This window comes from Peromyscus leucopus, chromosome 4 (assembly GCF_004664715.2).
Source record: "Peromyscus leucopus breed LL Stock chromosome 4, UCI_PerLeu_2.1, whole genome shotgun sequence".
Lineage (NCBI taxonomy): Eukaryota > Metazoa > Chordata > Mammalia > Rodentia > Cricetidae > Peromyscus > Peromyscus leucopus.
In genome coordinates, this window is record NC_051066.1 from 63,556,718 (window position 1) to 63,628,806 (window position 72,089).

The 72,089-nt window shown below is 36.0% G+C and overlaps 5 protein-coding genes and 2 pseudogenes across 5 annotated transcripts; 1 reads left to right on the forward strand and 6 right to left on the reverse strand.

The window, feature by feature from the left end:
- The first annotated feature begins 7,413 nt into the window (after positions 1-7,413).
- On the forward strand, positions 7,414-8,383 carry LOC114687802 (annotated as a pseudogene).
- A 6,855-nt stretch (positions 8,384-15,238) lies between these two features.
- On the reverse strand, positions 15,239-16,180 carry LOC114687804 (olfactory receptor 5D18). The gene has a single exon (XM_028862435.1). It carries the CDS (start codon positions 16,178-16,180, stop codon positions 15,239-15,241), a length of 942 nt encoding a protein of 313 aa, XP_028718268.1.
- An 11,635-nt stretch (positions 16,181-27,815) lies between these two features.
- LOC114687805 (olfactory receptor 5D14-like) lies at positions 27,816-28,817 on the reverse strand. The gene has a single exon (XM_028862436.1). The coding sequence runs from the start codon at positions 28,815-28,817 to the stop codon at positions 27,864-27,866; it is 954 nt and encodes a 317-aa protein (XP_028718269.1). The 3' UTR covers positions 27,816-27,863.
- A 4,513-nt stretch (positions 28,818-33,330) lies between these two features.
- Positions 33,331-34,024, reverse strand: LOC114687801 (annotated as a pseudogene).
- Positions 34,025-45,347: 11,323 nt separating this feature from the next.
- On the reverse strand, positions 45,348-46,444 carry LOC114687811 (olfactory receptor 5D18-like). Its single transcript, XM_028862441.1, has one exon. The coding sequence runs from the start codon at positions 46,419-46,421 to the stop codon at positions 45,441-45,443; it is 981 nt and encodes a 326-aa protein (XP_028718274.1). The 5' UTR covers positions 46,422-46,444; the 3' UTR covers positions 45,348-45,440.
- Positions 46,445-58,841: 12,397 nt separating this feature from the next.
- On the reverse strand, positions 58,842-59,798 carry LOC114687808 (olfactory receptor 5D18-like). Its single transcript, XM_028862439.1, has one exon. It carries the CDS (start codon positions 59,796-59,798, stop codon positions 58,842-58,844), a length of 957 nt encoding a protein of 318 aa, XP_028718272.1.
- A 10,695-nt stretch (positions 59,799-70,493) lies between these two features.
- LOC114687807 (olfactory receptor 5D18-like) lies at positions 70,494-71,444 on the reverse strand. Its single transcript, XM_028862438.1, has one exon. It carries the CDS (start codon positions 71,442-71,444, stop codon positions 70,494-70,496), a length of 951 nt encoding a protein of 316 aa, XP_028718271.1.
- Positions 71,445-72,089: the final 645 nt, after the last annotated feature.

Sequence of the window (72,089 nt, forward strand, 5' to 3'; positions counted from 1 at the left end):
AGCTCTCTTTCCCTCAACCCTTGCCCTTCATTATGCTCACTCACGTCTAGGTTGTTCATGTAGATCTCACCCATTTCTCTGTCATTGGGCAATTCCTGTGTCTTTCTTGGGGTCCTGTTTTCTAGGTAGCCTCTCTAGAGTTGTGAGTAGCAGTCTAGTCATCCTTTGTTTTACATCTAGTATCCTCCTATGAGTGAGTACATACCATGTTTGTCTGTCTGAGTCTGGGTTACCTCACTCAGGATGATTTTTATCTAGATCCATCCATTTGCTGCAAACCTCATGATGGCATTGTTTTTCTCTGCTGAGTAGTACTCCATTGTGTATATGTACCACATATTATTTATCCATTACTCAGTTAAAGGGCATCTAGGTTGTTTTCAGGTTCTGGTGATTCTGAATAATGCTGCTATGAATATAGTTGAGCATGTGTCCTTGTGGTATGATTGAGCATTTCTTGGGAATATGCCCGAGTGTTATAGCTGGGTCTTGGGGGAGATTGATTCCTAATTTTCTAAGAAAGTGCCACATTGAATTCTAAAGTGGCTGTACAAGCTTGCATTCCCACCAACTGTAGAGGAGAGTTCCCCTTGCTCCACATCCTCTCCAGCATAAGCTGTCTTCAGTGTTTTTGATCTTAGCCATTCTGACTGGTGTAAGGTGTTATCTCAGAGTCCTTTTTATTTGCATTTCCCTGACTATTAAGGATGTTGAGCAATTCCTTTAATGTCTTTCAGCCATTTGAGCTTCGTCTGTTGAGAATTCTCTCTATAACTCTATAGCCCATTTCTTAATTGGATTGTTGGGTATTTTGATGTCTAATTTCTTGGGTTCTTTATATATTCTGGATATCAGCCCTCTGTCAGATTTGCGGTTGGTGAAGATCTTTTTACATTCTGTAGGCTGTCACTATGTCTTGTTGGACATGTGCTTTACTCTACAAATCTTCTCAGTTTTAAGAGGTCCCATTGATTGATTGTTTCTTTCAGTGTCTGTGCTACTGGTGTTATATTTAGGAAGTGATCTCCTATGCCAATGCATTCAAGACTACTTCCTACTTTCTCTTCTATCAGGATCAGAGTAACTGGATTGTACAGGATTCTTTAAGCTATCCTGGGTTTTTTGTTTTTCCATATGGAGTTGAGTATTATTCTTTCCAGATCTGTGAAAAATTGTGTTGGTATTTTGATGGGGATTGCATTAAATCTATAGATTGCTTTTGGTAAGAGTGTCATTTTTACTATGTTAATTCTGCCTATCCACGAGCATGGGAGCTCTTTCCATTTTCTAAATTTCTCCAATTTCTTTTTTCAGGGACTTAAAGTTCTTGTCATATAGGTCCTTTGCTTGCTTAGTTAGAGTTACCCGAAGCTATTTTATATCATTTGTGGCTATTGTAAAGGGTGATGTATCTCTGATTTCCTTCTCAGCCTGTTTGTCAATTGTATATATGAGGGCTTCTGATTTTTTTTTTTTTTGAGTTGATCTATATCCTGCTATGTTGCTGAAGGTGTTTGTAAGCTGTATGAGTTCATTGGTCGAATTTTTGGGGTCACTCATGTATACTATCATGTCATCTGCAAATAGCAACAGCTTGACTTCTTCCTTTCCCATTTGTATCCCCTTAATCTCCTTATATTGTCCTATTGCTCTGGCTAGAACTTCGAGTATTATATTGAATAAGTATGGGGAGAGCAGATAGCTTGCATTTTTCCTGATTTTAGTGGAGTTGCTTTGAGTTTCTCTCCATTTAATTTGATGTTGGCTGTCAACTTGCTGTAAATTGCCTTTATTATGTTTAGGTATGTTCCCTGTATTCCTGATCACTCCAAGACCTTTATCTTTAAGGAGTTTTGGGTTTTTCAAATGCCTTTTCAGCATCTAGTGAGATGATTATGTGGTTTTTTTCTTTGAATTTGTTTATATGGTGTATTATATTGACGGACTTTCGTATGTTGAAACACCCTTGCATCCCTGAGATGAAGCCTACTTGATCATGGTGGAAAATTGTTTTGATTTGTTTTTGGAGTCTGTTTTCCAGTATTTTATTGAGTATTTTTGCATCAATGTTGATGAGAGAGATCGGTCTGTAGTTCTCTTTCTTTGTTGAATCTTTGTTTAATTTAGGAATCAGGGTAATTATAGCCTCATAGAAGGAGTTTAGTAATGTTTTTTCTGTTTCTATTGTGTGTAACAATTTAAAGATTATTGGTATTAACTCTTCTTTGAAGATCTGGTAGAATTCTGTGCTGAAACCATCTGGTCCTGGACATTTTTTGGTTGGGAGTCTTTTAATGACTGTTTCTATTTCCCTAGGGGTTATTGGATTATTTAAATAGTTTATCTGGTCTTGATTTAACTTAGGTATGTGGTACCTATCCAGAAAATTATCCATTTCTTTTAGATTTTTTATTTTTGTGGAGAAGAGGTTTTTGAATTATGGCCTGATGATTCACTGGATTTCCTCATTGTCTGTTGTTATGTCCCATATTCATTTCTGATTTTGTTAATTTGGATCCTCTCTCTCTGACTTTTTGTTAGTTTAGATAAGGGTTTGTCTATCTTGTTGATTTTCTCAAAGAACCAACTCTTTGTTTCATTATTTTTTTGTATTGTTCTCTTTGTTTCTATTTTATTGATTTCAGCTCTCAATTTGATAATTTCCTGGCATTTCTACAGCTTTCAGGTGTGCTGTTAAGTCACTAGTGTGAGATTTCTCCAACTTCTTTATGTGGGCATTTAGTGCTATGAATTTCCCTCTTAACACTGCTTTCATAGTGTCCCATAAGTTCGGGTATGTGGTATATTCATTTTCATTGATCTCTAGGAAATCATTAATTTCTTTCTTTATTTCTGCCTTAACCCATTGGTGATTCAGTTGAGCATTATTCAGTTTCCATGAGATTTTTGGCTTTCTGTAGTTTGTTGTTGAAATCTAACTTTAAACCATGGTAGTCTGATAGAACCCAGGAGGTTAGTCCAGTTGTTTTGTATCTCTTGAGATTTGCTTTGTACCAAGTGTGTGGTCATTTTTAGAGAAGATTCCACGGGGTGCTGAAAAGAATGTATATTCTTTTTTGTTAGGATAGAATATTCTGCAGATATCAATTAAGTCCATTTGGGTCATGACATCAGTTAAGTCCTTTATTTCTCTTTTAAGTTTCTATTTGTCAGATCTGTCCAGTGGTGAATTTGGGGTGTTGAAGTCTCCCACTATTAATGTGTGGGGTTTTATATGTGGTTTAATCTTTAGTAATGTTTCTTTTACATATGTGGGTACATAAATGTTCAGAATTGAAACTTCATCTTGGTGGATTTTTTTCCTGTGATGAGTATGTGATGCCCTTTTTGATCTCTTTTGATTGCTTTTAGTTTGAAGTCTATTTTGCTGGATATTAGGATGGCTACACCTGCTTGTTTCTTAAGACCATTTGATTGGAAAGTCTTTTCCCAGCCTTTTTTTCTTAGGTAGTGTCTTTCTTTGAATTTGAAGTGTGTTTCTTGTATGCAACAGAAAGTTGGGTCCTGCTTTGTATCCATTCTGTTAACCTGTGTCTTTTTATAGTTGAATTAAGTCCATTGATATTAAGGGGTATTAATGACCAGGGATTGTACATGCCTGTTTTTTTTTTTTTTTGATAGTAGAGTGTGTGTACTTCTCTTCTTTGGGGTTTACTGCTGTGGTGTTATCTGTTGCCTGTGTTTTCAGGGGTATATCTGACTTCTTTAGGTTGGAATTTTCCTTCTAGTGCTTTCTGTAGGGCTGGGTTTGTGGATAAATATTGTGTAAATCTAGCTTTGTCTTAGAATGTCTTGTTACTCCGTCTATGATGATTGAAAGTTTTGCTGGGTATATTATTCTAGGCTGACATCCATGGTCTCTTAGTGTCTGCATTACATCTGTCCAGGTCCTTCTGGCTTTTAAAGTCTCCATTGAGAAATCGGGTGTTACTCTGATGGGTTTGCCTTTTTAAGTCACTTGGCCTTTTCCTTTGCTGTTCTTAATATTCTTTCTTTATTCTGTAGGTTTAGTTGTTTAATTTTTATGTGGCAAGGGGACTGTTTTGGGGGGTTTAGTCTGTTTGGTGTTCTATAGGGTTCTTGCATTTTCTTAGGCATTTTCTTCTTTAAGTTGGGAAAGTTTTCTTCTATGATCTTGTTGAATATATTTTCTGTGCCTTTGAGTTGATATTTTTCTCTTTCTTTATCCCTATTATTTGTAGATTTGGTCTTTCATGGTGTCCCATATTTACTGGACATTTTGGGTCCTGAATTTGTTGGCTTTAGTGTTTTCTTTGACTGATGAATCTATTTCTTCTACAGTATCTTCAGTACCAGAGATCTGCTCTTCCATATCTTGTATTCTGTTGGATATAGTTGCATATGAAGTTCCAGATCTTTTACTCAGATTTTCTATTTCCAGCATTCCCTCGGTTTGTGTCTTCTTCATTTTTTTCTGTTTCCCTTCTCAGGTCTTGGACTTTTTCCCTCATCTGTTTCATTGCTTTTTCATGGTTTTCTTTTAGGAATTTATTGTTTTCTTCTGCTTTATTTGTCTTTTCCTCTAGTTTTTTTTTTTGATATTGAATAGTTTTATTCTTTTTTTTAATCAACAAACAAAATATTTATTTTTCAAATCCCCTAGGGTACATAGAGACAAAATATATTATTTGAAAACAAACCAATATAAAACATATTTTAGGTAAAGATGTTATTAGCCCAAAATATAACTAAAAGTACAATTAAAAGAATATTTTAATTAATTTATTTTTATTTTATTTTATTTTTTATTTTTTTATCCTGTTTATTTTTTTCTTTTATTTTACAATACTATTCAGTTCTACATAACAGCCACAGATTCCCTTGTTCTCCCACTTCCTGCCCCTCTCCCCTGCCCCCCAGCTCATCCCCCATTCCCACCACCTCTAGATCAAGGCCACCCCTGAGGACTGAGTTCGACCTGATAGGCCTAGTCCGGACAGGTTCAGTCCCCTCCTCCCAGATTGAGCCAAGCATCCCTGTATAAGTCCCAGGTTTCAAACATCTATCTCATGCAGCGAGCCCAGCACCTGGTACCACTGCCTAGATGCCTCCCAAACAGATCATGCCAATCAGCTGTCTCACCTATTCAGAGGGCCTGATCCAGTTGGGGGCCCCTCTGAGTGAGGTAACCCAGACTCAGAAAGACAAATATGGTATGTACTCACTCATAGGAGGATACTAGATGTGGAACAAGGATGACTGGACTGCTACTCACATCACCAGTGAGGCTACCTGGAAAACAGGACCCCAAGAAAGACACGGGGATCACCCAATGAAGGAGAAATGGATGAGATCTACATGAACAGCCTGGACATGAGTGGGAGCAATGAACGGCGAGGGTCGACGGAAAGAGAGCGGGAGATCCCACCTGGATCAAGAACAGAGAGGGAGAACAAGGAATAGGAGACCATGGTAAATGAAGACCACATGAGAAAAGGAAGAAACAAAGTGCTAAAGAGGCCCACAGAAATCCACAAAGATACCCCCACAAAAGACTGCTGGCAATGGTCGAGAGACAGCCGGGACTGACCTACTCTGGTGATGGGATGGCCAAACACCCTAGTAGTTGTGCCAGAAACCCCATCCAAGGACTGAGGAATCTGGATGCAGACATCTATGGCTAGGCCCCGGGTGGAGCGCTGGGAGTCTAATTAGTGAGAAAGAGGAGGGTTTATATGAGCGAGAATTGTTGAAACCAAGGTTGGATAAAGCACAGGGACAAATAGCAATGTGGCCATGTGATCTATGCGCGCTTACGTCGCCATGAAATGTCATGGATCCTGGTCACGCGAGATGCCTTGACCTGGAAATGGCTCTCTTGACCTGGAACTGGCTAGGTGGAAGTGTCCAGGTCCGCTGGGCATCCTGGTTATGAGAGATGCCCTGACCTGGAAATGCCTATCCTGACCTGGAACTGGCTAGGCAGAAGTGTCTGCCTGGTATATGCGACCGTGGGGGCGTGTTGTGAACCCTTCACTTCTGTCATGGTAGGATTTAGTCTCTTGGGAACTTGTATAGGTCTTGTGAATGCTGTCACAATGGCAGAGAGTTCATATGTGTACTATTATGTTGTATATGGAAAAGACTATTTCCTTGAAGTTATCTACACCCTTTTGCTCTTACAATCTTTCATACCCCTCCTTTCACCCCCCTCTTCCTCAAGAATCCTCGAGTCTTGAGGTTAGGGGTATAATAAGTTTTCAATGTAGGCCTGGGACTCTACAGTTACTTGTTCTCTCCACAATGACCAGTTGGTGGCACCCCTGTTCCCTTCTACTGCAGGAATTTTCTCTGATGAGGTTAGAGATACTTTGATATATGAGTTTACTTTTAATATAAGTTCACGTGTTTTAATGATGTAACATAGAATATGTCTGTGATATTATCACTGCCATTGGATTATTTTTATAAATTTTCTAGTTTTCTGACATGCCTAAGATACCAAGGGCAGAGATACCCTGGTGAGTAGATTGCCACAAAAGTTCCACATTGTTCCAGGTTAAATAAACCCTTCAAGCCAGGAGGGTTACTTTTCCATCTCTTCTCCTTTAGTGCAGAAATAATCATAACAGGGAATGTATCTTAGTTTAGAGGATAGGAGTGATATGGGTGATAATTGCATATACAGCATGCATTTTGAGAATCTGGATTCTGCATGTAGCTTTCTCTGGATTCTATTTTTCACTTATATAATAAGTAGAATACAATCCCATTATAATCATTGCACAATCCTGTATGATTCAGGTATTTCATTTGGACAACATTCAATGATGTGTTATTAGAAACTATATGTTGAAGATCAGCTACAAAAAAGATATTAAGGTTTATTTTGAGATCAGATTTCACTGTGAAAGACACAGTGTAAGTCACAATGAAACAACTAGAAAAATAGTGATATAAACAAAGTTTCAACTTTTATGACTATTATCATGTACCATTACTAATACATATATGAACAATATATATATTAGTATGTCCACTTTAATTAGTTTAGAAATATGGTATGTTTTTGATATATTATATATCTGTCATAAATAATTTTTTGGTAATTTATATGAAGCTTTATGGCAGGATGAAAGCATATATGCATTACTAATTTAAAATAAACATAATTACTATAATTTAATTTAGGATATTTGTAAAGACCAAATTTTGTACCTGAGAAATTAAAATTGAATCCAATAGTTTAATTGTTTTATGAGGATTTGAAGAGGGTTATATCAAAACTCTATCAAGATATCGCAGATGTGATAATAAGTACTCAGTTGCTAAGGTATCTGACACTTGCTCAAACCCTACGATGCTCCACTCAGGTTCAAGTTCAATATTTTCCTTTTCAGAAGAAACATTGTACTCTGAAAAATAGAAGCCATGTTGCTGTCAGATTTAAATAACAGTGATGCCGTGTTCACCCCCTTGGGCTTCTCAGATGACCCAGAACTGAAAGACCCTCTCTTCTTGGTATTTCTTACCATCTACAACATCACTGTGGTAGGAAATATTGGCATGATCCTCGTAATCAGAATTAACCCCAATTTGCACACTCCCATGTACTTCTTCTTCAGGAACCTCTCCTTTGTGGATTTCTGTTATTTCTCTGTCATTGCTCCCAAAATGCTGGTGAACCTTGTTGCAAAAGAAAGAGAGACCTATTTCATTTTGATAATGTATAGTGCAATACTTTTTCTTTTGTACCTTCACAGTTACTGAATCATTTTTGCTAACAGTGATGTCCTATGACCGGTTGGTGGCCATCTGTAACCCCATGCTTTATATTGCAGCCATGTCATAGTAACTCTTTGTTGGGCTGGTTGTAAGGATCCTGTGCATTCACATGCTTCATGATTTTGATCAGTTCGTCTGTCCAATTATCTTTTGTTGGTTTCAACAATTGATCAATTCTTCTGTGAGTTTTCCTCACTACTCTGCTTTGCTTGCTCTGATACTGAAGTCAGTCAATTGCTCCTATTCATTTTTCCTCCTTTAGTGCTGTAAGCACACTTCTCTTCATTTCCATGTGTTCACTGTTATTACCATCTGAAGAAGCATTCAAGTAGTAGATGCAGCAAGGCTTTCCTCTACCTGTGCTTCTCACCTGAAAGCCATCACCATTTTCCTTGGTACCGTATTATTTCTCTACTGTGTGCCCAGCTCCAAGAATTCTAGGCACACAATCAAAATGGCCCCTGTGCTTTACACTGTAGTGATCCACATGCTGAATCCCCTTATCTACAGTCTGAGAAATAAGGATGTCAAAGACATAGTCAGCAAAATAATTAACTTCAAACTTTTATCTTTTCTCAATCATTTCTTTAGAATTTTAACTTTGATGTATAAATAATGTGTAAGAATTTATTCTTAAGTATATTGCATTTGGTAGAACTAATTTTTTCATTAAACAGAATAAACTTTGTATAATATAACATTGGTTCTTTCCTTTCCTTGCACAACAAAATCAGGATCTCTGTGATATGCAATACAGTAATTATAAAACATGTAAAATTATTACCTGTAGAATCTGATTAAAAGATTAAAGATAGCATAACTGCTTTGTGGGTTGCAATGTATAATTAGGTTAGTATCAATTCCATATTTTTACTTCATAATATAACTCGAGCAAATGGATTCTCAAATGTATTCATTTGTGCTTTAAGTAAACAAATATCAGTTAGAATAGATATAATTATTGTCTCAAGAATGCAGAGTTAGTATTGATGTTATATAGATGAAGTGCATGCCCATTGTGAAGTAATGAACACAACTATTCTCAAAAGATTGAGAAAAAATGTTTCAGAAGGATATTTTAAATTATAAAATATTTTCTTTTAAAAATGGTAATGGAAAGCAGAGAGCTAAACTTTTTTCTTTAACTTTGTTTCTTTTTTCTTTTTTTTATTTATCCAAAACAAAACAAACGAAACAAAAACTTTCTCTTGGCAATGTGGGGTATTATTACAGAAAACCACAAGCAATAAAAAAACAGAGATGTATAGCTCAATCTCAGTGAGTACATCTGCAAAGCAGTCTTAAACCAAACACTCTGGTAACACTGAAGAAGAGGGGCCAGAAAGATTGTAAGAGACAGAGGAAAGGGAAGTTTGCTGGGAGACTGTGTCTCCTAAAAATGTCAAAAGCCACACTCATGAAGTTTCACCAACATGATTGCCAAATGTGAGAACTGAATTTTCAGAGTTCAATTTGAGGCAAAAAGAAGTTTTATTCAGGAGTTAAAAATTCATAAATGAAATCATGAGTAAGAATATACTACTTAGTTCAAAATCTGATAGTTATTTCATTGAACAAAGCTGTTATGACTCATGTACATTTTTCTTCCTCTGCTGTGTGCATGTGTTTTGTCATGCATATATGAGGATGACCTGAACAGAAACTTGTGTGAGGTGATTTCATTATCCTAAATATACTTTAAGTAAGTGTGATAATGAATAATAGAATCTTAAAGTCCTAAATGATTGGTTGTATTTTCATATTTGTCTATCCAGCCTGTAGACAATACTATTCTATTCTGTAACAATACTATTCTACTTAGATGATGTAAGAAAAATTATCAACCTCTGAATAATTTTTCACTGAATTTTATCTGTCTTTGTCAAATTAATTCTAATTTATCTTAAATAAAATGTTGATTGTGGTCTGAAATGTTGTAAATTTATTACTTACAGACTATTACTCAAAAGAAAAAAAAAAACAGTCATTATGTCCTATTTCCCAGGTGATAAAAGTGTGAGATTTTATGTCATTGACCCACGTGGTTGAACTATCTCCTACAAGTGTCCCTTTCAGAACCCAATATGAATGTGTATGATTTTATGTGACTATCAGTCTGATGAAGCAAATATAATTTTTTTTTCCCAAACAGGGTTTTTCTGTGAAACAGTCCTGGCTGTCCTAGCACTCACACTGTAGACCTTTAACACAGAGAGACTGCCTGCCTCTGCCTCCCGAGTGCTGGGACTAAAGGCGTGTACCACAGCCACTGGTGCAAATAAATGTGCTAAAAAATATATGTTTTGAAAAAAGGACCTGTGGTTGGTATGTGGAATGGATAAAAAAAATCTTTTTTTATTATATATATTTTTATTTTATAATTAATTTAATTTTACATATCAGCCATGGATTCTCCCATCTTCCCCCCACGCCCCAGCCCTCGCTCCCAATCCATCCCCCACTCCTACCTCCTCCAAGGCAAGGTCTCCCCTGGGGAGTCAGCCCAGCCTGGTAGATTCAGTTGAGGCAGGTCCTGTCCCCTCCTCCCTGCACCAAGGCTGAGCAAAATGTCCCAACATAGGCTCTAGGTTCCCAAAAGCCAGCTCATGTACCAATGACAGGTCTCAGTCCCACTGCCTGGGGACCTCCCAAACAAACAAACAAACAAACAAACAAACAAAAAAGGTACAAAATAAAACAAAAAGTAAAAATGGAAAAATGAACAAGTATATAATCTGGAATATAATGATACAAAAGCTCAATAAAGTTAGTTGATCAAGTTAATTTGTATTTATGGAAATTATAAAAATGTTTATTTGATATACATTTTAAATAAACAACACATTTTCATTGAATATGAATTAGAAAATAATAAGAAAATATTTTTGGAATTGGTTGTCTGATGGAATTCCTTTCCTATTGTATGAATTTCTGTTTTTCTGACTTTTCAGTTTTATCTGTTACAATGTATTACTTAGAAATTATTTAACTTTTAAACCCAAGACTAGCATTCACTTTAATACACAGTCTGTGTTTACTTCTGTCCTCCTTGAAAAATTATATTTTGATATAAACAACAAAAGCCAAATATGCAAGTGAACAGCTTTTGTTTGTATACCCAAGCAATGATCATTCTACTCTCAGATTATAAGAGACCAGTGGTTTATATCAAACCTGTGAATAAAGATAAAGCATGATCAGTCTTTCTGGGTGTGGCTAACTAGTTTCATAGGATCCTTTTCAGTTCAATCTATGTGTCATAAATTACACATACCTCACTTGTTCCTATGGATGTCAAGTGCTCTACTGTGTTAATACATATTCTTTATCTGTTGATGTGCACTGGGATCATATTCTTGACAATGTGAGCATGACTTCAGGTATCATTGAGCTGGAACATTCAGATAACTCTGATGGTTGGCTGAATGACTTTATTAGGAACATTTACTTCATTTACTTTGTATTAAGATTTCTGGGTGATATAGTGTAATTTTTAGCTTCACTAGTTTTGTTTCATTCTGTGACCTATTTTGAAATGGAATGTCATTATGTAGCCAAACATGGTCTCAAACTCAAAAACCTCCTGCCTTCACCTTCTATGTTCTGGGATTAGGAAGGCATATCACTTAAAAAAAAGGTTTGTTTTGTTTGTTTTTGAGAAACTTCTTCATTTTTTCCCTAATTGTTATTCTAATTTACATTTTTACTAACACTGCAAAGGTTTTTTTTCTTCATATGTTTCTCAGCATTCCTTATTTTTTTCCTTCTTTTTGACAACAACCTTTCTAATTGCAATGAGGTGATTTCCCACTGTGAATAGATTTTCACTTCTCTGATGTTGAATTTTTATTTCTTGCATGTGGCATGTTCTCTTATGTAGCAAGCAGGTTTATTTGGTTTTTCAGTTATTTTATTATCAGAAGGCATTTTCTCTTCTGTCAATATTTATTTATCTAACATAAATTTCAATTGATTCTTTGTGAATTTCACATCATACACCCTAGTCCCACTCACGTTGCTCAGTCCTTCTATATCTGTCCTCCATCCTTGTAACCTCCTCCTCAAAATAAAATAAAAAAATTAAATAAAAAAACTCACTAACTCCTCTGGGCAATGATCTGCTCCTCTGTCAATTGCAATCTTCTCTCATACCAGTTGCATCTCCAGTTCTGCTATACTTTTACCACTCTGCTCCTCTGTCTTTCCCACTTCTCCATTACATATTCTTTTGTTGTAGTGGCATTGGGAGCTGCAATGTGTCACACAGTACACCCTTTGCCTAGCTTTACTTGCAAATGTTCATTGCAATGAATCATTGGTCTGGTCCAAGGCCTCTTGGCTTCTGCTACACTATCAGTACTGGACCTACACTGAAACTCCTCTTGGATATCCTGCTGTTGCCCCAAGTCATGGAGATCCGGTGGCTATGGTTCTGCAAAACCAGTCCCTTCACATACTTCAGAAGGTCACAGGTTGGGGAGATGTTGGGGTGGGCCAACTCACGGCCCTGAATCTGGGCATGGGTGGCAGCTGAGTTGGTCAGCCTGCTTGACCTACCCTCTACTCCCTCCACCCAAGGGCAAGGTCAGCTATCCCTTATGCTACTGCTGTCACTGCTATGCAGTGCCTGGCAGGAGCTGTCTGGCTCTAAGTGGGTCTAGCCACCTCAAGCTCACTCCACAGCCTATACTGCTGCACAGCTGTTGGTAAGGGGTGAGACCAGTTCAATATAGCCCTTGGACATCCACATGGTTTAAAAAGCAGCCCAGCCCACAGACATCTGCATGGCATTTGGTGGTAACACAGGCATCAGACATCAACACAGACCTAGCTGCAGTAGGACTGAAGACTTAAACACAGCAGCAGCCTGAGCCAAGACTTCATCACTGCCTCAACTGGCTGTACCAGGTTCTCATATGGGCCTTTTCCTCACCATCTTTGGGTCTCCTGTTCTACTTTTCTCCACAGAGTAGGACGGCTCTGCTTCCCTTTTTCTCCCATCTCTCCACCATATACACTCTCTTTCTCACCTCTCCATTACCTATTTCTTCATTATAGTAAGCCCAATGCCCTGAGCAAGGGGGGGGGGGGCAGTGGCTTGGATGTGTATATGAAGGCATTGTTTGCTTATTTATTTATTTTGGTTTTATTTGATTTGTTTTTGTTTGGTTGCTGAGATTTTGAAGTTCACTCTACATAGTGGATTTAAACCTTCGGTTCTAGATTTAGCTTACAAATAGTCTCTGTAGTAGTTGGTAATTGGCCCCTGTAAAACTCTTAGGGAGTGGCACTGCTAGGAGGTATGGCTTGGAGTAGATGTGAAGTTGTTACTGTGGGGGTGGGCTTTGAGTTCTCCTAAGCTCAAGCTACTCCCAGTGTCACAGTTGACTTCCTGTTGCCTACAAGATGTAGGACGCTCAGCTTGTTCCCCTGCACCATGTCTGCCTGCGCACTGCCATGTCTCCCCGTGATGATAATGGACTGAACCTCTAAACTATAAGCCAGCCTTTCCAATTAAGTGTTTTCCTTTATAAGAGTTGCCATGGTCATGGTGTCTTTTCACAACAATAAAAACCCTAATTAACACAGGCTCTCTGGTGTGTGACAGACTTTTTCTAGGGACACAAAACTTACCCAGGTTACTCAGCTCAGAAAGGGAACCCACTGTAGAACTTGTAGGGCCCTGGCCCCCCATTTTGGGTAGCTGCCGCCTTGCTTGCCGAACTTGACCAGATGTCCTCCCTATGCGGATTCCCTGCCAGTTTCCTTCTTCCTGAAAGCTCACCAGAGGTTCGTTCTTTGTTTGTGTCTGGATTTGGTGTAAACAGCTTAGATGCAAGAATGTAGAACATTGGGGAGCAAACTTCTGCCTTCCAGGGATCCTCCATTGTGCTGTAAGCCTGCATTTAAGGCCTCCTCCCTCCTTCAGTAAATGGCATTCTGCATTCTGCTGGGGCGAATGACCTGCCTTCTTTTGGGCTTTTGTCTCTGTTTTTTAATCCACAGTCCCTTGTTCGGACATAGTGAATGGGTGGTGGTAGTGCGGGCATTACCACACCAAGAACTAAAACAACTAATGCACAAAAGTCAAACTAGGAGTATCAGTAGATTTTTATTGAGTCACCAACTAAGGTTGAAGAAAGGCTTACAGGAACAGGGACGATGCAGAAGTAGTTTCAGAACTGAAAAGCCCATGTCAGTGTAGGTGAGAACTCATGAAAGCTTCTGCTACAGCAATCTCTGCTTAAAAAGCTGGTAACTCACTCTACAGGTTCAAGAATTTACTCAAAGCTCTTCAGTGTCTTAAGTCCAAACAACTGTTTACTTTTCTTTATAAATCTTGAAGGGGTCTTCCGGAATCTTCTAAGTTAATGCGTCGGTGATATATGACAGTTTATTTACTATTTGAGTCTCATGAATCTCCCCTTCCATTCTGGGAGGGATATCTGAAATCAGAATAAACTGCTATACAACATCATTCCATTCTAGAAGCTATTCTTCTGAGTATTTCCTTTATTATACAAATGGTGCTGTGTGAATTATTCCCAATATGAGAGGGACATGAGCTCTTGCACTCACACCAACTGTAGTTAGTGTCATAAAACCCACACAAGATCAAAGTAATTAACATTTAAACATGGATGTGGTAGGAGCATGTAAAGTTTCTTAACTGACAAGCTATTAGAGGTTAATGGCTCCTGGGAGAGGAAAAGTCATTTTTTTTCAAGTGTATGGCTCCTGGTACATTGCTTATGCTCCAGCTGGATGGCATTCATCACTACAATCTAAGAGTACTAACTGGGCTCAATGGTCTTTACAAAAGGAGAAAGGAGCATGAAATTGTGGGGTGAGGTGATGTTTTGGGGTACCCTAGGAGGAGTTAGAGGTGGGGTCTTAGAGTGGATATGTTCAAAATACACTGCATACTTCTATGAAATTCTCAATGAAGAAATAACAAATATTTTTAAAGGGTAATTGATATTTTGACATGACATATGAAATAAATAGATGCTTTTTAGAAGTTACTTTTTAACTTTTGATCCATACTTCTGTGCAGATTATAAGGTATCTTCTATTGGTTCATATAAATGTTGGATAAATCATATATTTTACCTGAAACTTCTATTATTACTTCAGAGTGAATGGATTAAGCATCATCCTTCTAGCTCTTTTGACATCTGTAATATTTTCTAATCAATTGCCTTTACATACTGACTGAGGTAACAAAAATCAAGAAATTAAAAATTCTTAACCAAATATGTTATTAAATAGCACATTTCAACCTATTGCAATAAAAGGACAGACTTCTTTCATTTTTCATAAAATAAAAGGCAAAAATCAAATTTATTGTCTTGTAATAAAACTTAATTTCCACCCCCAATATGTAATATTAATTATATTAATTTTAATAGAATCCATTTAGTCAGCCTTTATAGACATACTTTACATAAAGGACACACACATATTATGCTTAAGAAGAAAAGACTTTGGTGTCTATTATTTTTCTAACTGTGTCCTTGACATCCTTATTTCTCAGACTGTAGATTAGGGGATTCAGCATGGGGATCACCACTGTGTAAAACACAGAAGCCACTTTGACAGTGTGCCTGGAGTTCTTGGAGTTTGGCACACAGTAGAGGAATAAGATTGTACCATGAAAGATGGTTATGGCTGTCAGATGGGAAGCACAAGTTGAGAAGGCTTTGCGGCGTCCACTGGCTGAATGCATCTTCAGAATGGTAACAACAATGAGCACATAGGACAAGAGAATGATAAGGAGTGTGCTGACCTCATTAAAAGTGGCAAAGATGAAAAGCAACAGTTGACTGACAGATGTGTCAGAGCATGAAAGTGAAAGGAGAGAGGAGAACTCACAGAAAAAGTGGTTGATCGTGTTGAAACCATGAAAAGATAAATTCAAAGCAGAAGAGGTTAGTATCAAGGAACATACTAACCCCCAAGCATAGGATCCTAAGACCAGCATGGCACAGAGCCTCTGAGACATGGCGACTGTGTAGAGTAGAGGGTTACAGATGGCCACAAACCTGTCATAAGCCATAACTCCTAACAAAAAAGATTCAGTTACCACAAAAGTACAGAAAAGAAAGAATTGCACCAAGCATCCTAAAAATGATATGGTTCTGTCTACTACAACTAGATTTATCAGCATCTTTGGAGCAACAATAGAGGAATAGCAGAAATCCACAAAGGAGAGGTGACTGAGGAAAAAGTACATGGGGGTGTGCAGTTTGGGGTTAATTCTGATGATGATGATCATGCCAATATTGCCTACCACAGTGATGCTGTAGATGGTGAAAAATACCAAGAAGAGAGGGACTTTCAGTTCTGGGTAATCTGAGAAGCCCAAGAGGGTGAAAATGGCCCCGCTGTTATTTCCATCTGACAGAGACATTGCTTCTCTTTGTAAGAATCTAGAATACCTAGGAAAGAAAAATAGACATAGCCAGCTTTTTGCACACTCTTCACAAAGATTGGACAATAAAGCATAATATCTTTCAAAGTTAGTGTACCTATAAAATGCTTGTGTATATTATTAAAATATCATAATGGTTTGAAAGGTACTTAAAATTAAAATTAATTATTAAATAAAATCTTAGCCTTTCAAATAAAAGAAAATCACAAGTAAGTAAATTGAGAGATGTAGATAGATTTGAGGCTATTTCAAATCAAATATTTACATACAACTTTCAGTGGTATTGAGTTATTTTAGATTTACAGGAAGTAAGCCTAAAATCACATCCTGACTGGCTATCTCAGTCTTATTATCAATAACAAAAAACCCAGGAATATATAAAGGAATTAAGTTATGCATCCTGTGTTACAATATTTGAAATATCAACAGTTCTGACATCTCACCTTGAACTGTTGTCTATTTGTTTATTTTCTCAATAATTGAGTACATTTTCTCTCATTCCAATAAAGAGAATCTTATTTTTTTCAGAAATCACATTACAAGACTTTAACTTGATTGGTTAGATTTACTCCAAGATATTTTATATATTTGAGGCTATTGTGAAAGATGTTGCTTTCCTGATTTTTTTTCTCAATCCATTTGTCATTTGTGTATAGGAGAGTTACTGTTTTTGTGAATTAATTATGTATCTATCAACTTTGCTGAAAGTTTGTATCAGCTGTGGGATTTGGGGTCACTTATGTATGTTATCATATCAGCTGCAAATAAAGATACTTTGACTTCTTCCTTTCCTATTTGTACCTCCTTGATCTTCTTCAGCTGTTTTGTTGCATTAGCTAACACTTCAAGTCCTATGTTGAATAGGCATGGAGAGAGTTGACAATATTGTTTTGCTCCTGATTTTGGTGGAATTGCTTTGATTTACTTTCAATTTAAGTTATGTTGGGCTTAATGTAAACTGTCTTTATTCACTTGAGATATATCCTTTGTATCTCAAATATCTCTAGAACTTTTATCATGAATGGGAATTGGATTTTTTCAAGGGCCTTTTTCTGTCTCTGATTCTAATGAGAGAGAAAAAGGAAGCAGATTCAGATTGGTGGAGGGAAGAGTAGAGGAACTGTGTTAGTAGAGACAGGGAAAACCAAAATCAGGATATACTACTATGTGAGAAAAATAATCTGTTTTCAATTTAAAATAATTCAGAATGAAATTCAGATGTATGACACCCAGATTAAAAGTAGGAGTTGAAATTTTTAAAAGTACTTTCATAAAAATGAAGCAAAATCATGTTCCTATTGCAAATAAAGTCAGAGTATGCACTGAAAAAAATTACAGAAACTTAAATGGTTTCAGAAGGGGAATGGAAGTGGGGGGATGTGAGGGTGCAGCAAATATGATCAAAATATAATATATGGAATTCTCAAAGGATTCTTGATTTACCAGATGTTCATAATATCTTGGTTAATTTTTCAAAGGAACTCACATTTTCTGTTTATTCAGGTGATGGAGCTTATATCTTTATTATTATTTAATTTATTAAATACCTAGTGAGGATTTCTTATTTTGAAAAAAGATAAATAAACTCTTTCTTGTATTAATTTTATTCTTTGTAATCTTAATCAATACCCTCCTTTTTAATGTTTTGATTAGTTGGCAATGTTTATTTCATCTCACATAAATATCTGATAATTCGTCCTTGAATTATATTAAAAAACATAAAAATGATAATCTCAAATTCTCACAGCTCTCCTTTTTTCCCACCCAAGGCACCATATTTCACAGTATTCTTAAGATACTTACCTAGGCCAGGGACCCTAAAGTGAAGCTTCACAGAAAGAGCGTACTCTGAGACTCTGGCTCATTCACATTTTTAAAGAATATTCTCATATATACTGAATTTGCATTGATATTGACACCTAGAATTTAGAAACTAACTTGCTAAGGACAAAGGCAGGGCCTTTCCTTTTAGAGAGTGGTAGCTGGATTCTTGTATTTATTGTAACAACCTTAGAGATAGGAACCTTTAGAGACTATTGCTAAATTCTCTTGAGATCATAAAATAAACAATTATAATTAATCACTTCAATGTGATATAATTGTGGAAGCAAATTACATCATAATTGGAGACATTTCATAAGTATAATGTAATATGTACATTGATATATATGTATATAATTGATATATGCATATTATATACACATATTTTTCACGGCCAAAGAATGACTTCCTAAGGGTTCTTCTATTATGAGATATGACATATTGTAGAACTCAACAGTATTACACAGTATTTTAATTTTTTTACCAGGCATGATGCTCTCTTTCCATAGGATGCTGACTATATCTGGAGTAGATGAATACCCCAGGTCACTATGGTTTTCAGGTCATTGTGGATCTCAGGGCATTATGGTTCATTAAAGATGAAAGAAAACTTTATAGATGTAAACCTCAAATAAAGAAAAGATTTAGTTCCTGTTTTCTTCATGGTATATGCTTCCTTTCTCAATAATGACTGTACTGAGCCATCGAATTAATCTTAAGCCATTTTGTTTCTCACAAAATTAGCATTTTTGGGGATACGGTCTCTCATGTTTCAGTACTTAGAATCCAGCCCATCTTCTATGAAGCCCATGAAACTGAAGGTATTGCTCTACATAGTGTAGACATTACTGAACATAGTTGAAACATGGGTCTTAAATTTATTTCCATTGTAGTTATTGTATAGTTTGTTTCACCTTGCAGAATAAAATGTGCACAAAAGCATGAATTTCATTGTTTAGTTCATCAATGTCTTCAAAGTTCCTGCATGAATTACTATGCCATAAATATTTATTGAATGTTGAATACAACTTTTCATGTTACTGGAATAAAACAAAATTCACCAATTATTAAGATTTTGGTTGTTTCTTCATGAAATGGCAATTTAATATCAATATATCATATGCCAATTAAAAGTATCCATTTAAAATAAACAAAATTACTCTATACTACTAATTTTCTTTCTGTTGTCAAGTCATGGGCTTTTTAAGAATGAAGTACATCTGCTAAAACTACTTACAAATGTAAACCAACGTCTCAATTACTCCCTTTAGAAAATTGTAAGAATGTTTCCATTTATTGAGCAAACTTTTTTGAAAGTTGGTTATATAATATACTCTTGATAAGGAATTATTACAGAAATGTATTCAATGTATCTGAGTTTTCTACTTATATGAGCATCATCATTAATTACAGATTACGGTTAATATATGAATCAACAATTTGAAATATAAAAGTTGCCAAATATTGTTTTCCAGTGGAGAAATTCAGGATAATGAGTTAAATATAACAGGAAGATACATAAATACTCATGTACTTACTCATTTATTACACAATCATCTGTGACAGTTTTATCATGAGTACTACACTATATTTAATAGAACACAGGGAGGAAAAATGTCTTTATTGATCAAATTTGTATGTACAAGATGATTTTTAAAAGTAAACATAGAATTATATTCTGAGAATGCTGCAAGGGGTGTTACTACAAATGTTACTTTTAGAAAAGAATCAGACAAGGCCATGGTAAATTACATTTATGAAGTAAAAAATTACTTATTCAAATAGTTATAAAATGTGTTGCTTTTTTTTTGCAATGTACAACCACATTTGTTTTAAAATACTTTCATGGTGCTGGAAGGTTCTACATGACTATAAGGAGAAAGAGATGTCAGTGGTATTATACAGCACCATGCTCTTCGCCCTGCAATACTGACCTGCCAGGAAAGTGTGCTCGCTGGTGCAATAATGGCAGGGTGGCCATGGGAGTAACTATGTATTTCCAGGTGGATGTTAACTCAGCTGTGCATGCATGAATAGTCCAATAAAACTTTTCAAAAGCTGGTGAATGGTGAGATCATAAGCCCTTGTCGGGAATCTACTGGTTAAAATACATGGTCCATGTTGTCAAACTGCCTTCTTAAAATTTATGTTCATACACATAATTTGTTGTGCTCTTAACCATGCTCAGATAATTGGCCATTATAGCAGCAAAATAAAAGAAAATCACTTTTCTGTGGGGAATTAGCTACTGGTAGGTTTTTCACTTCCTGCCCAATGAATCCCTTGCCCTTTATTTTATATTAATATTAATTTAACTCAGTGAGCTATTAATAATTTTTAAAGATATGAATTTTTGGTGGATAAAGTTTGATAAGCTCTGTAGGAATTAAAAGGAGGTCGCAGGGAACAGATACTATCCAAACACATTTTGTACATGCAAAAAATGTACACAGAAGCTGTGTGTTATAGTCTGATTATCCTTTGCTTTCCATCTAGTATTCACTTATGAATGAGTACATGCCATGTTCGTCTTTCTATATTACCTCACTCAGGATGATATTTTCTAGTTCCATCCATTTGCCTGCAAATTTCATGGTGTCATTGTTTTTTACTGCTGAGTAGTACTCCATTGTGTATATGTACCTCATTTTCTTTATCCATTCTTCAGTTGAGGGGCATCTAGGTTGTTTCCAGGTTCTGACTACTATGAACAATGGTGCTATGAACATAGTTGAGCAAGTGTCCTTATGGTATGATTGAGTATTCCTTGGGTATATGCCCAAGAGTGATATAATTGGTTTTTGAGGTAAACTGATTTCCAATTTTCTGAGAAACTGTCATACTTATTTCCAAAGTGACTGTATAAGTTTGCACTCCCACCCTCAGTGGAGGAGTGTTCCCCTTGCTCCATGTCCTCTCCAACAAGACCCTAAGAGGGGTACATGGTTTGCCCTGGAAAGGGGAAATAGATGAGATCTCCATGAGTAAACTGGGAGTGAGGGGGGCCAATAGAGGGTAGAGAATGGATGATGAGAACATGAGGGAATGGAATGGTCAAGCTGGAAGAGAGACAGAGTGGGAGAGCAAGAAAGACATATCTTGATAGAGGGAGACATGATGGGGATAGGAAGAAACTCGGTGCTACAAAAGTTCCCAGGAATCCACAAAGATGACCCCAGATTAGACTAATAGCAATAGTGGTGAGGGTACCTGAACTAGCCTACCCTAGTAATCAGATTAGTAAAAACCATAACTGTCATCATAGGGCCTTCATCCAGTAACTGACAGAAGCAGTTTAGAGATCCACAGCCAAACACTAGGCTGAGCTCCAGGAGTCTAGTGGAAGAGAGGGAAGAATGATTGTATGTGCAAGGGGTATCAAGCACAAGTTGGGGAAATTTACAGAGAAAATCGAACCAAGCTAGTGGAAACTTATGAACTTTAGAGCAACATCTGTGAAGCCTGAACGAGACTGGACTAGGACCTCTGTGTAAGCAAGACCCTTGTGTAGCTTGTTCTGTTTAAGGGGTCCTTAGCAGTTGGATCAGGATCTATCCCTGGTGCATGAGCTGGCTTATTTTGAGCCCATTATCTATGGTGGAACATCGTGCACAGCCTTGATGCAGGGGAGGGGCTTGGGCCTGCCTCAACTAAATGTACCAGGCTTTGTTGACTCCCCATGGGAGGACTTACCATTTCAAGGGAGGGGATAGGGGGTAGATTATGGGCAAAGGCTGGGGGACAGGAGGAGGGAAGAGAGAGGCATCTGTGGTTGGTGTTTAAAATGAATAAAAAATCTAGGCTGAGCTCTAGGAGTCCAGTCAATGAGAAAGAAGAGGGATTCAATGAGCAAGGGACATCAAGATCATGATGGGGAAACCAAGTCAACCAAACCAGTGGGAACTCATGAACTGTGGATCACCCATGGGACTGTACTAGGCCCTCTGCATAGGTGAGGCAGTTGTATTGGAGAAATTATTTTGGCCACTCCACGTAGTTAAAAGGATATTTATTTAATGGCGTAACTCACAAATTAAGTAATGGGTAGGTCGCAGGGTCTGGGGAAGGTGTAACGCAGTCCAGCGGTGTTCTCCGGAGCTCTGCACAGTCAGTCTCCACCGGTCAGCGGTCAGCGTTCCGGCACCGAGCGAGCACCCCGAGAGAGCGCTGGCCCATCCAGCTCTCGGGTCCCCAGGCGCTCCCTCGCCCGCCTTGTAGGCGTGACAGTTGCCAGAGTCTCAATGGGGTTGGAACTTCAGAACCAAGCTGGAATGGCTACCCACTACACAGTTGTTTAGCTTGAACTGTTTAAGGGGCCCCCTAGCAATGGGATCTATCCCTGGTTCATGAGTTGGCTTTTTGGAGACCAGTGTCTATGGTGGGACACCTTACACAGCCTTGGTGCAGGGGGAGAGCTTGGACCTGCCTCAACTGTATGTACCAGGCTCTGCTAACTCCCCATGGGAGACCTTGCCTTGGGAGAGGTGGGAATGGGGAGTGGGTTGGGGGCAATGCTAGGGGAGAGAAGAGAGAGGAGAGGGGCATCTATGGTTGGTACATAAAATTAATAGGAAATTTCTTAATAATGATTAAAAAATTTCTTAATAAAAATAAAAGTTCAGAGAATAAATATATTTTTTAAAAAGTTTATCTGCTATGAGAGTTAGCAACTTTGCACTATGTGAGTATATTATGTACTTTCTAATGACATTAGCAAAAATATTACAAGAATAGTAGTAGGTGACATTAGTTATGGTAAAAATAAACAATGGAAATCTATGTGGATGTATCTATACCCATTTTAAACCAGTTTTTATAGTAGTAGTAAGTTGGTATTACTTGATATAATAAAACTATGGAACAATATTTTTAAAGTTTAAGTTAATTTATTTTTAGTTCAGTTTATTCCTTGACAATTTCCTACTTTTACATACTGACTTTTGGTCATTTCCTCCCCATTTCACCCTGTCTCATTACTCCTTTTGTGCTAAAACCTTTCTTCTTACTGCACTTTCTTAAGAAAGTACAAACAGAGATTAGAGAGGTGGCTTAGCAGTTATGAGCACTTAACTGCTCTTCCAGAGAACTTGGTTTCCTTTCCTAGCACCCACATGACAGCTCTCAACTGTCTGTTACCCCAGTACCTGAGGATCCAATATCTTGTTTTGACTGCTGAGCACTCCAGGCATGCATATGATGTACATACATATCCAATAAAATAAATAAATCTCAGAAAAAGAAATTATGTGTAAATACATTCAGATTTACTGAAAACAAATCTGTAATGACAAAACCAGCAGAAAAAAATCTTAATGTTATTACATATCTTTATTTGTTTAAGTATTCCATTGAAACGTCTTTGATAATATGTTCAAGACAGCAAGTTTTAAAACAAATGAGCATATGAATTATTCTCAGACACTAGTGTTTTCACTTTCCAGTGTATTTTTCATCCAAACAATTCTGTGATCAGCCTGTAAAATCAGAAGGTCAAGAATTTACTTTGTTCAGAAAACTCAGAGCATTCATAATGACTAGTTCCTGACTTCTGATCCCATTAATTTGAGTCATTGAAAATACTACCATGTTTTTATATTTCTTTCTCAAAATTTGTTTGTTAATTGTACTAACATTGATGGTTCATGAAAAGTGTAAACATTTTTTTTTTTTTACTCAAGATAGGGCTTCTCATTGTAGCCCTGGCTGCCCTGAAACTGACTCAGTAGCCCAGACTGGCCTAGAACTCTGAGATCTGTGCCTATCTGCCTCTGGAGTACTGAGATTAAAGGTATGCACCTCTCTACCACCTGGCTAAAAGTGTAAACACTTGTAAAATGAAAATTATTTAAACACTTGATATAAATTGCAGTTAATAAAAGCATCACTCTTAGTTTCATTAAACATCTAATTTAAGTTTAAATTTCTGCTCTATTCCCCAGACATCTTTTTCCCCCACATTTGACTTGATCAAGAATCAAGCAAGCTCAACTAAGTAACTGTGTTTTCTGCATTTTGTAACAGGTTTGTACATGAGATCAGATGTGTGTTTTGGGGCAAATTTGGGGATGAAGAGGATGGAACATTTGTAGCTCATTCATACTTGGATTCTGTCTTGCTGATTTATTTGGTATTGGTTTGGCCATTGAAACTGTCATTTTTAAGAGATAGTGAGATGAAATATTTTAAAATTTGAGTTAATTTCTAAATTTCTGTTTGGCAAGAGTTCTTCACAACTGGCTTTATCAGTCACCACCAACTGGAGGCAAATGGAAATTAGTATTTCGTGACCCATTCTGATCTGTTTATTCAGGTAATGTCAAGACTGCTTATTTTATTTTCAAATTATCCATCAATCTGTTATCTAATGATTTTAATACACACAGAGATTATTATTACAATTCATTAGTTGAAATTCAAAATTGATTTTTCTAATTTGATTTTACTATGTGTACTCACTGCTTCTGAACTTCATATTCTCATTCACTATGGTCAATTAAAAGGGAAAATACAAATATTTATGTTCTTTGTTTTTATAACAATGATCAGCACACAAAAACATTTAGAAGTAACCAGAGTTTTATTTATTCATACCTTTATTTAGCATGTTTATGTGAAATAAAGTTGAACATACTGTGTCTTTAAATCAGCTACAGTGAATATTCATCTTTATATAAATTTCTATCTGAAAGCTAAATAAAGCCATTTAAAATATCTCTTTCATCTCTTTGATATTATGTTACTAGCTGTTTGTCCTTAAACTAACCAAGATTCATCTTTAGTCATCTAGACTTGAACATCAGTCATTATCCCAAGGACTTTGAGTTCTGTTTCAGAGGAAAACATTGTCTGTTGTGGAATAAATTTTTCGTACACTGTGAAGAAGTGTCACTCTGGTTTAATAAAAAGATAAATGGCCAATAGCTAGGCAGGATTTTCAGGTCAGAGAGAACACAGGGAAGAAGAAGGACACAGTTGCGAGGAGATTCCAGGACTCAGAGGAAGCAACATGGGCAGTGCAGTGTAATAAAGCCACGAGGAAGAAAGCAAATTAATAGAAATGAGTTAATTTAAGCTTTAAGGGTTAGTTAGAAATAGGCCTAGTCTATTGGCTGAGCTCTCATAATAAGTTTCCAAGTCACTTATTTGGGAGCTGGCTAGTGGGACTAAAAAAGACTACTAACATTGGTAATTTACAGAATATTTTGATATTAAAGTCATTTATTTCTACTTCTTAATTGATACTTATTCTTGGGGACATTTGTTTTTTAAAGAAATTCCTAAATCAAGTTGAGATTAAATTATTTGTGATTAAATTCTCCAAGTTTTGAATCCTAACTCTTCTTTCACATTCTTGAAACTCTGGCTTATAATTATTTATTTATTTACATATTTCATGAAATGTTATTCCATATTTTCTTTCTTGCTTTTTGAATTATAATTTCCACTATTTGACATATTCGTTAATACTACAATTTCTCTTCTAAATCTTGTTTTTATTCATTTAAAAATGCAACTGATGTCTCCTTGAGAATTGTCTCAGTTGTTATGAACAGTTTTTTTCCCATAGGACCTGAGGTAAGGTCCCAGATCTCATATGATGCTTCACAATCATATGTAATTTCTGTCCATTTCACCCAGCACCAAGAATACTCATGGTACACAGACAAGTAACACACTCATACACATAAAATAAAATAGCAAAATAAATATTTTTAAATGCACCTGGAAACACAAAACCAATATTTAAACATTTTCATATTTCATTATTCCTTGATAGTAAACAAATGTTACTCATTTGTTTCTTTTTATTTCTTTTTTAAAATAATTTTTATTAAGAGATTTTCTATTCATTTTACATACCAACCACATATTCCCTTGTCCTCCCTCCTCCTGCCCCCCAGCTTTCTCCCCCAACTCACCCCCATTGAATTCCATCCACCTTGTTGCTATTACACATTATGCTAGTAGATTTTTATCTGTAAATTGTTACTTTGGCCTGGGATTATTTCATAGGATTGTGATTTTTGAATGTAAGAGTTCCAATATGAATTCAAATAGTCTAATGTAAATGGTGGATCTTGTTATCTCACTGATAGAATGCATTAAAATATCAGTTTATTTACCACTTCACCTAATGCTGTTGTCTTAGTTATTTTTCTATTTCAATGATAAAAGATTATGACCACAATGACTTAGAAGAGAAAGTGTTTATTGGGGTTGCATGGTATTAGAGGGTTAGAGTTCATGACCATCATGATGACAAACATGACAGCAGAGAGACAGGCGTGGTAATAGAGAAGTAGCTGAGAGCTCACATTTGATCCACAAGCAGGAGGCAGAGAGAGACAGACAGACAGACAGAGACAGAGAAACTAGAATTTGTATAGGCTTTTGAAACCTCAAAGCTCACTCCCAGTGGCACACCTCCTCCAGCAAATCCACACCCCATAATTCTTCCTCAACAGTTCCACTAACTGAGCACTAAATATTCAAACATATGGGCCTATGAGTGCCATTACGCCAGGACTACAGCTGTGACAATAAACTTTTGGTTTCCTACCTTTCTTACGGATAAGGAATGATAATAGAGATCAGTTTTTACTCCATTATTGTTATGAGAAAAAAAATCTTTTTAAAAGGTTATTGTAGTTTTCATATAAACTAAGTATATCTTATATCAGTTTTTCTATGTAAGTGAATTTTTCTCAGTATTAATTATCTATCTTAATTTTCAAGGACATTTGCTGTTTTCATGAAATTTAAAGCTTAAGCTTTAGAAGTCATTCTTTGTTTTGGAAGTAAATAAAAATATTATATAAAGTATTTTCTTTGTATGGCTATTTCTTCTAAAGTGATGATATTTTTATAAACAGAAATATTATAATTTGTGTTAATTTCTATGGCATTGCCTTATCATTCAGATTCACTTTAATTCATGGGAATTTTACCACCAGATATTTATGTTTGTTCACTCATTCATACAAACTATGAAATATAAATATTGAAATATGATCTTAAATATTTCTAAAAATTTCTTCCTTTATCTTTGTATGGACTACTATAAATTATGCTCCTAGATATTTGACAGCTGATTATTCTGTGAGTGAAACTTTTTGCCCAAGGACATCCAAGTGCTAACTAGAAATAATGAAAATGATTCATATATTTTTCCGTTATGAAACACTGAAGTAATGTCTGGGACTTCTAACACTCGGTGTCTAACAATTGCTTTATATAAAAGGAGCAGATATTCAATTTGTAGAGTTAAGCTTTTAAGCCATGTCTCCCAAGTCTTCATTTCCTTAGACGTTTGTGTCATTTTCTACAAAAATGTAATTATCATTTTGATGCCAGCCTCTCAACTAAAGGTGACTATAGAGTTCAGTGTTCTCTATATGAAGCCCTTGTAGAACACAAGGAATGAATTTATGATCTATTGTTATTCACTTGTGTTTTAATAATGTAGTATAGTAATGTCTTTCTTAACAATGACAGCATTTCTGTGTATTCTAGAGCCAGAAGCTTATTATGGAGCATGTGACAAAACCAGACAAGTTTTCTGCATAAGTTACAATCATTCTTTCAAAAATATATTCTCCATACAATGCAGCCTGCAAAGCTTTAAGTTTTTTATGTTTTTTTTTATTATTATAGGGTTCAAATAAATGTTGTTCACCAAAATTTTTTGTACTTCCTCCAAATAGTAAACATCTTTGTCTTCATCATCTGAGCTGAATTTATCAATCTGTGCTTCATCACAATCTATAGAATTCATGCAAATATGAACCATAGAAGCTAAAAACAGCCATTGTTCTAATTTTATATTATTATTGAACACACCTTAAGAGGGCTCAGGGAAGTGGGACCTTTGTCCCACTAATTTCTGGACAGCCTCCTTCACATCCTTGTTTCTCAGGCTGTAGATTAGAGGGTTGAGCATGGGGTTGACAACTGTGTAAAAGATAGATGCCTCTTTGACCACCTGCCGGGAGTTTTTGGAGTTGGGTATACAATACAGGGAAAGTATGGTTCCATGAAATATGGTGATGGCAGTCAGGTGGGAGGCACAGGTAGAGAAGGCTTTGCGACGTCCACTAGTAGATTTGATTTTTAATACCGTCACAAAAATGAACACGTAAGATGTGAGAATGATCAGTAGTGTACTCACTTCATTGAAGGTTGCAAAACAAAAGAGTAGCAGGCTGGGGATGTGTGTATCAGAACAAGAGACAGCAATGAGGGCAGTGTATTCACAGAAAAAGTGGTTGATGACATTAAATCCTGAAAACTTGAGCTGGAGAGCATAGCAGAGGAGAATCAAGGTGGCAAATGTGCCCCAGAGATATGATCCGGTTACGAGCACGATGCACAGCTTCTGTGACATGGCCACAGTATACAGCAAGGGATTACAGATAGCCACAAAACGATCATAGGCCATCACTGCCAGCAAGTAGGACTCAGTCACAACAGCCACACAGGACAAGAAGTACTGCAACATACAGCTGAAGTAGAGGATAGTTTTATCAGCCAGGACCAAGTTCTCAAGCAGCTTGGGAGTGATGATGGTTGAGTAGCAGAAATCAACAAAAGAAAGGTGGCTGAGGAAGAAGTACATGGGAGTGTGCAACTTGGGGTCAATATTAATAAGCACTATCATCCCAAGGTTTCCCACCACAGTGATGATATACATAAAGAGAAAGACCAGGAATAGGGGGATCTGAAGCTCAGGGTAGTCTGTGAAGCCCAAAAGGGCGAAGATAATCTCCACACTCACATTTCTTTCAGTTGGCACCATAACTCCTATCAGTGAGCAACCAAGGCAGAAGAGTCTCCTGTTTAATTCAAAATTATGTGAGAAATGTCAAATTATTCTCAAAGAACAATTAAAAAATGTCACTATAGTTTGATTATTTGCTCAAATCTAACATTGAGACTTTTTTTTTAAATTCTAACAAATAAAAGATTAGAGAAATCTAAGAGAAAAGATATAGTGATACCATTTGGCCATCTTTTGTATTATAGCATCACTGAGGCCTGGGCAGACTCAGAACTTTAATGCTTTCATTATTAATGGATTGCCAAAGACTGAGGCAAAATATCTGTATATGTATACACCTGTACCCTGAATATTATTGTCTCTGCATTAATTACTTAACATAGAAAGGAAGATCAAAAAGCATCTTAGTTACAATGTCAGTAGTGAAAGAAATCTGAATAAACTTACTTGCTACAGAGAAAGAGTCACCATGATCCTGGTGTTTCGTGGATGGAGCACAGCTGGAAGAAAGACTGTATATGTTTACCTCCTATCTCTGGGGACTAAAACTCTAGAGAAAATACAAGAAAATTTTCAATACAGGCCTCACAGAGCAGACAATTAAGATGAATCCATATCTTCTTTTGATGAATCTTTAATAATGAGACTTTCCTTGAAATGACACAAAAAACACAGTGCCATAATGTTCACTCTTAAGCTTTGTTAATATATAATTACGACTCAGCCACAGACATTAAAATAACACCCAATGCCTCTTCTACTATTAAGCTCAGTGGACCTCTTTGGATTTGGGGAAGAATATATAGCAATTTTAGGCAACTAACTCAATCATTTTTGTGAAACAATCCAAAAGGTTATGTATTTTGTGTAAAAAAAAAAAAAGAAAGCATAATAAAACTGTCTGACTTGTCCAGTGTACAATGCAAGCCACCATTCCATTTGGGCTATATAACCCAGTACTCATGACATTTCCTAAGGAGCATTTGGTAGATAGAACTTGTTCAGAGAATTGGGTACACCACACAACAATTTATTGAGTAGATCTTCAGTGTTTTCAAGGAACACAATAAAAACTCTCTGAAGATAACTTTTCATTTTAAATTTTTAGTCAAGCATTTTTTCCTTTTATTGAAAATAGCATTTTCCCTTACATGATATATCATGATTATGGCTTCTCCTCCATCTACTACTCCAAGTTGCTATCCATCTCCCCTGCCATTTAGATCCATACCTTTCTTTCTCCCATTAGAAAACAAAATGGCTTCTAAGGGATAAAAACAAAATACAAGATAAAACAAAAACTACTGCATTGGAATAGTATAAAACAAAAGAACAGAGAAAAAGAGCCCAAGAGAAGGCACAATAAAGAGATATAGACAAAGAAGTCCACTCATTCACACATTCAGGAATCCCACAATAACACTAAACTGATATATAATATATATCCAAAGACGTGCAAGTTAGAAGAAGAGAATATGAAATAAATGAAATAAAGTAAAATCAAAAATAAGATTAAAAAAATAAAGCCTTGGCATGATAATACAAGACAAGGAAACTCCAAAGATTCCTTTAAGTTCAATCTCTGTTGGCTATCTACTGCTGAGCATGTGGCCTATAGTTAAAAGTATTTTGTTTCACTAATGAGACTCCCTTGGAGAGAATAAAATTTTCTTTTGTAAGTAGTAATCAATTGGAAATAACTTCTGGGTTAGAAATGAGGGCATTTTGCCTTTCTCTTTCCTTCCTCTAAACCACCCAATATACACCTCCTGTTGCCTTTCAATTTCACTGCCTCTTTTCCATTGTTGGTACATGCATATTCTTATAATTTTAAGCATATATATTCCTAAAAAACTACTTATTCAGTCTATACTATTACCTGTATGTATGAGGGTTTTGTACTAAGCTGCTGCCCGGTATCAACCACTCATTTCAGTGCTAAAATGTCAGACACTACACAGACCAGTTGATATTGAAGATCATACTATTTGGTCAAGCCATTCTGTGACACTTCAGCCTACCTTACTATGGCTGAGTGATTGCTACTAGGCAATTGCTACCTGCTTTCTCATTATAAACTGGTGTTGACTACCCGTTCAATATGGGAGATTGGGCATACCCATAAATCACTACATTAGAATAAATTATCAATGCTCACATTTCATTATCTTGCTTTATATATTCCTTTCTTCTTCCTGAGCTTAGAGCTCTCTCATATTCTTGGTGGTAATTTGAATATGGAATAAAACAACAGAGTCCATTTTCACTTGACTTCTCATGATAGATTGAGACAACACAAAAGTAGAGAGCAACAGAACTAGAGTCCTGCTGTGCAGTGGTCCTGAACACCACCAATGACCATTATGTTTTCTAGTGCTCTGTGATAGGAATTCCCACCATGCCCCCACGGTCACGCATGCCCAGTGGGACACTTAGTCATTTTTGGGTTTTATGTGGTGCGTGACCCATGACCCTGTGACTGCAGGGTTGCATAAAGCGCGCAGTGCAACCATGTGAGCTATGCGTATACGTATGCGTATGCGTGGAATAGCCACATGGGCCTGTGTGCGTAGGTGCTGCTTGGCCTTTAAAAGGCAGCCCCCATGTTCGCCCGCCCCCTTCACACACATGTCCTTTCAGCAGGCCTGATCACTTCTATCCTTTTTTCCTCATCTTAGTAAAACTCTTGTTAGTGGATTCTGTCATGTTTTGTGACTTTTCCTCTCAGGGTAAGAATGCCACTAAAAACCAACACTCTGTACATATATGAATGTAACAATAACTAAGAAAAATGTGGTCCTGCATTTGAAAGGAACTAAGAAGGGGTATATGGAGGAGAAATGATGCAATTACATTATATCTCAAAATAAAAAGAAATAATAAAAAGTATGCCTGGTACATTGGGATTACCTTTTAATATAAATCTTCAGACAAGGTCAATAGCAATGATATAAACAAATGGGATATTATCCTCAAAATACACTATATACTTATAACCTACAAACAGTATTTAATTACATATCTCCAGTGATTTATAAGACCCAGAAGTAATGCAGTTACAGCAAAGATTGGAGATCCTCATTCCATTTTTGCCATTATTTATTTGGTAAGAATTTTTATAAACTATGCATTGTAGTAGGTTAAGACCCTTATCTCCCAAAGACATAATCCTTCCCGTGTGGAGCACAGTCCTAATGGTGATTAGAATTTATGTACATTAACTTCTTATCATCAACTCTCTCTCACATAGGAAATAAGAAGATTCAGAAGTGGAAGTAACTAGATGCCCTATACAGCCTATATACTCTTTCTTTAAGCTCTACTCAGAAGCATGTGTGAGCCTTCTTGAGAAAATTCGATGTTGCAGCTAATCAGTTCTACAACCTTACTAGGTTAGTATCAATGGGAGCTTTGGCTCCAATGCCTACATATTTGTTGTAAAGTAATGGAGCCCAAGTAAAACCAGTGACCCAGTAAAGAATTCATAGATTAGGGCAGAATCAAATTGGTCTTAGGTACTTTTTCATCAAAAAATCAAAATAAATATGTTTAAATTATGATTATAAAAATATGGTTATAAAAACAAATTGTAATGTCATAATTAAAGGAAATTCAGACCCTTATACTTTCAGTTGAGTTTGTGGCTGCAGCTGTAACACTTGTAGTGGATAACATATTTATCCATATTTATGTGGGCTTAGACATATAGAGCCAAAGTATAAATCATTATGAAAATAAGGTACACAAACTACTTCTTGTCATTACCAAATTATAGGAAACTAAGGTACCTTTTTTCAAAATGCAGATGAACAAATGTCTTTTCCCTTTAGTTATCTATGTTAACCTAAAAATACAAATATGAGATTTTTGAGGTCCTGTAAGTATAGGGTTATCATTAATATATTTCATTACATTAATGATTTACAGTTCTGGTGACAGAAATTATGAATAAAATTTATTCGGTCCTAAAAATTTATTGTCTTTTCCTATCTTTTAAAATACCATTATCTAGCATGTAAAGTCATTGGTAAGTATTGTAGACATCAACAATTAACAGCACGTGAGTTTAACTTTTTAATATTTTTTGTTATAGCCTTGTTCCAGCACTGTGGGACCTACATTATTAGTCTCTCACAGGGACAATCACAAACTCAGAATCGTATTGTATGATTACCATCATTGACACATTTGCATACTTGCCAACTGCGGAACCAACATTTGCATCAGAACCTCTAAAAGCTAAGAGACTTTTGAGGCACCTCATATATTAGTTAGAGATTTAATATGATCCCAGTCAAAAACCCCAGAACCATTCTTCATAGAAATAGAAGAAAAATCAGAAATTATATGGAAACACATAGATGGTGGGACCCATTCTTTAATAAGCAAATTATAGTCCTTTTCTGAATCTCAATAGGACCGTTAGGATAATTACAAGGAAGGGCAATTACATCTCATCAGTCCTACTCTCAAAGGCACAGTAACACAGCTATTATGAGGAAGTTATAAAAATATAATCCACATGAATTGTTTATGTACAATACAGAATGTGTATAACTGAGGTGAAAATGAACACATATGATGTCAGAATAATCAGCAGGCTCCTGACTTCATTGAAAACAGCAATAATAAAACATAGTATCTGGCTGATGTAGGGGGTCTGAGCAGGAGACAGACACAATTACAGAGTGGTTGCAGATAAAGTTATTGATGATGCTAGATTCACAATAGGATAGTGCAAGAAGAAAATATGTGAGTGTCAGGGAACACACTATGCCCCATATATAAGATCCTGCCACCAGAAAGGTGCACAGCTGGGGAGACATAACAGCAGGATAGATCAGGGTTTTACAAACTGGTTGTAAGCCATTGCTGCCAACATGAAGGTCTCCGCTACACCAAATGCAGGCACAAGAAAACTGCATGATACAGCCATAGAAAGAGATGGTCCTATCCTCCACAACCAAGTTCTCCAAGCGTTTAGGTGTGACTACAGTGGCGTAACAGAAATCAACAAAGGACAAGTGGCTGAGGAAGAAGTACATGACGGTGTGAAGTTTGGGGTTTGTGTGGATGAGTATCATCATCTCCACATTCCCAACCACTGTTATCGTGTAGATGAGCAAGAAGAGCAGGAAGAGTGGGACCTGTAGCTCTGGGTAGTCAGAAAAGCCCATGAGAATAAACGTCTGTATGTTGCTTTGATTTCCTTTCATTGACCTCATGATCACTGTTGGGATAAAAAGAAAAACCATTCATGTATAGTAGACAAAAAAGAAACGAAGAACCGGAAAATGAAGAGATACATTGCATTTCTACAGAGACTTATCAGAACATTTTTTCCCATACCCAATTGTGACAATTTTAAATATTTAGTTTTTGAGATTATAATATATATATGTATATACATACATATTATATTATTTTTAGAAAGGACATTTTCCAGCTCCACCATCAACTTTCCTTTTTTTTGAAATTTTGAGATAATTTAATAACAATGTTTCTCCTTTCTTTTTCTTCCCTCCCATATGCCCTACTCCACTTTTCTTCAAATTCATGGCTTTTTCTTCACTAATTGTTATTGCATGTCTGTAAGTATGTACATATATTATACATACATATTCCAAAATACACCCTGATGAATCTACATATTGTTACTTGTACACATGCTCTCTGGACTGACTGTTTGGTATTGGACAACTTTCTGAATCAAAAACTTAGAATGCTTTACATTCTTCCATTCTTTCAAGGTTCTAGCAAATAAACTAAGCTCGCAGGAACCCAAGAACTATAGACAGACAGCTATGAGGCCTGCATGGAACTGGACTAGGCCCTCTGCATACTGAAGACAGTTGTGTAGCTTGGTCTGTTTAGTAGTCCCCTGGCAGTGGCATCAGGATCTATCCCTGGTACGTGAGCTGCTTTTGGAGTCCATTCCCTATGGTGAGACTCCTTGCTCAGCATTCATGCAGGGGAAGGCATTGAATGTACCAGACTTTGCTGACTCCCCATAGGAGGCCTTACTCTTTCAGAGGAGGGGATGGGGATGGTGAAGACTGGAGGAGGGATGGGGGGCTCTGTGGTTAGTATGTAAAATAAATTTTTAAAAAAAAATTCTTAAATAAAAAAAAAACTTAGGATGTGTTTCTCCCTTTGTAGGTTTTATAAAAACTATCGATTTTGGAGTATATAAAACTATTAGTAGAAGCAGCATAGAAATGTGTAGTCCTCTATTACAAGTCAATCTCTGCTGCATTACTAGTGTAGAACAAATAATTGTGACAAGTAGAAGCCAGAGAGGCAGAACTAATATGCAAAATACCTTTCTTGGCTTGAAGAATTGTAAGTACTAAAGAGGTTGTTTTAAATTGCAAATATAGTGGATAATTGTTTTGATGTGTTCTTGGAGTCTGCCAATATTTTATTGAGTATTTTTGCCAAACTTATGGAGAAATTTCTTTCTGCCTTTCTTCTTTTTCTTTTTTGGTTTTAGACACAAGATTCTTTCTTGGTGTATCCTAGAGCTCACTACTTACTTTGTACACCAGATGGGCGTTGAACTCACAAAGATCTGCCTGCCTCTGCCTCCCAAGTGCTAGGATTAAAGGCTTGTACTACCACACCTGGTAGAGGAATTTTCTTCCGTCTGACTGTCTGTCTGTAGTGGGTAGCCATTCCAGCTTGGTTCTGGAAGTTCCAACCCCCATTGAGACTCTGGCAACTGTCACGCCTACGAGGCGGGGCGAGGGGAGGCGCCTGGGGACCCGAGAGCTGGATGGGCCAGCGCTAGCTCTGGGCGCGCTCTCTGTGCCGGGACGCTGACCGGTGCAGATTGACTGTGCAGAGCTCCGGAGAACACCACTGGACTGCATTACACCTTCCCCAGACCCTGCGACCTACCCATTACTTAATTTGTGAGTTACGCCATTAAATAAATATCCTTTTAACTACGTGGAGTGGCCAAAATAATTTCTCCAATATCTGTCTGTCTGTCTATTTATCTATCTTTCCATCTATCCATTCATCTATTTATTTTACATCCTCACCACAGTTTCCCCACCTCCCCAAACATACATTCTTGCCACCCTTCCCTTAAACTCTTCTTCCCCTGTTTATGTTCAGAGAGGGTCAGACCTCCCATAGGCATCAATAAAACATGGCACACCAATCTGACATGTGGAGAAATTTTCTTAATTGAGGTTCTTGCCTTTAAGAAGACGTTAGCTTGTGTCAAACTGACATAAAACTAACCAGCACAGAAAGATAATTAAATGTAGACATAAACAGTGAATAGAGACATCTTAAAATGAACAATATAGAGCAAAGTATACTCTGTGATACATTAAACAATTGCATGATGAAAATCTCCCATTTTCTTAGTCAAAATTAAATAACCTTTCCTTGATACAGAGGTAACCTTCAGGAATGAATGTGATTGAAAACACTAAGACAAAATTAAATAATGTAACATGAAGGAGGATGAATGAAGATATATACAGAAGGCTGAAGCAGAAGTACATCTCTGTCTCTGTCTCTCTGTCTCTCAATTTTCTAAGTTTTATTTTGGAATAAGTTCTGGTTGTGTGCTTAATCCCATGATTATTATTGCAGTAACTCAGCACATTCACATAAGGTATAAGCAACTTCAGGCATTGAGAATCTATCAGGACCACATTGTTCCCAATAGTTTATAGGACAGGATTAACACAACTTAGACATCAAGTGCCGTTTACTGTGCTCTGATACATCACTGTACCATCCAATCTGAGTGTACTAATGGTATCTTCTACAGTGGTAGCCATACCTATGTTAGTCTAATAACAAAAAGTTACTCAGAAAATACTTAGCATTTTATGCCTAGAACTTTCAATTAATTTGTAAAGAACAATAAACTAGAATTATGTTTATGTTTAAATCAAATCTGGCCCAGTTGAATACAATATCAGCGAATATGCCATTTACTTTCTGTGGTTATATTCTCTATAGTTATTTTTCAGTATTTTTATTTTCTGTAATATAAAAAAGTAAATTTGATAAACATTCCATTAATAAAAGTCAGTGTTACCAGCCACACACAAAGAACTATTTTGTTTTTAGTGTATTCCATGTGAGCTACGCACATGTTCCTACCTGAATTTTAAGATAAGAAAGTGAAATAACACTCACCTGATGCTGAAGCCTGATGATCTTGATTAACTATCAGGGAATTTCTTAAGGTTAATGAATCTCAGAGTCTTTAATTCATAATCATCAATATACAATTTAAATAGTAACAGGATAGAGGCTCTTAACAGAACTGGAATAGCATGGCAATGCCAGTAAAGTGAGATTCTATTTCCAGGATGTAAGAAATGTCAGAATATAGAGAAAAACTTGAAAGCTGAGTTTACAGCACAAACTGTGCTGAAGCCTGAGTCTTATGTACATCACCCTGATTGGAGATGATTGTAGTTGACATTTTCCCTAGTGGGTTGCACAACTGCATTTATTTACAATGCTGTCTCTTGTGTCATGTATTTCATAGGGAAAATTCCATCATCAAATTTTAACCCCAACTGCTTTCACAATTACTGAAATCATATATAATCTTTTACTGAAAAGAAGACAAACTTCACAGTTTCACTTTCTTTTTTTGTTATATTTTTATTATTTAAAACATTTAAAAAATGTATACATGCTTTTTGATCATATTATTCTCCCCCCAAAATCCTTCCAGAACTTCTACCCCTTACCCACCTAACTTTAAGTATTTTCAAAAAATACACAATAAAACCAATACACATCAGAACTAAGAAAACAGTACTAAAAAAGAAAAGCAAATAACTGAAAAATCCACCGAATTGTAATTAAATAAAATCACATTTAAAAAAAAAACTGTAGAGTCCATTGCATGTTGTTCAACTGGTCCTGAGGCCTGTCTGGAGTAGCTGATATACCCAATCTTACTCTATTGAAAAAAAATGATTTTTTCCTCTCCCAGTAGGAGTGAATGATAGTTAATTTGTTAACCTAATGGCTAGGTTTTCATTCATTTATTTTTTAAAAATAAAACAAAATAGAATATAATCAGATGAAACAAAAGCTATCATATTTAAGTTGGACAAGACAAACCAACAGAAAGAAAAGAGACCAAGAGAAGGCACAAAAATTAAAGACCCACTCATTCAGACACTCCAACACCAACAGGCAGTCCCTATGAACACACCAGCTGAACCAGGCAGCAAAAAATAGTCACAACACAGCTAGCACACTCTCTGAAAAATCAAGAGAGGAAACAGAAACCAAGGAACAAAATACCCCCTGAAACAAACAAACAAATAAACAAAAATAAGACAAAACAAAAGATCCAGAAACCAGCTTCTAGGCTTACTATAATCTCAAAACCTGATGCTAGGGGAATAGAGAGAACAGAGAAGATCTACAGGTAGGCTACCTGGCCTTCTGGAGGGTGTGACCTTTGGTTGAGCAAGATACCAACATAAGAACACAATAAACAATAGCCAGGACAATATGGCTTCACTAGAGCCCAGCTAGTCCTGAATATTTCAACATAACTGAAGCACAAGAAAAAGAGCATGAATCAACTACATGAAGATAATAAGGTCCTTAAAGAAGAAATTAATAAATCCCTTAAAGAAATCCAGAAAATATAAACAATTGGATGAAATAACTAACTCTCTTAATAATATCCAGGATAACACAAACAAAAAATTGGATGAAATTAATAAATACTTTAAAGAAATCCATGAAACAAACAAACAGTTGAGGGAAATTAATGAAACTCTTCAAGACCTGTAAATGGAAATAGCAATAAAAAACCACAAACTGAATAAATGATTGAAATTAAAGATTAAGAAATTTGAACAATAAATATGAAGGCAAACTTCACCAACAAAATCCAGAAGATAGAAAAAAGAAGTTCAGAAATTGAAGGTATGATAGAAGAAATGGCTACATCAAACAAAAAATAATAATTACTAAAAATTTCCTGACACAAAACATCCAGGAAATGTGGAACACTATGAACTGACCAAATCTAAGAACAATAGAAATAGAGGAAGGAGAATAATTCCAGGTAAATGACCCAGAAAATATTCACAAAATCATAGAAGAAAATTATCCTACCCAAGGAAGGATATGCCTATAAATGTACAAGAAGCATACAGAACACCAAATAGATTGGAACTGGACCAGAAAAAAAATCCTCACTAAATGGCAATCAAAACATTAAACATACAGAGCACAAATGACAGCTTATGCTAGAGAGGATGTGGAGCAAGGTAAATACTCTCCCATTGCTGGTGGGTGTGCAAACTTGTACAGCCACTTTGTAAATCAATATGGCAGTTACTCAGAAAATTGGGATCACTCTAATTCAAGACCCAGCCAAACTATTCTTGGGCATTATACCCAAAAGACACTCCATTCTCCCATGAGGAAACTTTCTCAAATATGTTCATTGTGGCTTTATTCATAATAGCCAGAAACTGAAAATAAACTAAATGTGCCTCAACAAAACAATGGATAAACAAGATGTGGTACATTTACACAATGGAGTATTATTGCTCAGCTGTTAAAAAGAATGACATCAAGGAATTTTCAGGCAAGTGGAAGAAACTAGAAAAAAAAAAAAAGTGTTCTGAGTAACCTGTACCCAGAAAGACAAATTTGGTATGTATTCACTTAAAAGTGGATATTAGCTGTTAAGTAAATGATAAATATGTTACAATCAATAGACTCAGAGAGGTTAGCTAAATAAGAAGGCTCTGGCACTATGCGCGTATCACCCTAGGAAGGGGAAATAAAATAGATTTTGAAGAATTACTAGTTGGGGGTGGGACAGGAACTGGATACATAAAGATGGGATAGAGGAATAGAGTGTTGTTAAAGACTGCTGGAATTGAATGGCATTTGAGGAGGTGTGAAAACAGTGCAGTGGGAATTTCCTGGAATCTATGGGGTGATCCTATTGAGGACTCCTCATAATAGAAGATTTGGAATCTGAACTCACAATCCCTTTTAGCCAGGCTAGGCCCTCAGTGGCAGGATGAGTTTGGATTTATTTGAGTTTGTGGCCTAGTGGATCCTGTGGAGGTTCCCAAATACCCCAGGCTGATACTAGCACAGATGATTGATCTCTGCAAATTGATCTTGGGTCCCATTCAAAGGCCAACATCCACATAGCTTATTGAATGTCGAGAGATTGAGCTGGTGCCCACCCACATGGAGCCTTTACCCCAATGCTCTAGCCTCTTTTGTGTAGGAAGGGAATCTGTAGGCTACTGAAAGAGAAAGGTGAATACCAACACAACCAGAAAACCTCTGATTCACAATCTGTCCTGCCTGGAAGATATCCTGGGGTAATGGTGGTGTAGAACTTGTAGAAGTGATCAACAAATATCTGATTTAACTTGTGGCCCACTCCAGGCGAGGAAGACAATGCTCAACATTGCTTGGATGACCAGGAACTGGAGGCTAGGTAGCTCAGAGAACCAAACATAACTGATCTTTAAAAAAAAAAAGCCAACAAAATGATTCCCAGTGATATTCTGCTGTACTCATAGACTGGTGCCTTGTCCAGTAATCATCAGAGAGGCTTTCTCTGGTAGTAGATGGAAGCAGATGCAGAGAACCAGAGCCAGACAATATGTGGAGAGAATGTCTAAATTGGAAGTCTCCAAAGGGTTCCACCCATCAGAGCTCAGAGAATTCTGTGGAAGGGGGGAAGGTTGTAGGACATCAAGAGAACATGGCCCACTGAATAAACTAAGCAAGGTGTATATGGATTCAAAGACACCAAAGCAGCAAACACAGGACCTGCAAGGGTCTGCACCAAGTCCTCCTCATAAATGTTGTGCCTGGTTTTTGTTGGTGGTGGTGGTGGTGGTTTTTTGTTTGTTTGTTTGTTTGTTTTTGGTGTTTTGCAGGACTCTTAACTGTGGGGATAGGTGTGTCTTCTACTTTTTTGCTTGCTTTTATGACTTTTTCCCTCTTGTTGGGTTGCCTTGTCCAGCCTCAGTGTAAGAGCTTCTGTCTTGTCTTATTGTTGTGTTTTGTTGTTGTCTCTTGGAGGCCTGTTCTTTTCTGAAGGGAGACAGGGGGTTGAGGGTGATGGAGGATTGTAAGGGGGTGGGGTGCGGGGGTGGTGTTGGATCTGTTGGATCTGAGGAAGAGGGAATATGGGGAGGAAGAGGGAAGTGATTGGGTTATATTGTATGAAAGAAAAAAAATCTATTTTCAATAAATAAATAAAACAAACTCCCCCCAAATTTGTGTTCAGAGCAGCTATTAAAATATTCAAAATGTAGGTATCATAGTACCAAAAATCTAAATACTTTTTCAAATTCTTTATTAATTACTTGTGTTAAAGCATAACTGAAATACAAAGAAGTGAACCATTGCTCTGTTCAACTGAATAAATTATGTTGCATACCTATCAAGTAAAGAAAAATATCATTACTAAAATATTATCAAGATTCATAACTTATGACTCTTTTCCATCACTATCCCTCAAGCACATAAACTCTGATATATTTTAACAGAAGATATATTTACAATTTATTCGATTTTTTAGTAATGTGATTTTGTATCTGTCTGCATGTGGGTTTATACACATGTGAGTGCAGCTTCCTCTGGAGTGCAGAAGATGGTATCAGATACCTTAGAGGTACAGGAGATTGTGTAGCAATAATAATAACAGGTTTCAATGGTCTTTGGTAGTAACCCCAAGATAAGGACATGGATTCAAGTAGAATTTTTGCAAAAATAATTCTGGGTAAGTTTCGGACAATTAAGTTAGAAGGACAAGGTAATTGAATCAATGGACTTTGTTGACAGCTGGTACTTATCATGGTGGCACTTTTAGAAAAAGCTAGTAGAACTTAGTAAGGAATTTTCCCAAAGATTAAGTGAGAAATTTTTGATACTTGCATGCCTACTATAATTGATTACCTCCTCAATGATAATCTTCTATGTTCACGATAAAGGTATCTAATACCCAAAGTTATATATAAAACATGTAACCATGTTCTGAAAATATGACCCTATTATTTGAAGAAAATGTAATAAGTATCAAGGAAATATATAGCACTTGTTAAAAATAGTGAGAATGCATGTACGTGTATATGGGAGTGTAAGTTATGTGAAAGTGTACATGTATGTGTGTGACTATACTCAGTGATACAGTTTTATAACTAATTTTGTGATGTTCAGCACTGTTTTCTTGTTTCCAAGTCTATAGGTATACAACCCAACAGTAGACTCACAGTGGTTTGGTAAAATACAAGCTTAAAATAACCAGTAGCTATGAGTTCAAGGTATGAGCACTGTGTAAAAATGAGGAAATATTCCATGGAAATTGCTGTTGCCACCATACAGGAGGCACTGTGAAGATTTCTTGCAATATATAATTAGAATCTGTTTTATTGCTTGCAAATTCCATACATACATGTAATGTACTTTGATCAAATCCACCTCTTTCTGTCCATTCCTACTTGTCCCTTAACACTCCCTTATGTCCCTGCATAAGCCCCAGGTTCCAAACAGCCAGCTCATGCACTAAGAACAGGTCCCAGTCCCACTGCCTGGGTGCCTCCCAAACAGTTCAAGCTAATCAACTGTCTCACTCATACAGAGGGGAATAGGATAAACTTTAACTGAGAATATCTACATGACCTTTCTTCAAGTTGCACTATACCTATCAATACACTTGGTATGTTTTAAAATCATAGGATTATTGATTTTGTTCAGATGTTCTGTTGTCTTCATTAGTATTGTTGCTTCTATACATTCAAAAATTCAGAATCCTGTACTCACACCTAATGGTATCCTTCAAATATACTATAATATTAAACATCACAGGCAATTCCATATTTAAGAATATCTGTATTCATAATCTTCTTTCAATTTCATATTCTAACATATTTATTTATTTTAAGAGTTTAATGATTTATAACAGCCTATTTATTCTCTTTCAGATTATACTTTCAAATATTTCAAGACATTTAAGAGGTTTTGTTCTCCCTCTGCATAATACCTTCTACCTGTCAGAATGAAAAATGTCTAAGAGGTTCAACCTAATATTCTTGTTATAACATTAAGCCTCCTGTACAAGAGTCATCACTAAGAACTAGACTCTCCATCCTGAGTCAATTCCTCCAGGCCATATTTAATGAAGTCAGTAAATGAAGGTTACTTTCTCTATACCCAATAACATGTAGTTAATGAATTGGACATAATAACTTCAAATCACTACTACCCTAAAATCTGTCTAAAGATTACTGAAGAACCAGAAACTCAATGCTTATCTACTAAGAGTTTTTGCTTGTTTGACTGATTGATACAGCATAGGACTATACATATAAGGACAATTTGTTAAATCAGTATGAAATTTTCTTTTATTTCACTTATAAATTTTCTAGATATATTTCTAATTTACCAAGTACAGGGAACTGCAGCAATGTATAAGAATTCAAGAGATTTGTTGTTATCTCTTCCTCAACTGTCTCATAAGCTTTTTGAGCCAGGTCTGAATCAGTTTTTGCATCAATTTTGCAACAATAAATACACTAAGAAAACAAATGACTTGCAAGTAATATCAGTGATAATTTGGTGAATATGATCACATAGTTATCTAGAGTTAATTAAACCTAGAACTTGGGGCATTACTGATTGGGACTTTGTGAATAAACCTAAGAATTCATATTCTATAGTTCTTTAATAGCCAGGGTTTTTTTTTTTTTAGATTGTAATATAGTTACAACATCTGACCCTTAATAGTCAATTTTAGGTGAGAATTTTTTGTTTTCTCTCTTCACTGCTGGTGGCCTTTACTTTCCTATTTCTCACGACTACCTGAAACTTCCCCCTTATTCTTTCATGATTTCATGTTATATCATTGTAAAATCAGTCAACAAAAGTGAATAGGATATTTCTACATTTCTACCATTGTTTCCACTATCTCCAGGAGTTATTTTGCTAGTGTATAGGATTATATTCCAATTACACTTCACATGTATTTCCCTTGTTTATCTTGAAGTGCTTAAATTTCAAGAAATCAAAAGTTACATTTAACATTTCACTTAAACATCTATAATATAACAATGAGGACACCAATTCAAATTGTCCTAGAAACAATGGCAATGGAGTTTAGCACCTGAAATACGTTACCAATGGCTTGACTAAGCATGACACCCTGTTACACCAATATTTTGTTTGTTCACAAAACATTTCTAGATTCCTGTATAGATTTGGGGCTTAGACTTCCAGTTTCTTCTGAGTTATAAAATGGTAACAGGTGAAAGGTAACCTGTGACTTGAAGGTAATCTTGAAGTGAGTTGGATTACTCAGTTCTGACTCTGCTTCTAACAAGAAGAGTAGAATTATGTCCCCTAGCTGTCTTCATGCACATGGGCCTAAAGACTAAAATTTACCAGTTTAGGAGCCTAGACTCAAAACCCCAGTTATTCTGTCACAGGTGAAAAATGGATGGCATGCAGCATATTAGTTAATTACTGTATATACTTATCAATTATTAAACAATTGCTTTTTTCCATATAAATAGCCAATGTCTGCATCGAATGCATGAGTTGCATCAATATCGATATACCTTTTGTTATGTTAGTTATGAAAGAACCTGGATAAAACAATTACACATATATGATTTTTACAATGGAAGTGAACCTAAAACAATCTCAACTCAGTTTACATGAATAACAATAACCACTGAATGATTACACTATCACAAAAGACAAACTGGAAGATTAGAATCTACTTTAAATCCTATGGCTATTTTCTAATACAGCAAAGAAAATGTTTAATTTATAAAGCTAAAATAAACTGAACTATATCATACTATATACTGTTAAAGTAATAGTTATATATGTACACAATCATTATTTATTTGGTAAATTTTTGGTATCAGAATGGTCTGTGTGGAATTAAATATAATTTTATTTGTTTGTTTAGATACTTCTTGTTGCTGCCTGAACATCCAAGTACTGATATATATTAGGAAAGTCTTTTGGTAATTATAAAATATACTTTTAGAAAAGTGTGGGGCATTTACCCACCACCCCTACAGTTCCCCAGAGTTTTCTTGAGTGCAATCAGCAAGAAATATTAGATAGAAGGATTTATAGTGGAGAATCTTGCAGAGATAAACAGATAGAAAATAAAGAATAGTTTTGAGAGGGCCTGGAACCTATTCCAATGGGCCCCGACTGTCTCTGACCCAGGGTTTTTATAGAGACACCAAGGGGTGGAGCAAAAGACCTCCTCCCCCAGCACAGCCAAGTGCAGACCATCTCAGACTCTTGCACTCAGGCCCGTGGTCCTGATCATCCTCTATTCGGACCTGCTGGGCAAAGCCACGAGGAACCCGAGAACAGGCTCCCACAGAAAAGATTTAAAAATTCCACATTACTACACTAAATTCTGAGAAGAACATAATGATAATTTCCTTTCTCTACTTCTTATAGGTAATTATTGAATCATACTAAGATTTATGTATTGTAGGTATACAATTCATATGAACCATCTAGTTTCCCAATAAATATCAGTCTATTATTGATAGAGATAGCTACAAATTGTCAATAAAATATATAAAGTGTATTTACTAAAGTAATTAAAAACATGTTTAGTCATATTGAACGAAAAATATACTTTAGGTAGACTAACTTCCTGAGAGTCTCTTTAACATCTTTGTTTCTGAAGCTGTAGATGAGGGGATTCAGCATAGGAATGACCATGCTGTGGAAAACAGTGGCCACCTTCACGAGAAATAGTGAGCTTTTAGATTTGAGCACACAATATAGGAGGAGAACAATTCCGTGACAGACGCCGATAGCTGTGAGGTGGGAGGAACAGGTGGAGAAGGCTTTCCGGAGGGCCCCCTTGGTGGGAATTTTGATGACAGTGACAACAATGAAAGCATAGGAGGTGATGATGATCAGGAGACAACAAGCCTCGTTCAACATAGAGATGATGAGACACGCCGTTTGGCTGAAGGAGGTGTCTGAGCAGGATACAGACAAGAGAGCAGAGTACTCACAGCAAAAGTGATTGATGACATTAGGTTCACAGTAAGAGAGCTGTAAAAGGATATACGTGAGGGTTGAGGAAAAGAGTACAGCCCATATGTAAGTCACTACTACCAGGAGAGAACAGAGCTGATGAGACATAGCCACAGTATAGAGGAGGGGGTTGCAAACAGCCACAAACCTGTCGTAGGCCATCACCACCAACATGAACATCTCTGTAATCACAAATGTACATCCAAGAAAGTATTGTGCCATGCACCCTTCAAAGGAGATAGTTTTGTCTTCTACAAGCAAGAGGTCTAACAGTTTAGGTGCAATTACAGATGTGTAGCAAAAATCAACAAAGGATAAGTGGCTGAGGAAAAAGTACATAGGAGTGTGGAGTTTGGGATTAATCCTGATGATAAAAATCATACCAAGGTTTTCCAACACAGTCACTGTGTATATGATCAAGAATCCCAGGAACAGGGGCACCTGGAGGTGTGGAAATTCTGAAAAGGCCAGCAGAATGAAAGATGACACCATGCTTCGATTTCCTTCATTCCACCTTTGGCTTCTGTTGGAAGAAACCACAGAGTTCATCCTGAGCAGCAGTCTGCAGCAGAGGAGTGGGTGTTATGGAATGCAGGCAGGCTTCCAAGACAAGCCACTGGGATGTCGTTTATCAAATTCGTATCAATGTCTTCTTTTTTTTTTTTTTTTCTTTTTCGAGACGGTTTCTCTGTATAGTTTTGCGCCTTTCCTGGAACTCGCTTTGTAGACCAGGCTGGCCTTGAACTCACAAAGATCCGCCTGCCTCTGCCTCCTGAGTGGTGGGATTAAAGGCGTGTGCCACCACAGCCAGGCTTCAATGACTTCTTTTTGACATACTTAACGCTTTATCTCAATCATTGCCCACTTTACTTGAATATGTCATGTGTTTTTTCACTGAATGCCTCATGTCCCTCCTCTGTAAATAAAAATTCCAAGCATTATAAAAACTTATAAATTATTTACATATAAATAGCAAGATATCCTGAAAGATGCAATAATGGCACATATATCTTAGAATTAAAAAATGGCCTTAAAACTGGACTTAAGTCTCATTCAATAGTTGAGAAAACATCTGTTATTGTAAACCTATCCTGCTACCCATGGCTGGTGAGACCATGGACCCTAGAAGAGAAGCTACTAATACTAATTCGCTGAGTCATTATAATATCTAATTGCATTCTAATACTTATCTTTATTCCCACAGAAAAGCATTGTTCTTACCCTCATCAAAGAAGCTTCATTTTGCAGCAGATAGAGTTCATTATAGAGAGCCACAACTTGTCAAAATGCAGAAAATAACTGACTGTGGATGTCTTGTCCTATTTAATACATCTACAGTGCAACTCCCTTATCCAATTCGAAGTCAGTGCTTCTCAACCTTCCTAATGCTACAACACTTTAATGCAGTTCTTCATGTTGTAGCGACCCCAAGCATAAAATTATTTATTTGCTAGTTCATAACTGTAATTTTGCTACTGTTGTGGATCATAATATAAATAACTGATACTCAGGGTATCTGATATGCAACCCCCAAAGGGGTTGTGACCCACAGGTTGAGAATGGCTGGTAAGGGCACATCACAGAAGAAGGGACAGAAATTTGTAAGAGCCAGAGAACCAAGACAATAAGTTTGCTGTTAGGAAGAGTCTTTTATATATGACAGAGGAGCTGCAGCCATGGTATCTCAACAAGGTCTAAAATAAAACACCATTTGACACGCCAACTTAGATGGGAGAATTCTCACAAGGCTACACTCCTAAAGGAAGAGTTACTATTAATGGTTACTGAGAGAGTGAGAATGAGTCTTCTCTAGGGACATAACCCCTGATAGGTTAGCCAATCCCAAGAGGTCTGTCTTAAAGAAGCTTGAACAATACTAAATGATCTCAGTAGGTTATATTTATAAACTTGTACAAATATATATGAAATAATTATAATTAAGGAATAATAGACCATGAATTTGCACAAGAGTCAGAGACTCAGGAGGAATTAGACAAAAGGAGGGAGAGGAGGAATGATTTAAGAGTAGTACTCATAAATGAAATTCTCAGTAAAAAAAATTAGAAGAATTATCTACTTATATATGCACATTGAATGTATCTGATTATTATAAATCATATTTTATAATTATAATGTATAGTTTCCTCTTAAAGGCAATGATATAGAAAGAAAGAGAAATAAAATAGAATAAGGAATAAATCTGATTTCAAACTATGGATCATTAATAATAACAGATGTGGTTCAAGTGTGTCTGCCTGTATCAGTCTTAACAGTATTTCTATAAGGATATTTCTTGCTTTTCAAGCATTTTGGAGATGATGAAAGTACTAAATTTCCACAAAGCATCACTGAGATGAAATTCACAGGATTCTGTATGGAAGTTTTCATGTTAGATTTTCAAAGAATATTCTATAGTCTGTGAACAGCTTTTTCTATTTGTGTAATTTTACATTTAAATTCTTTGGTCAAATAGTATGATGATTCTCAATGATCTTACTAGAAAGTAATTTATAAGGATGTAAATTTTACCTAAATATGGCTTAAAGAAGTTCAGTTTGGAATTATCTTGAAACTTTTATCATTGTCTTATTTGAAATGGTATGATTGCTTATTTTTATATTCATCTTTCCACCTGTTCACATATACATATATCTTAATAAGCAATATGATACTTCCAAAAAAATTTAACTTTAATAAAAAACCTTACATAAATTAAACACAGCTGCAGTGCTCACACTGAGAGGTTGAAAATTCCAGCTCAGTTTCAGTTTTGTATGAAACCAAAGTTCTGAATCAAATTTTCTCACCCATTGGCTTAGTAATCTGATAGTAATAGCCTTCTGTGCCTTCATCTTCTGATTGTGAGAGGACCCACTGAACAATGAAAAAGAAGTTTATTTACTCACAAAGAAGATTTTAGTTTGCCAGGGTGAGTGCTAACAGGTACTGAGGATGTGGTAACAGTGACTGTTAATATCCCTTCAAGGGGAAGGACTGATAAGTTGTCATGGAGTCTAAAATTTTAAAAGCCTAGTTAGGGCTAACACGACAGCATATGTAGAGAGGATAATGACATTTGTAATTCTGTATACATAATGTTTAGTATTTGACAACACCATTCCCTTTCTGCCTTTATTGAATTCTGAATCTTATACATTCTGTCTAGTTTCAATTGAAATTGCATAGAAATAGGCTGACGCTTGAGTAGAATAAATTACTTTTTTAAAAGTTGACAAAATATTTTATTTCTGTCACTTGTCTAAGAATTCCTACTTTTTTTTTTTTTTTTTTTTTTTTTTTGTTTTTTCGACATTTCTCTGCTTAGTTTGTGCTTCCTGGACTCACTTGTATTCAGCTGCCTCGACTCACAGAGATCCGCCTGCCTCTGCCTCCCGAGTGCTGGGATTAAAGGCGAATTCCTACTTTTTGTGTTGATTTACTCTAACTGCAAATTTCTGAGCATAAGTAATTAAGTGTTCTGTGCTACTTAGGAACACCAGTTCTGTACCCAGATTTGTTTAACCTAGAATACAAGAGAACCAAACACTTACTCTTTTATTAAACAAAACACATAAATAAATAATAAGACATTTAGATTTTATTTTGCTTACTAACCTCCCTAGACATTTTCCTTAGGTTGTCATTGCATAATTACCTCAGTATATATGTATTATACTTTGGAAAAACTGAATCTTTTTTTTTTTTTTTTTTTTTTTTTTTTTTTTTTTTGGTTTTTCGAGACAGGGTTTCTCTGTGTAGCTTTGCGCCTTTTCCTGGAACTCACTTGGTAGCCCAGGCTGACCTCGAACTCACAGAGATCCGCCTGCCTCTGCCTCCCAAGTGCTGGGATTAAAGGCATGCGCCATCACCGCCCGGCAAAAAACTGAATCTTTTTTTTTTTTTTTGTATTTATTTTGCAATACTATTCAGTTCTACATAACAGCCACAGATTCCCTTGTTCTCCCCATTCCTGCCCCCTCCCCTTCCCCCCAGCCCACCCCCCCATTTCCACCTCCTCCAGATCAAGCTCTCCCCGAGGATTGGGATCCACCTGATAGACTCAGTCCAGGCAGGTCCAGTCCCCTCCTCCCAGATTGAGCCAAGCGTCCTGCATAAGTCCCAGGTTTCAAACAGCTAACTCATGCAACGAGCCCAGGACCTGGTACCACTGTTCCCAAACAGATCAAGCCAATCGACTGTCTCACCTATTCAGAGGGCCTGATCCAGTTGGGAGCCTCTCAGCCTTTGGTTCATAGTTCATGTGTTTCCTTTATTTGGTTATTTGTCCCTGTGCTTTATCCAACCCTGGTTTCAACAATTCTCGCTCATATAAGCCCTCCTCTTTTTCACTAATTAGACTCCCAGGGCTTCACCAGGGGCCTAGCCATGGATGTCTGCATCCAGATTCCTCAGTCCTTGGATCTTATGCTACTAACATTGGGAATTTTACCACTATTCCTGTTGCATTTGAATTTCTGTTTCAATCTCCTCATTTTCCTAAACCATTATTTCTTTTTACATACATAAACATATTTTAATTGGCTTAATCAAATGCTACAAGGTACACCTAGAAAGCTTTCTTTAATGCATCAATGATGGTTTTGCACATGTGCTAGTTGGATTCCAGATCATAAATTCTAGTTAGATTCCAGATTCCAGATCATAAATTCAATACTTTAGAGATCTTAAAATCTGGATCCTGAAAACACAAGTTAAAATTCTGACATCAGGACTGTCAGCTTTCCTGAACTACAGAGGACACATTTTCCATACATAGTAGATGAGATGTAGAAAACAAACAAAATGATATAATAACTACATCAGAAAAATCAATGCAATTTATTCTCAAAAGAATTGGAGTTTTTTCGATACCTAAATTCTTTATAGCAAATATAATTTTAAAAGATAGTAAAAAGATATATTTTGTGTAATAAATTGTCATAACTTCAAATCTTAAAGTTTAAATCAAGCTTAATATAATTTAAAAACAATTTTAAGGTGAATTTATAGTATGAAAAATAATTTGAAGGAGTTTTCCCAAATGTTATTGACAATGACAAAAATCTTTAAAAATATTTTGGAAAGCCAAGTGCTGGTAGAGGTGCATGCATTTAATCCCAGCACTAGGGAGGCAGAGCCAGGTGGATTTCTGTGAGTTGGAGGCCAGCCTGGTCCACAGAGCGAGATCCAGGACAGGCACCAAAACAAAACAAAGAGCAACCCTGTCTTGGAAAAAAAAATTAGAAAACACTGTCTGAATTTCTGCAAAAATAACGACAAAAATGCATTGTGTTGTGACTGAAAATACATATGTAATATGGCTTTTAATAAATAGGAAACATAAGGTGTCAAACGCAACAAAAGAGGCATAATTTCATGTGTGTGCAGGATAATTCCCAATGCCTTATTTAAAAAGCAAAAGCGAAGTGCAGCAAAAAGTATAAGTGTGCAAAAATGACAGGTGTTAGTTTTTACCAATGTTGAACATTTTTTTAATCAAATGCATTGAATTTATACCTGTTTGTTCTAGGCAAACCACACACTTCAAATAAAAGAAGATAAAAATGTTCGGCAATTTCCCAGATGCTTTGACAATCCAGAATTATTTACTGAATTAGTAAAAAGGGATCATGTCCAAACGACTTTCCAAACACCAGGCAAATATTCTCCAGAGTCTGATGCCCTCTGGTCAGGCTTAGTTGTAATGTCCACAGCACTGTGTATAAGTATGGTTTCTGAGACAGCCTCATTTTTGAGAGGCACTCTACACTGCTTGTCATCCACAATATTTGCCAGAAAATACTTCATTTTCTTGATACACTGAGTAGCCTATATTATGCATGAAATTCCATTGCTTAATTAAAATCTGAAAATAATGTCAACATGATTATGCACTAGTGAGGAAAATTATATTAATAATATTGGATCAATGAAGCCTGAAATGTAAGCTTCTAAGGAATGCTAATGTCATTCTTTCTGCAGTTAATTATGGTAGTCCAGTATTGAAATATCCACATTGTTCACCTCATTTGTACTTTTTCATCAGGACCAAAAGTTCACAAATAATGACCCATAGACTTATTATTAATTATGAAAGTTTGACCTATAGCTAAGGCTTGCTCCTGACTAGTTCTTATAACTTAGATTAATCCATTTCTATTAATCTACATGCTGCCATGTAGCTTGTGGCTGTCACTTCTTCTTATGCATGCCCTGCTTCTTCTGCATCTGCCTGGTGACTGCATTTCTTCCTCCCAGCTTTCCTCTCTGCCATGAAGTCCTGCTTATACCTCCTGCATAGCTATTGGCTATTCAGCTTTTTAGTACACCAGTCACAGCAATGCATCTTCACAGAGTGTACAAATATCCCACAACATTCTCCTATATTTTTTCTATTATTTTGAGTATTGTTTCTATTTATTTCTCTGATATTCTAAAATAGCACTCCCTTTTTAAAGTTTTCCACTAACTTCCTAATTCCAAGTACTTTGTTTTATTTATATTATTAGTTTTTAAAAAGTTATATGTATTATTAAACTATCATTATTGGGAACCTATGACTAGACAGATCACAGACACTAAGGGAATCTATTAATAGTCCTCTAAGTGGAAATAGTATTAAACCAATTTCTAGTGTGAGTTAATATATCTCTTGAGTCTCAACAAATAAGCTTCTGTTTACAGTCATGATAATTAACACTGTGACTTTCAGCTGGCCAAGAAGCATGGAAAAGAGCCTGCAGAATGCTCAGCCCTATAGGGGATATAACCGCCTATCAAGGCTCGAGGGTCATAAACACAGGAAACAAAGAACCAGTGTCTTCTGGACATAGCAGGGAGGCTGCACATAGAGACTTACAATTCCATATGTCACATGCTTGACAGCTTATGAAAGTCCTTTGCAAGCCCAAGTCATGCCAAACACCATCACGCAGAGAGGAGGTGGGCACAAACCCCAGCCATAGCTAAGGAGCCACGGGCAGCTGTTATCTGCTAGGAGAGGAAGGGTCAGCTCGGAGTCTAAACTCATAAGTCTCCAAGGTCACAGGTAGGGCTATATACCCAAGAATATTTGTGCAGCACAATTTAGCTTTAGTTGAAAATTTGGATGGTTAAGTAGGGAAGCAGAGATGAGTTTGGGAAGAATTGGGGGAGGAAGAGTGAACATGATCAAAATACATGAGAAGACATTTCAAAACAATAAATAAAAACATATGTGTGTATAAAAGAAATAATGCCTGTGTTTCTTGTAAACAAACAATTTTTTGAATAATTTTAACTTTAAAATTGATTTCATCTTTTCATATGAAGAATGAGCCACTGAATTAGATTTTAGTTCAAAATTTTTAATTTTAAATGTTTCTTTAAATTGTTTCAATTGACATTGTTTACATTGTCATTTTTTTTTCTTTTTTCTTTTCTTTTTTTTTTAATTTTCAAGACAGGATTTCTGTGGGTAGCCTTGGCTGTCCTAGAACTCATTCTGTAGACCAATCTGGTCACCAACTCACTCACAGAGATCTGCTTGCCTTTACTGGGTTTAAAAACATGCACCATCACCACCCAGCCTACACTGTCATAACTTTTAAGGTGAAGTCTGTGTTTAGGTTTATATTTCTGAGAAGAGACATGATGATCATGACGACTCTTGTAAAAAAAACTTTTAACTGGGGAGGTTTACAGTTTCAGAGGTTTAATCCATTATCTTCATGACAAGGATCATACCAGAGTGCAGGCAGATGTGGCGCTGGAATAGCTGAGTCCTACTTCTTGCAGGCAACAGGAAGTCTACTGACTCAGTGGGCAGGACAACTAAAAGCCTGCCCCTACAGTGACATACTTCTTCCACAAAGCCATACCCACTCCAATAAAACCACACCTCCTAATAGTGCCATTCCCTATGAGGTTATGTGGGACAATTACATTCAAACTACCACATGTAGTCTGGAAACATTGTATGTGCTGAACACTGTGTTAAATTCTCACAATAAACTTCAAAATGTGCTCTTTTAGTTTTCAGTAGGTTTTTGATAACAGAAACACTGTAGGCAAACTTTCAACACATGTCCAAAGGTAAAATTTCTAAGTGATGTCTGAGAGGAAATGAATTATATCTCATGTTTATGCTGAGAGCAGTGCAAGCTGTGTTATTATATCAATTATGCCTTCCGGAGTCAATTCAGAATCTCAATACAGGTTTCTCTCTCACTTTGGTTAACATGAAAATTTGTTTCTTTTTATACATAATCATACCACCAAAAACCCTATACTACAGATTTCCAACAAGAAAATAAAAAATTTCAAGCCTGGACAATGAAAAAAAATTGAACTTCATGTAATTTGTTCTTTTCTTTATAATCTCGCCTTGTTATCAAACTTGGCCTACTACATTATTGTTGGTCAAATTCACATTTATATGTTATTATTTTCTTCATATTTTAATATGTATTATTATACTGTTCGATTAATAGATATAAGTAGCGATCTTTATTCAATATGTATAATATTAAAAGAAAATACAAAAAAAAAAAAAACAAAAAACAAAAAAAAAAGAATATACTAATTAAATATGTGACAATAAATATAATATATTAAACTATAAGTGTGTGTGTGTGTATGTGTGTGTGTGTGTGTGTGTGTGATTCTAATCACCAGACTTGGTTTTACTCTATTGATATATAAATATAAAAAATAAAATTATCAATAGAAGGTAATAGATCACAATCTATAACTCATATACTTTTTGAGAGAACAACTAGAGTTGGTTGAACCTCATTTAAGGAATTTATTACTATTAGAGTGACTTTTGGTATACATATACATTTGTAAAAACAGAGTATCTACTTCTCTGTCTGCAAACTGACATTTCTGGTTTGTGTAACTACATTCCATTTTACCACGTGTCCACCAATGAGGAAACGAGTATGAGTCAGTCCCATTTCTAGACTACAAGGAGGGTTCTGTATAGTGCTGAGATACTAGTAGATTCATGCATGTGTCTAGCCATCGTACTGCTGCTGCTGCTGCGATGTTCCTTCTAAATAGTTTTTGTACCACAAGTAGCTGCAGCACTGGGATGCACCATTGATCTTCCCGTTTTATTATTTTGTTTGTGTTTGGTTTTGCAGGGGTTTTGTTTGTTTGCATGAGTCAAGGTCTCTCTACATAGCCCTGGTTGTCATAGAATTCACTATGTAGATGAGGTCAACTTTGAACTGAAATGTTCAACCTGCTTCTGCGTCCCAAGTGCACCACTACAGCTGGCCCTTGCTACTGAAGTCTGTGTGACAGAAATTAACAATTTCCCCAAAATGAGTAACTTCAGCTTTCAACCATTTCTTTGAAATTTGGACATATTTATTTTTATTTTATGTGCATGGATATTTTGCCCAAATACATGTTTGTGTACCATGTACATTTCTGGAGACAGCTGAGGTCAGAAGAGGTGATTGGATTTCCTGGAACTGGAATAACACATGGTTGTAACGCTAGGTACCAATCCTGGTTCCTCTGCAGGAATGGATATGCTCTAAATAGTTGAGCCCCTGAAAATTGTGTTTTGAAACTTTTTCTATGACAACAACAGCAGCAGCAATAACAAAAATTACTGTTCTTTTCTATGTCAACTGGGAAGACATAACATGTTTATCTATATTGTTCAAAGCAATGGATTACACTATAAGATTTCATTCAAGATCATCTTAGGCTTTAATCAGATTCACAACATTGTAGTTTCCCTCTTTTGTCCCCTGTCCTTGTCCACACTTTGTGAATTTCTTTTTTCCCTTCTTTCCTTCCTTCCTTCTTTCTTTCCTTCTTTCCTTCTTTCTTTCTTTCCTTCTTGCCTTCCTTCTTTCTTTCTCTCTCTCTCTCTCTCTCTCTCTCTCTTCTCTCTCTCTCTCTCTCTCTCTCTCTCTTTCTTTCTTTCTTTCTAGCTAGAGTTTTCCTGCCTTGCCCACAGTCAGGACAAATCTTTGTCACCCGCCAGTCCCATAGCCACTCACACCCAATCAAGTAAACACAGAGACTTATATTGCTTACAAACTGTATGGCCGTGGCAGGCTTCTTGCTAACTGTTCTTTTATCTTAAATTAATCCATTTCCATAAATCTATACCTTGCCACATGGCTCGTGGCTTACCGGTATCTTTACATGCTGCTTATCATGGCAGCGGCTGGCAGTGACTCCTTCTGCCTTCCTGTTCTTTCTTTTCTCCGCTCTGTTAGTCCCGCCTATACTTCCTGCCTAGCCACGGGCCAATCAGTGTTTTATTTATTGACCAATCAGAGCAATTTGATATACAGACCATCCCACAGCATTTCTTTCTTTCCTTTCTTTTAGTATTCCATTCTCTTTTAGTTATTTATTCATTTAGCACACCAACAACAGTTACTCCTTCCTCCCCTTCTCCTGTTACAACTTCCTCTTCCTCATCCCATCCCCATCCACTACTCAGAGGGGGTAAGGCCTCCCTTGGGGAGTCAACAAAGACTGGACACCTTTATTTCTTGTCTCAACAAGTCTTCTTGCTAGAAATCATCATATACAATAGTTTTCTTTCTGAGACAGGCTTAGTAGTATTAACAGTTACCTCCAATTCCATCATTTTACCACAAATTTGTTTGACATGAATTTATTCTTTAATGACTGAGTATAGGTATACATATAAAATTACTTTATCCATTCAACTGTTTGTAGATATCAAGAATGATTCAATAACTAGCTGTTCTGGCTATAATGAACATGCATGTTCAAGGGACTCTCTGACATTTTAACTAAGATTCCTTGTGTGGCCCCTCATGGTAGATGTAGCTGGATCATATGGTATTTCTAATTTTACTTTTGGGGGACCTCCCAACTGCTTTCAATAGCAGTTGCATTAATTAACATGGAATCTCTGAAGAATAGGATCCTCTCCAGCCCATATCCCTGCCAGTACTTTAGAGTTTTGTCCACTCTGAATGACGTGAAAAGGAATCTCAGCAATGTTCTGACTGGATTTCACTGATGACAAAGGATTTTACACATTAATCTCTTGTACTCATGCACAAGGTTACAGAAAAGGCGTTCCATTTCATATTTTCCCCACTTAGTATAGTACATACTACAGTTTTTCTACATTTTTTTTTTTTACTGTACTGATATCAGTCCCTTCTGTTTCAAATATCCTCAGGTATTTCTCATTAAGTAGTCTTGAACTTTGTCAAAGGGATTTTCCCACTTTGTCTACTGAGATTTTCATACATTTCCTTTGATCGAGTCTACTCATATTCTATAGTCCACTTATTTATTTTCTTATTGGGATGTGATTTCTTCTCAATCCATGATTCAAAAACACATGATTTGTTGAATTCAGCATGTAAGTGTACTTTGATGAGTGTTGTATCTGAATTCTTCAGGATATTGAATGCAGTTTAATTGTTTGCTGTAGCATTATTTAGTTTTACTACCAAGGAAAATCTAGCTGTGTAGAATTTTCAGCCATTAGCTTGTCCAATTTTGTGAGTTGATTTGAACAGCATGGATGTTAAATTCTGTGTAAAGTTTTGACAGAATTCTACAGTGAAGTCTCAGGTGCATAAATTATTGGAAGAATCTTTGTTCTTGTTCTCATATCATTGTTAGTTAAACTTGTTTAACCTGTACAAGTTCTCTGCATTTAATTGTGGTTGGTTACATGTGTCTAGAGATTCATCTATTTCTTTTAGATTTTCCAGTGTATTGAATATAAATTTTCACAAACTTTTTCATCATTATCTCTCAGAAAGTCCATAATTAAATTCTTTAAAAAATTAATACTCTATAATCTACTATAGATCATTTTAAAAGGTTAAGAATAAATGGTAGCAGTTTATTATTTTATTATTTAACATAAAGAATGATAACTCACACAACTGACACGAGAAATAGATTTTGTTGAAATATTTAAATAATTTGAATTACTACATATTTTTGAAAAAGGCTAATAGAGAATATATTTTTGCTTTCTCCTTTGTTCAATCAGTTATGTAGCTATGGATATGATATACTAATGAATAATAATTTATTTACTGTGATAATGTAATTACTGTTGGTAATAAAGTGATAATTTAATTACTATGATATTGGATCACTCAATTATAAAATATTGTGTGTAAAAGAAAACAGATCATTAGATATTGTTTTTAACACCTCTTATTCAATTGCCATATTACTTTTTTGTCATTTAGTTTTTAATTATTTCTCTTATTTTTTGAGATTATAATACAATTACTTCATTAATCCCTCCAAATTCTCCAATATTCAATTCCTAACTCTTCTTCATATTCATGGCCTCTTTTTTTTACATTATTTGTTGCTATTATTGTGTGTGTGTGTGTGTGTGCATTCTAAATACATAAGTACAACCTGCTCAGTATGTATGGTGCTATTTGTATGTATTTTGCTAGGGCTGATCACTTATCCATTTGTATTGCACATATTTGATGGCTGAAGGCATTAGATCACATTTTCAATATCTGGTTGTTTAAAATAGGTTAATACTCTTCAGTGAATAAGCTCAATAACTGTGTTTTCTTTGAAAGAAAATACTATAGTGAAATTGTTAGGTATCATGGGAGATACAGAGTCAAAACAGTCCCTTTAACAGTATCAGAAGATATTGAGTAACTTAATGTAAATCCCCCCCAAAAGGAATGAATTTCTAAATATAGACTTTGTCATCTCATGCTAACTTTATTATGTCCACCAGTAAATGGCTAAAATACATTTCTTTCAAAATGTAAGGTGATCAGTCAGAATGCATTTTGTTTATTTTTTCAAATCAAATAACATACAAAATATTCTGATACTTGAAAACTAATACATATTCAATAGTTATTTGATTTAAAACACACTTATAATTTTACTTAACAAGTAAAAAAGTAACATCTATGACAAATATGAAATAATTAGATGTGCTTTGGACATAAACTTACACATTTTTTTCGACTATATTGAGTGAGAGTGTAGTTTGGAACTGATGAGCCTCCTGACTGTTTCCTTCACATCCTTGTTCCTAAGGCTGTAGATGAGGGGGTTCAACATGGGTATTACCACTGTAAAAAGCACAGTAGCTACTTTGACCAACAGCCAGGAGTTTTTGGAGTTGGGAATACAGTAGAGAAGAAGGACAACACCATGGAAGATGCTGATGGCAGTCAGGTGGGAGGCACAGGTTGAGAAGGCTTTTCGGAGTCCACCCTTAGAAGGCATCTTGATGATTGTGACAACTATGATAACATAGGAAGCCAGGATGATGAGAAGACTGCAGGCCTCACTCAGTACAGAAACAATGAAACATGCTAACTGGCTGAGGGAGGTGTCAGAGCAGGAAACAGAGAGGATGGCAGAGTACTCACAGCCAAAGTGATTGATGATGCCAGGTCCACAGTAGGAGAGTTTCAAAAGAGTGTAAGTGAGTGTGAAGGAACCAAGTCCACCCCACATATAAGTACCAGCTACTAAGAATGCACAGAGTTTATGAGACATAGCCACAGTGTAGAGCAGGGGGTTGCAAACAGCCACAAACCTGTCATAGGCCATCACCGCCAACATGAACATCTCTGTAATCACACATGCACAGCCAAAGAAAAACTGGGCCATGCATCCTCTGAAAGAGATAGTTTTGTCCTCTGCTATCAGGATTTCCAACAGTTTGGGTGTAAATACACTTGAATAACAAATATCCAGAAATGAAAGATGGCTGAGAAAAAAGTACATGGGTGTGTGAAGTTTGGGGTTGATCTTTCTGACCACAATTATACCCAGGTTCCCCATTAAAGCAATAACATAGATTGTCAAGAACAGGAAAAAGAGGGGAACCTGGAACATTGTGTCTTCTGAGAAACCAAGCAGGAAGAATGTGGTGAGAAATGTCTGGTTTCTGTTATCAAACATCATAGTCATACCCCACCTCTCAAAAAAATGAAATAAAAAGAAAGACAGCTAGCAAAGTTGAAAATGTGGCCAGGTAGACATTACACACAGGCTCAGAATACTGAGTGAAGGGAAGTGTAGACAGTTTGCATTCTGCACCATTCTGTATCATAGCGGAGTCTTATTTGAGCACATGGGAAGTTAGATTTCTCCATCGGTTCTTTCTGTAAAAGACAAAACGTAATATTATCAGTGTTTTTGTTTTATGAAAAATGTGTACAAGAGACTGGGGATGTGACTGAATCAGTAAAGAGCATGTTGTGAAAGCAGGAGGAGCTATATTTGATTCCAACTATTTAATTGAAAAGGTAAGGCATGGCTGCATGTGCTTGTAATCCTAGTACCATATAGAGACATACAGGTAAAGCCTTGAGGCTTTTGGGCCAGCCAGTCTAGCCTAATGGGCAAGTCTGAGGCCAATAAAAAAAAACCTACCTCAAAAAATAAGGTAAATGTAACATTTTTGAGGAACAAAACACAAGTTTGTCATCTGGCTCCATACCTATGTGAACACATGTCCACAGAAAAATCATAATCCCTCAAAGGTATTTATCCCACAAAATGTATATTTAAATGTATGCTACTTAGAAAGCTTAGGATATATAATAATATGAAAAGTGAGAAAGGATCACACTATAATGCAGACCCACAGAGGCTACTTAACAAGGAGGACTACCTGGGAAGGGGAAAAGAATAGATTTTGTGGGTGAACAGGGAATGGGTGGGCATGGGAATAGGAAGGATCAGATGGAGGGAGGGATGGAAAGAGAATACAGGGAGATATGGCTAGAATAAGTGGGCATTTGGATTGGAATGTGGAAACCTAGAGCAATGGAATTTTCCTGGAATCTATGAGGGTGACTCTACTGAGGATTCCTAGTAATGGAGGATATGGAGCCTGAGTCTTCCATCTTCTGCAACCAGGCTAGGCTCCCAGTGGTGAGTCTGGAACAGCAACTCAGACAAAAGTTCTTTGACCCCCAGAACCTGTTCTTCCTACAAGATGTGCTGGGTCGATAATGGCTTTATGCTCTTAGAGGTGGCCAACCAATGACTGGTCTAACTTGAGGCACAAGCCAAGAGAGGGGCCCCAAGTCCAACACTGCTTGGATGGCCAGAAACTAGAAGCTGGATAGCTCAAACACCACTGACTGGAGAAAAAGTCAGTAAATGATTCCTAATGATATTCTGCTCTACTCATAAATCAGTGCCTTGCCCAATCTTCAAATATTGATCAGAGAGGCTTGCTCTGGTAGCTGTTGTGACCAGATGCAGACACCCACAGCCACATATTAGACAGAGCTGGGGGAACCCATGAAAGAGTGGGAGGAAGGATTGAAGGAACAAGAGGGGTTGAGGACACTAGGAGATCACAGCCCACAGAAATGAACTAAGCAGGGCTCATAGGTGCTCACAGGACTGAAGCAGCAATCATGTAGCCTACATTGTCTGTGCTAGGTCCTCTACATACATGCTGTGGTTTTAGCTTGGGGTGTTTTTGGGACTCCTAACATTGGTAGAGGGGTGTCTTTGATTCTTGCCTTCTTGTGGGACTCTTTTCCTCCTGTTGGATTATCCAGGCTTGGTATGGGGGTTTATGCGTAGCCTTGTTGCATCTTGTTATACAGTGTTTGGTTGATATCACTGGGAGAACTGCTCATTCCTGAAGGGAAATGGAGGAGCAGTCGATCTGGGGGACAGGTTAGGTGAGGCTGGACTGGGAGGAATGAAAGAAGGGGAGGTTGCATTCAAGAAGTATTGTGTGAAATAATAATAAATAAAAAGAAAAAAATTAAAAAGAAAGTAAGGAGCTGGGCAGCAGTGGCGCATGCCTTTAATCCCAGCACTTGGGAGGCTGAGCCAGGAGGATCTCTGTGAGTTTGAGGCCAGCCTCGTCGACAGAGCGAGATCTAGGACAGGCACTAAAACTATGAAGAGAAACCCTGTCTCGAAAAACCTGAGTGAGAGAGAGAGAGAGAGAGAGAGAGAGAGAGAGAGAGAGAGAGAAAAGAAGAAGAAGAAGAAGAAGAAGAAGAAGAAGAAGAAGAAGAAGAAGAAGAAGAAGAAGAAGAAGAAAAGGAAGGAAGAGAAAGAAAGAAAGAAAGAAAGAAAGAAAGAAAGAAAGAAAGAAGGAAGGAAGGAAGGAAGGAAGGAAAGAAGGAAGGAAGGAAGGAAGGAAGGAAAGAAAGAAAGAAAGAAAGAAAGAAAGAAAGAAAGAAAGAAAGAAAGAAAGAAAGAAAGAAAGAAAGAATGGAAGGAGATAAACGGCCAATCAGAATAGATTGTTATGTTTTTTTATATCTTTTACAAGGGATTGCTTTGGAAAATTAAGTAATTTACTATATAATTAGAAATATATTAGATAAATTGTAGGGAATAAAATATATTTGGCATTCATCTCACAGTTCAATGGCATTCAATCATTAGACACTCACTAGACATCAACTAAAAAGATGCTTTAAATGGTTCAATTGAAATTCCAGCAGCATGGCTGACAAGATGGCTCAGCATTTAAGAGCATTGGCTGCTCTTCCAGAGGTCCTGAGTTCAGTTCCTAGCAATCACATGGTGACTCAAAACCCTCTATAATGGGATCCAATGCTCTCCTCTGACAAGAAGAGGAATATATAGACAGAGCACTCATATACATGCATACATAAATAAATCTTTTAAAAATTCCACTGGTTGTATGTTACAAATTATTTTCCCAATATATGGTTACTTGTTATTCTATAAATTAAGTTATAAAGATCTTTTAAGAAAGTATTTGTGTGATAATTTGAAATTTTCATGTTGTTTATACCTATAATGCAAGCTTTCCCTAATCATTATTGAGGAACAGAAATAATTAGTAAAATGAGATTAGATCAAGATATTAAATGATTGCAAAGATTTTTGATTTCTTGAACTTGGAAGCTCAGTCTTCTTTTGCAATATTACTGTGTTCCTTATCCATAATTATGTTCCTGTCTATACAATGAAGGATATTTTTCAAAACATGATTACTGAAAGAAATCATGATACTACATCACCATTGGCAGCTCTAGATTTAAACCATTACCTATTTCTCATTCCTTTTTGAATAGGGCAGTTTGTTAAATATTTTCATCTAAAATGTGAAATAATATTCACACGTTATTAAATATGAATTTAACACATCATTATTATATGAATAATAAAATGTTCATACTGTATGCAGTAGAGTATTATGGTGAGGATTCAAAAGAGTGTAACGGTTCCTTCTATACATCTCACACTTATTTTCAGTCCCATGTTATAATTGTTCTTTTATTTGTTTATAAACAAACAAGTACACAAATGGCAAATAGGGAAAATCACTACTAACATGTCCTGGCAATATTTTTTATAAAATCATGTTTTTGGAGATAATTTTGGTATTTACAGGATTGCTAGGGTTCTAAGCAACATCAAAAGATAAGGAAGGAAAGTGTTTTATAAACTTACATACCTGAATTGTAAGTTTAGAATTAAAATTCTGTACTAATGTTAAGTTTTCATTTTTTTTGAAACAGTTGTATATAATCTCCCATTTTTATTTTTTCATGGCTTTAACAGCACTCTCTTATGTCTTCTAATCTCATATATAACAACTATAAATTTGTTTGTTTCTAAGTTCTAGTAATTTTTGGTGAGGGATCCTGAGACTACATACAGTATCATATAATATGCAAGCAACATTAATGTTATGCATTTCTTCCCTCTGTGTGTAGCTTTTACCTCTATGTATGGCTTTTATTGTTTCCTTTTGCTCTGTCAAAAATTTTTATTTCAGTAGATTCTGCTGAGCTTTTGAAATTACAACAGGAGAACCCTTTAGTCTTGAATGTAATAATTTAATATTTATTGACCACACTTTATGACAAAACTACATTGCATGGAAAGTAGTCAAATAATTTTCATAGTAACTAAGGAAATATAAAAACAAATTATTTTGCCAATATATATAAATATCAGTCCATGCCATAAATTAATCTTTTATTGTACAATCCAATTATTTATTTCCTCTAATCATTTTTGTGATTAAATTTCACATATATATACTCCATTAAAGCAACCTAATATCTCTTCCAAGAGAATTTTACTGATGAACACACAACACTGTATTCCCTTTGCTCTATGGGAAAAAAAACTCAACTATTTTGCTACTTTCGGCATATATTCATGTGTGTAATATAATTTGTCATTCTTAAGTTCATTACATTTTATAAGGAAAAAGCTTATCTTAAGTGTTTGGTTTAAAATCGTTTTTGTGGAACTCATAATATATAAGAACATTGTATGAAAAGAGCAAAATGGTCTTAGGAGAAAAAATTACTTCAAAGCTGAATATTAGCAATAGTTGCAGTAAAGAGATATTATTCCACTTCAATTAATATAGGATTTTCTCTAACAAAGTTTCTCTGGATTTCAGTAAGGCTGATGTTACAATACACAGATACCCAAAGTTGAAGCAACTTACCCAATGCCACACTTTCTTGGTAAACATTTATAAGTAATAGAATCCTAATAGATTGAATCCATTGTCTTCTTCAAAACTAAAAATCTCTTACAGAACTTCCCATATTTTTAAAGACATTAAGTTGTTCATGAAGAATAAAATTAATATAGATCACACAACTAATGCTATTTTTACTAAAGTGTCAAAAATTTGTAGGGAGAACATATATATTCTGCAGAAGACCAATGTATTGAAATTATGTTCAGCACTGTATTGTTTGTTCTCTATCCAACTCCTTGAGCATGGGGACGCAGACTCTGGAGATTCCTGACTTTATCCTAATCTTCTACTAATAAAATAATTAAAGAAAAGTGCTTCTTCCTCTGAGAAAATATATCTAAAATGATGACTTAAACCACTAATTCTTTTGTGGTATGCATTTTCTGTTTTTCTCTTTAATTATTATGGCTAATTGACAACTAACAGTTCTGCTTATTTCTTAATTTGAGATATTATACTTTCCTGCCAATTTCCATTTAATTATTTTGTAAGAGGAAAGCTATATTTTGAAAATTGTGAACAAAATAGCTATGTGAGAATACAGTAAACAGAATAAATCCAATGATGTAATAATGAGAGAAACATTGAAAGCATTGCCTCTGAAGTGGGGGAAGAAGAGTGCGCAATTTCATTCTTTTTTTCACTCTTATAGTAAATTGCGTTTTCTTTTTGTATAGAAAATGTAGTTACACTTCTTTTTCTGTTTTTCTTCCTTTTCATATAAAAACCAGGAAGAGTTTATTACAGAATAAAGTGAGATACCCTCCAGTGGCAAGAGTAGACAATGACCAAGCAGATCTTTGTACCAGTTTACATTTTAGGCTTTCTTTTCCTTTATTTTATTTTATTCTCTTCTCTTCCTCATCCTCTTCTTCATTCTCTCTCTCTCTGTCTCTTTCTGTCACTGTCTCTCTGTCTCTCTCTCTCTTCCTCTCTCTCTAATTGCCCCAGATGATGTTCAACATATCAATTTACAAAATATGTGAGTAAAAAAACAAAAATTCTGTAGTGATATTTTATTTGTGGTGAAATGTGGTGACATTTTCATTGTGCTTTAATAAATAAAGCTTGCCTGGAGATCAGAGGAAAAACCAAGCCATTATAAGCAAACACAAAAGTCATGCAATGTTAGCACATGCCTTTAATCCTATCACTTGGTAGGCAGAGATCTGTCTTGATCTCTGTGATTTCAAGCTACACTGGAAACAGTGAAGTGTGGTGGCACACACCTAAATTTCAATACTAGTTAACCATGGAGGTCTGAATGTCTGTACAGACAGACAGGAAGTGACAGAGATGGACAGGAAGAGGAAGTGATAAAGTGATGTAGCTGGACAGAGAAAGCAAATCAGACGACAGACCCGTAAGGCATATAGGTGTGGGTAGACATCAAGTATCTCGTATTGGAAGCTGTGAGTTGGTGAGGTAAGGTTAGCTGTGGCTGTTCCTATTACTCTGACTTTTCTTGGGCTTTAACTCCAATTTCTGGCTCTGTGTTTTTTATTTAATAAGACCATTTAGAAATTCACCTACTTCAGGCTATACCACTCTTGAATAGGGACACTTGTTACAGAGGAGATGGCTGGAAGGAAGGAAGATCTCATCCACAGGTCACCAGGAGTCCATCATGTCCTCACTCAGAAAATGAACATGGTTTATGAGGAAGTAATGATGCTGATGCTCAGACATTTTTTTCCTGCTCTTTTGTTTTTTCTTGTACTGAAAATAGATTTATTTTCTAGCATAATATATCCTGATTATGGTTTCTCCTCCCTGCATTCTTCTTCATTCCTCCCCACTTACCTGCAGTCACTTCATTTCTGTTTTCTCATTTGAAAACACACAGGCTTCTCTAAGGGATGTCGGTAAAATAAAATACAACAAAACTAACACATTATAATTGGACAAAACAGACAGAAGGAAAAAAGCTCAAGAGAAAGCATAAGAAACAGAGACCCACTTGTTCACACATTCCGGAATCACATAAAAACACAAAACTGGAAGCCATAATATATATGCAGAGGACCGGGTGTTGACCTGGACAGGCCTTATGCATGCTGCCTCAGTCTCAGTGAGTTCATATGAGCTTTGATCATGTTAATTTTAGGGACCTTGGTTTCTTGGTGTCCTCCACCTCCGCCAGCTCTTGCACTCTTTCTGCCTCCTCTTCTGCAGGTTCTCTTTCAGGCCTTACAGGAGGGATCTGATGGAGATAGCCTGTTTAGGGCTGAGTGTTCCAAGGTCTCTCATTTTTTGCATAATTTTTGGCTTCATTTCTCTGTATTTGTTCTCATCTACTGCAGGAAGACGCTTCTATGATGATGACTGAGCAAGGTACTGATCTATGAGTATAGCAGATGTTATTAGGATGCATTTTACTTGCTATGTTCTTTTAGTAGAACAGTAGTATTCAGTTTTATTATAGGTCTCTAGGCTATCTAGTTTTAGGTTCTTGGTCAAATGCTATAACTTAGGGGTGAAGACTCAACGTAGGCACATGTTGGACTTCTTTATGTTCAGTGAGTTATGTGGGTGTTTTTTTTCAGCAATGTAGCCTGGGAATTTCCATGGAACTTCTTTGGCCCACAACTAAATTAGATTTAATTCAATCCTAGTTCTAGAAGCTACATTTGGTGACAAAAGATGGCCAGTTGTAATTATGTCTCCCTCATTATTTGATGATTTCATTTAGATCACCTTCATATATGTATATATTTAGTACCACAGAGAAGCCCTGCCAATGAGATAGGAGAAAGGAATTAAAATCTCACACATAGGAAAGGAAGAAATAATAGAATCCTTTTTGGCAGATAATATGATACTATATGGAAGGAAAGTTTCCTTCAAAACTGTTGGAATTAAGAAATAAATTGTCAATCTGAAGAAAAAAACGCCAATATCCAAATATATATTATTTTGTGTATAAACTTTCATAATTCATTGTTAGAAAGTGTTTGTTGGATTTTGAGAATGTGTCACACGGGCAATGAACTAAGAGTATTCTAATTTAGAGATTTTCTTTACTTTCTAGAGATGATGAATTATTTCAAGTGACAGAGCTCCATTGAGTAAAAGAATGCAGCTATTTTCCTTAGCCTAAAGCAAAGATGTAATAGTTTGCTTGTAGGTTTTTATTATTTGTGGGGGGTTTTGTTGTTGTTGAATTCTTGTGTAAAGTTTCCCTATGTTTTCACTGTAGGTAGTCTTAACACTCTTTCTCTGAATAGTGTTCATTGTTTTGGTTGCAAATAATATGCATGTATCAATGACTCTATTTCTTTAAATAAGTTCCTATACCTTTTATTCTATTAAAGTATAGAATGGGATTATGGTTGCCTGTAAATCTGACCAGACCATGGGTAGAAAGGCCTGTTACTGGCATTATGATACAAATCTTTGATAGATTACTGAAAAGACAAAATATTTTAATGAATGGCTTATTGTTGCCATCATAGAAATAATTGCCATTGCAACAACTGCTGCTGTGGGTGCTGTAGCATTACATGCACCAAAATAAACTCATAGTTATCCACAAAAATAACAACAGAATTCTGATAGAGATGCTCCTCTGATAAAAATGTTAGATTTCTGATTTCAGAATCATCTACCTCAAAATTAAAATATAGATTAGTAAGCCAAAACTAACCAGATACTCTTTAGAGGTTATTTATCATAGAATATTTTTACCAATTTATTAAATGATCAAAATATTTATTTGTAGTATATCTATTCATGTGTATTTTTTTAGTTTTTAAGTATGAATTGGCAATTTTAACCAGAATATGGCACTAAAGCTGATTATAAAGAAAAATAGGCATAGGATTCTAGCTCTCTAAAATTGAGTCAGACTTAAAAACTGTATCTAGATACCATTTGTGTTTTTCACATGTAAGAGCATAGCCTCAGAGAATTAACCCCAGAGGATCTTGCTAAGCGTTTTTCATAAGCCACAAATAATATGAAGAAAATACTTCTCCCTATTTCATAGACTAAAAAAAATCAAATGTAAATTACATGGATAAATTTGGATACATAGATCTGCTGATCCTAGAAAAGTATAACTAACTATTAATGGCAACCCAAATAATTTGTCTATTCTACAACAGATACAAAGCTTCTGAAATCTACCCTAGAAGTCATGTCAATGTTGGGATAGTTGAGATTCCCTCTTCCAGGTAATACATTTTGAAAAAGTATCTTGTGACACAAAGTCCTAAATGACAATTATATCAATTATGAATATTAATGGTGGAAGGGGAAGCATATTTAATGCCATGTGGGTAAATTTCAAAGCAGAACAAAATACCGATCTAAACTTAGAAGAGTAGGATAGTGGTTACTAGGGATTGGAATTATGTAGGGCTAAGGAGATAAGCAAGTGTGGGTTTTTATTCCCTATGGCATTCGAGCATACTTTAGAATAAAAAAATGTTATGGTGATTTACAATATGATAATAATTTATACATACTAGTAAAAATCAAGTTATTTAGTCTGTTACACTTTTAAAGTGTTATTAGTTTTATTTTAAAGAAGCATAAAGAAAAGTGTGTTTCACCATGTTTTGTTTTGTTTTTTCAGATACACATTGTTCTTGTAAATTCTGCTTCCTGGTCCCTTCCCTGTCAATCTCTTTTCTGCTTTCATGCCATTATTCTGTTAATTATTTATTAAAAAAATTAAAGCAGTATGTTTTGATTAAGTTGTCCCCTCACCCAACACCATCCAGATTTACTCACTTCCGTACCCACATAACTCCATAATCACTCTTTTAGAATCTGAAAACCAAAACAAAAGTCCAATAGCAAAAATATCAAAACAAAATACCTGCTACAAAAAAGATAGAATCTGTTTTCTGTTGACCAACTACTCCTGTACATGGGATCTGCCTTGAAATGTGATTGGTATGTTCAATGATGAAGTGGAACATAGCATAAAATAACTCCTAAGGACATATTTTGGAACCCACATATAAGTGCAGCACTCAGCATTAATCTGCAAGGCTTCTTTATACAGTAGATGGAAATCAACAAAAAGACCCCAAATGGGACAGTGTGTAGAGAGTAAGAGACTTTGGAGCACTCAGTCGTAAACCACTTGCTTTCATCAAACTCCTCCTTTCAAGGTGCAGGGTGCTATTCTGTTTTTAATAGTCAACACAGAAAACAGCTTGGTCGTTTTATGTATTTCAAAAGTAAAAGGAGTCACAGAACTTGATCTTTTAATTTTTATGTAGAATTATTGCATAACAAAATATCATTTGGGGCTGGAGAGATTGCTCACAGATTAAAAGCACTGGCTACTCTTTCAGAGGTCCTGACTTCAATTTCCAGCAACTACATGGTGGTTAACAATCATCTATAATGAGATCTTGTTCCTTCTTCTGGTCTGCAGACATGCACGCAGGCAGAACACTAAATTCAGAATAAATAAATAAATCTTTAAAAAATATAATTTGTGCTTTCAATATCCATAAGATAGGGCAATCCTCTTTGATTGTCCAATCAGTCATATATATGCATACAGACAGACAGTGTGAATAGATAGAATTCTTTTTTTGATAGTAGCAATGTTTCAATACAATTTATTGATCTAGTATATCACAATGACACTCAACAGCAAGTAGTGCACTTAGTAGCTAATATTTTCAATGCATACTAATTTAAATTAACACAGTATTTTTTTGCTGTAAAACAAGATTTTATATGAAATACATTAAGATGAAATTAAAATCATTTCCCCCAAAACTACTGATTTAAAAAGTTACCAAAACTTCAGTTTAAATATAATAAAAGCAATTATCATTTTGTATGCATTATTTATTTATTGAACACAAGTTAAATTAAAGCATAATAAAACTAGAAAGAGTTGACTAGGTGATTTCCCATCTCAATGTAACTTCTACAGTATTCAGAAAAGAAAAAAAAATAAAAATATTTGATATAGAAACTTCACATGTAATGAAACTGAATACATTGTATGTGTGTAAGGAAATATGTTGTCACCAAGGTAAAAAGCATTGCATATTCAAGATAATATATAGAATATACAATTGAAATAAACATAACATAATTTCAATTATCATTAATGTGTAACAACTTGTATGCCATACATATGTATGTATAAAAAAGTAGAGCATATGCATGAATTATGTTGCATGAGAATGCAGTTTTAAGCTCATGAGTCTGCTGACTGTGCCCTTCACATCCTTGTTCCTAAGGCTGTAGATGAGAGGGTTCAACATGGGGATCATAACAGTGAAAAGCACAGTCGCCACTTTGACCACGAGCCATGAGTTTTTGGAGTTGGGCACACAGTAGAGAAGGAGAATGATCCCATGGAAGATGCTGATGGCAGTCAGGTGGGAAGAACACGTAGAGAAAGCTTTTTGGAGACCACCTTTAGAGGGCATCTTAATGATTGTCACAACTATGAAGACATAGGAGGCCAGGATTATGAGGAGGCTAGAAGTCTCATTGAATATAGAAATGATTAAACATACCAATTGGCTAAAGGTGGGGTCAGAACAGGACAAAGAGAGGATGGCAGAGTACTCACAGCCAAAGTGATTGATGATGTTAGGTCCACAGTAGGAAAGTTGCAAAAGAGAGTATGTAATTGTCAAGGAACAGAATACACCCCACATGTATGTTCCAATTACAAGGAGAGCACAGAGCTTAGGAGACATTGCCACTGTGTAAAGCAGGGGGTTACAAACAGCCACAAACCTGTCATAGGCCATCACTGCTAACATGAACATTTCTGTAATCACAAACGCACAAATAAAAAAAAATTGTGTCATGCATCCTGTGAAAGAGATAGTCCTGTCTTCCACAATCAAGATTTCTAACAGTTTAGGTGTAAATACACTGGAATAACAAATATCAAGAAATGAAAGATGGCTGAGAAAAAAGTACATGGGTGTGTGAAGCTTGGGATTGATTTTTCTGACCACAATTATGCCCAGGTTTCCTATCAGAGTAACTGTGTAGGTAATAAAAAACAGGAGGAAAAGAGGTGCATGTAGATGTGGATACTCTGAAAAACCCAAAAGGATGAATGTGGTCACAGAACTCTGGTTTGCCATATCAAGCACCATGATCCTTTACTGAGAAAAATAGAATGAAAGAGAAAATGATTTAAAGGAGCAAACTGGGAGACTGCGATTTGAAAGAATTTTAGCTCAGGCCAGTTGAAAACAGGAGGTGGTCCATTCTAATTCCTGAGAATTCTACTTCAGTTGGAATCTTCCTTGCATAAATTTCTGATTTGTATTATTTTCACTGATTTTGATCTTCAGTCATAGAAAATTTTCTTTTTAATCTAGAATTTAAACAGTAGTGCCTGAAAAAATTATTACAACTTTAAATTTTATATATATATATATATATATATATATATATATATATATATATATTACAATATTACCTATTAAAGTACAATTTTATGACAACAAATCCCACATCAAAGACAAAGGACATTAATCATGATTGTTTAAGTCATACAATCATGTCAGAAGAATTCCTCAGACATAACACCTTTATCACATAGATTAAAATGTAATAATAAACTTACTAAATGTGATCCATCAAACCATATCTCCACAGCACTATGTAGTTTTTATCTGTTCTATGAATATTGCATTGTTACCTACTTTTTAAACCATGCATATTTTATAATTTTGTGTGGCCTTTGAAGAACACTGATGCCATCATTATTGAATTTAAGTTCCACCTTCTGACAG

Bases quoted from the DNA above. Each gene is read 5' to 3' on its own strand.
- LOC114687804 (XM_028862435.1), bottom strand. From the start codon at position 16,180: ATGTCTCTGTCAGATGGAAATAACAGCGGGGCCATTTTCACCCTCTTG.
- LOC114687807 (XM_028862438.1), bottom strand. From the start codon at position 71,444: ATGGTGCTTGATATGGCAAACCAGAGTTCTGTGACCACATTCATCCTT.
- LOC114687811 (XM_028862441.1), bottom strand. From the start codon at position 46,421: ATGAACTCTGTGGTTTCTTCCAACAGAAGCCAAAGGTGGAATGAAGGA.
- LOC114687808 (XM_028862439.1), bottom strand. From the start codon at position 59,798: ATGACTATGATGTTTGATAACAGAAACCAGACATTTCTCACCACATTC.
- LOC114687805 (XM_028862436.1), bottom strand. From the start codon at position 28,817: ATGGTGCCAACTGAAAGAAATGTGAGTGTGGAGATTATCTTCGCCCTT.